This window comes from Oncorhynchus kisutch, linkage group LG26 (genome assembly GCF_002021735.2).
Source record: "Oncorhynchus kisutch isolate 150728-3 linkage group LG26, Okis_V2, whole genome shotgun sequence".
NCBI classification, from domain to species: domain Eukaryota; kingdom Metazoa; phylum Chordata; class Actinopteri; order Salmoniformes; family Salmonidae; genus Oncorhynchus; species Oncorhynchus kisutch.
The window spans coordinates 30535961-30605935 of record NC_034199.2 but is presented as its reverse complement, the minus strand read 5'-3'; the positions used below and the strand labels follow the sequence as shown (position 1 = coordinate 30605935).

Sequence of the window (69975 nt, the reverse complement as noted above, 5' to 3'; positions counted from 1 at the left end):
TTGGTCTGATTTTTTGGTTCCAACCGCCATGTCTTTGTGAGATGTAGAGTAGGTGAACAGATGATCTCCGCATGTGTGGTTCCCACCGTGAAGCATGGAGGAGCAGGTGCGATGGTGTGGGGATGCTTTGTTGGTGACACTGTCAGTAATTTATTTAAAATTCAAGGCACACTTAACCAGCATGGCTACCACAGAATTCTGCAGCTATACACTATCCCATCTGGTTTGAGCTTAGTGGGACTACCATTTGTTATTCAACAGGACAATGACCCAAAACACACATCCAGGCTGCGTAAGAGCTATGTGACCAAGAAGGAGAGTGACGAAGTGCTGCATTAGATGACCTGGCCCACACAACCACCCGACCTCAACACAATTGAGATTGTTTGGGATGAGTTGGACCCCAGAATGAAAGAAAAGTGGCCAACAAGTGCTCAGCATATGTGGGAACTCCTTCAAGACTGTTGGAAAAGCATTCCTCGTGAAGATGGAGAATGCCAAGAGTGTACAAAGTTGTCATCAAGGCAACTTTGAAGATTTGAAAATATGAAATATAATTTGATTTGTTTAACACTTTTTTGGCCCTTGAATGAGTAGGTGTGTCCAAACTTTTTACTGGACAGTATATAATTTATAAGTCCAAAAATGGAAGTAGCAACTACAGATTGTCCCTTTAAGTCTATCAAAAGTGAGCGAGTTTGAGCATGTGTCCATTAGGCCAATGGATATTTTTCACTGGCTGTCCACTGGTTTAAAAAACAATGATTGATAGGCAGCTTACATTTCTGGAATTCAACCATTATTGGGTTCAAATACACATTTAGATTTGTGAACAGCCATCGACAACAACCACAATCCACAAGGCGCAAATAGCTAAATGAAAAAGCAGCAGTGTGATTCACATGAATGCGCTATGTAGATATCAATAATAAGTGATCAGTATCACCGTAAACTACACCACTGCTGTCATCCTTATCTTCTAGAGTTTATTCAAGTTGGATAATCTTTGGATGTCGACAGCAGTCACACCCTTGGAAGACATCACTTGGACTGTAGCCTACAAAAGCCTATTCCTGCTCTTTTCCCGCGATCCCATAAAACACATTTGGTCTGTCATCATAGTGGTCTCTGATTTATGGTCAGACTTGCTCACGTTGAACAAATTTAAATATGCGCCTATTTTCAATGATGTATGAATGTCATTGAGAAAAGAGAGAATTGTCAAATACTTTTTTTGGCAGAAATTATTTCTGAATTTAAAAGTAATCTTCGACATAATCATCTAGTTTTTCAAAAGTATCTGTAATCTGGTTACAATATTTTTGCTGGTAATGTAACGTATTACTGTTACAGCTTTTTGTAATCCCTTACATGTAAGAGATTGCATGTAATCTGTTACTCCCCAACATTTACTTGGTTGTTTATGGTTTTCAATGAATTTGAACATCACGGGGTCATTATTCATCACCATGTCCTATAATCAAGTGTACTGAAAAAATATTTGATACCAGTTGTTTAACTTCCATTCCGATTTTATGTTTGGTTGACATCCTGTTTTTAATGGATTTCTTTGATTTAGTTTCCATATCTAAATGTATCTTAAAACCGTTCAAAATGACAAGGGAGAGGGGACTTGCGCACAAACCCTCAGCTGATGACCAAGGAGACCAGTGGGACGTTGATTGGTCACCTCTGCGTGGGAGATGATGCTTCTCCCATCAACGTTATAGCCTATATAATTATGTCGGATGAGATAGTCAGTAGAGTTCAATTCTGTACCGTTACGTGGCAATATAACAATACTTCCTCGGGCAGACCACCAAACCAAACACAGAGCGCAGATACCCTCACCAAAGCGCATTAGAATCACATAGCTCGAGATGAGCGCTTCGTATCTTCAACAACTTTGCATACTTCAATTGGTCTGGTGCCTTGGATGTTGGAAGGCGACAGGTGAGAGAGATTATTAATATAATTTAAATGAACTTCAACATTTCTGTATAATTTAGGCTATCTAAATCTTAAAATCTGAAATCAATGTTTTTGTTGTTTTTGAATTAGCTATTTATATTGTTGATATTGTTGGCTATTACATGTACATTTATTATATGTAATAGATTGATAAAATAAATGTATACTTTTGAAACTTACTTTTTTTCTTTCTGTAGAGGCTAGTCCATACAAAGAGTGTGAACATGGAATTGCTTTCAGAAGGGTATGGGACTTTGTTATTTTGCATGCCTATACCTGAAAAGTGCAAATAAAAGGCAATTGTGTAATTCAAACAAATATTGTGAAATTAGTTTTTAAATAAATTATGAATGATTTATTAGATTGACAACAAAGATACATTTCCTTACCTGATACCAGAGGCAAAGTGTTACAATGTAGTGCGAATGTATTCTAAACCCAAATCATTCAATATATCCCTTATATGTGTATCACTCTCTGTATCTCTGTGTGTCAGTCTCACTGTTTAAACATCTGTCCTCTACTGCATCCATCAGAGGAGTGTTCTGGTTACAGATGGCATTAGTGTTGTCTACTTTGTTTGCACCACTGGAGAAATCGCATCTGTGTCTGATAAGGGGTCAGCAGGTGATTCCAACCAAATTATATGGTGCCTCTTGTTACTTGTGGTGGCTAGGCTATATGTGGAGAGGGGGTTGGGGACACACAAGTGAGTCACTCTAACTTAAATCAGACTGTTAAGAATATATAGGACTTCCCCCCACTCCTATCAACTAGACACACTGACGACAGAGACACGATCATTACTTTGTAATGGGTACAGTATACAATGGATGCCATGTACAACAGCTTTTATGTTTGCTTGGGTTTAGTGCCTTTAGATGTGTTATAGACTTGTGTTGTATCATTGACCATTGATTTGTCTGCTGCAGGGTTCTGGGATCCAGACTGATGTTGGTGATATGATGGGGAGAGATCAGAATGAGGTAAACGCTTAGCTACCGTATGACTCAATCTTATCACAGATTATATATGATAGCAGCTCTGACGCCAGTGTAATTATTCTCTCACTGTCCCTCTCCCCATCACAGGAGCAAGTTCAGAATGTTTTCAAAAGAGTAAGTTCCTCAACAATATCACACCCTATTACTAAATACTTGTTTATACCTTACTCCTCAAAATACTGAGGTAAACTTGCAGGAGCAATATTCATTGTCTTTGGAACAGTGTTGACTTTGTATATGCTATTTTCGTCAGTTCCTGTTTCACTATTCAAAGGCCAACTCGGTAGACTCTGTACAGCATGCGGTAAGTAGAGAAAGACTCTGTACAGCATGCGGTAAGTAGAGAAAGACTCCTTGATGCAAACTGTATTTTCAAATTGCTTCAGAATGTCAGTGAATTATGTCTGAGAGCAAATTAGAACTATGTACACACAAACAACCATGTACAATGTCTCAGGCATATAAGCAAAGGTGTCATTGGATTTCCTGGACAGCACAGTATGGGATTTTGTCTTTAGATGATAACATGTTTTATTGATCTGATTATTTAATAATGACATGTGATTGGAATCTAACAGGCATTCCCCCTCTAGTCCCATTCAGTGCACCCGCTGATACGCCTGTCACCCAAACTGTCTCAGAGGAGAAAGAAGCAGCTCATGCTTTTGGTAAGGACCCTGTGCTGTTTCAACCTTGATTAGCAGAATATCAATATTGAAGCAGGAGACAAGGACACTTCTGACCTGCAAGACCGACTAACTTTAACCAAACCCTTAACCCTGACCTTTACGTAATTTTAAGCAATTCTGAAATTAAATATTGGTTTGCAGGTCAGCAGTGTCCGTGTAGCCTATTCTGATTGAAGCTCAAGTTTGTGAAAGCTTCTTCAGTACCTTTCTCTTAGAGGTTGAGGACCACAGTCTTTCTGTGGCCAGTCCACAAGGCTCAATCAAGGTACAATATGTACTTTAGACATATAGTATATACACTACCCCCGACTAGAATCTACACAATTAAAAGTTAGAACAAAGTCGACAATTCAAGGCTACAAACCATGACCGAGGTTCTCTGTTCCCTGCTACACAGAAGCACTCTGTGTGATGTTAAAATCTGACTTTGGAATAACTGGACAGAAGACATCAGCATACTGCAACCCCCCTGAACATGGAGCACAAAATGGCAGACTGAGGGACAGACAGAAGCAGCATCCTCAGTGTTCTCTGGCAATGGACTTGATATTTGAGAAATAAATTGCAGATTGTGAAGTGTCTTCCTGATTTCAGTTGGTAAATGTAAATATTTAGTGATTTAAGATGAGGATTCTGTACTTTGCCATTTTGTAGACAATTGCACACACAAATTCAGACCACTATCTATGAACAGTGAACACAGTTAAATACATCAAAGGAGCCCTTTATGTGATGGTTACACAGATCAGGGTCAACTAATTATGGCATGGGTGAATGGCTACTTACATTTAATTTAAACAATTACAAATGTATTAATTTCTATTGTCATTTATTATGAAATGTATATGTTAAATAAAAAAAGGACAATCTTCAACCAAATGTTCTGTAAAAACACAAGGCCAGATTGATTTAGGAGAATGATCTCGTAACATAAGAGATCTTTCAACCGGGGAAGCATAGTACTCTGATGGAGCCTCTCTGCTGACGGAGGAAGCATAGAGAGAGGGAGAGGTGTGCAGTTCACCACATCACCACAGGAGAGCCATCCTCACACACAGTGATGGTTGAGCGTTAAGAGTAATGTTATTTGGTGTTACGTGGCTAGTCCTCTTCGGAGTCACTGTCTTTCCGTGTGGGGAGAGTGGATCGGATCGACGACATCAGCTTGTCTTCAATCTGCTTCTTGGGGTTTTCTTCCAGGTCTGTCTTGACAGCACCAGATTCTGATAACCTCCACTCCAGCTCTGATGATGATAGGATAAAGCAGATTTAAATATTTAGTAGAGAAAGTAAGAAATTGTCATTCAAAACTGACAATGCACAAATCTGAGGGTGAGAAGTATACACACTGGACAGCAAACTACCATATCATGTCGCTAATAGTATCTAATGAAAGTCTAGCTGGGGCGATTGTCTCTTACCCTCAACTTTGAGGTTCATGCCCCCGAAGACCAGAGGCCCGATGTATTGTGCCTTCATCTCTCCCTCGTGGTAGACAAAGATGGTGGGTAAGTTGTGGTCAGGGTAGTTAGGGATGCATGTGGTGGAGATGGACTTGAGGAACTTGGTCTGGGGGAATTTCCTGGCCATCTCTGACAGATGCTGGTTTATCAGGGTGCACAGAGGAATTCTGGGAGGATGAGAGAATGGAACAGAGAGATTCGATTACAATGGGTCAATTAGTTAAATCTATGTATTTGGCAGATAGACCTATTCAGTGCAATTTAAAAAAGGAACACACTGTTAATCAGGCTTATATGAACAAAAAGGAAAACCTTGTTTCATGATTTTCAAATAAGGTCTTGGCCAATAAAGTTATCAGATCTAAAAAAAAATCTAACCAAACTCTCACCCTTGTTTGTAGAGATGCAGCACAACCCAGATGCCCTCTCCAGCTTTGTTCACCTCCTTGATGTAGTCCTGTCCAGAAATCTCCACTACTTCTCCAAAGCAATTCTTTATCTGGGTGGCTTTCCATTCTGCAAGCCTCTTTTGCCTGGTGAGAACGAAATGGAGAGTTAAGGCAATGTAGGTTAATTCTGGTAATAACAAAAGGTCTTAACATTGCCATTTTCTATTTGGGACGCAAAAGGCTATATCACCATTAACATGGTAGCCACAATGGAGCTTTATATTTTCAGCATCTCTTTTAATGGCATTAGGTTGTATTAAGGGACTGACATTAAGGTCTGAAAAGCACTTGCCCATCAAGTGAGTATTTTTAGTTCCCCAAAGACTTAAAATGTGCTGTTTACACACAGACATAGGGGAGGAATCAGAAATTCTTTGCACTTAGGTTGTTTTCAATAAAATAATTAACATGCCCAATGGGGCAACCACAGAGCCGGCTGAACTTGCCCGATTGCTCAGCTATGGCCCCGGGCCATATGGCAGCCAATACCGGTTGTATGTATAATGCACCATCTTAGTAATGCTTTGAAACCTGTAAATCTCGATGGCAGCCTCATCCTCTTCACTGAAGTCATCCTCGTTCTCATCCAGCTGGTCCAGAGTCATACTCTCATAGGTTTTTACTGGTCACAAAACACCACAGGAAATACAAGTCAGAAAAAGTATCATTTAAGGTATTCAAACTACTAACAGAGGATGATGTTGGCCAAGGATCAGCCTTCCAAAACCATGTCCTGTTAGTTAAATTAAGAATAACATAAAAACTATTTCTAGACCAGTTCAGGAGAAACCTAATCCCACAGAGTTAGCTATATGATATTAATAGCCACCTCTTACCAACAGATTCTTGCTGAAGAAGAATCTGCTGCTCTAGAGCGTCCTCATCAACCTCATCCTGAGTTTTCTCCTTGGGAGGAAGGATCCCCTTCTTCCTCAAGATGTCATTCCACTCGGTATCTGCGTCAGGGTCCTGAGATTGAGAAATAACAGATCAATGAGTTTTATTTAAAACACTCAAACAGTGTTGTTGGTTTGCCACATGGTTTAAAAATATCTACAGCTAGGCTCTTTGGCATTACCAAAGATACGTATAACTACCGGTAGCCACCTTGTATCTGTGGTATTACAGCTAACGTTAGCGAACATTAGCTAACGTTTAAATGCAGCTAACGTTAGCTATGTCCCAATCAAGGTGGCGTGCGAACATATACTCATACTGCTCAAAACGTCAGCTATGACCTTCATTACTACTTTTTCTATAGCTAGAAAAGGTGTTATAATTTCACAAACCTGCATTTTTTAACTGTTCAAGACAGACGCTGAAATCACACCACTTATCTCCCCAGACACGGAAATATAAGGACCTCACCCACATTTCTTCCGGAGTAAAACAAGATCTTTAAATGTGATAAAACGTAAATCGTTGTCAGTTTTCACAAATTTAAACTTATTTCAGAGTATTTGAACAATAACGTATTTTTCTGAGGACGAATCATATTTTATCGGTGTTTATTATGCATTATTATCAGAAAACTGGCTCCAGACAGAAAGTCAAGGGACCATAATAAAGGTTGCACCGACATCCGTTTTGCATCGCCAATATGTCCATATAAGGAGTGGGAAAGCTACTTTCCATATGTGGCATCTGAGTGAGACAACAGCTGCACCTAAAAATCACGCTGTGCTGTCACTCTGGGGTGACCAAGCTTATAGGGGTGGGGTTACACAGAGGTCCAAAACATTTATAAACATTGCTGGCCTGTTTTTGTGCTCTAATATGATATACTCGAAACTGGAGTAATGCGGTCGGGAGTATGCATAATAAAAATTTGATTCACATTTATTTTATTTTATTATTTTTACATTTCTTCACATTTTCAAACAGTTAATGTATGTTTTCAAACTGGGCTACACATTTGGGTGAGTTGTTTTTCTCGCCTGAGTAGCCTCGTTTCACAGCCAAAAATAAAATTAAACCATTCAGTGTTCAGCGAAATAACAACACAATGTCAAATACAGGTAGCCTAGTCAAATAATTAACATCCAATCACGTTAACCGTTACTCTCTCGCGGGAATTCCGATAACGGTCCGTATGTAGCCAACTGGGCTACATTCTAGTACTCATTCTGTTTGCTAGAAAATTGATAAATGGTTTTTAAAAAAGTAAGGTCCGTGTCCATAGAGACACATACCAGCAGTACTATACCAGCACCTGTCGACAACACAAGTTGTTCTGCTTCCACGAGCACATCCAATGCTAGCATCAGTAATTCTACATTTGTTGTTAGCCCAGCTAGCATGGACACTGACAGTTGTGAATCTGATGCAGCTGAAGAGTTACTCCCCCCTTACCCGGGAAAGCACCTGGGGAAAAGGCCCACAAAAACGACAGAAAATGCATCATTGAACAACACTGTTTCATAATGCATCGGTGACATGGCAGGAGATGTTTAGAAACAATTACTGCTTCGCTTACAAGCCTGTGCATTCTATGCGTTATGTTGGATGAGTCAACAGACATGGCGGGCCTGGTACAAGTACTTTAAGTTTATGGGGGGTCAATTAAGGAAGACATCCTCTTCTGCAAACCACTGGAAACCAGGACAACAGGAGACAATATTTTTGTGCTGGACAGCTTTATGACATCAAATGGACTTTGGTGGTCAAGATGTGTTGGTACCTGTACTGATGGCGCAAAAGCCATGACAGTGAGACATAGTGGAGAGGTAATGCCCGTGCAAGCAGTTGCTCCCAACGCCACTTCAGTACACTGCAGCATCCACTGAGAGGCTCTTGCTGCCAAAGGAATGCCTGACAGCTTAAAAGACATTTTGGACACTACAGTGAAAATGGTTAACTTTGTTAAAGCAAGGCACCTGAACTGATGATGATATGGGCAGCGACCATGTAACGCTTTTACAACATACAGAAGTGCGCTGGTTATCAAGGGGCAAGGTATTGACACGTTTTTTAATTGAGAGATGAGCTTAAAGTTTTCTTTACTGACCATCATTTTCACTTGTTTGACCACTTGCATGATGACGAGTTTCTCACATGACTGGTTTATCTGGGTGATGTTTTTTCTCTCCTGAATGATCTGAATCTAGGATTACAGGGACTCTCTGCAACTATATTCAATGTGCGGCACAAAATTGAGGCTCTGATTAAGAAGCTGGAGCTCTTCTCTGTCTGCATTAACAAGGACAACACACAGATCTTTCCACCATTGTATGATTTTTTGTGTGCAAATGAACTCAAGCTTATGGACAATGTCAAATGTGATATAGCGAAGCACCTGAGTGAGTTGGGTGCACAATTACACAGGTATGGATGACACAAAAACTGGATTCCTTATCCCTTTCATGATTCAAAATTGCAGCAAGCGGTTCTGTGAAAATTGAATTTACTCAGAGTATCCTGCCTTGGCAAATCGCGCTTTTAAAACACTGATGCCCTTTTACAACCACGTGCCTATGTGAGAGTAGATTTTCAAGCACAGCCTTCTCATTAACCTGTGGTGAGTTTTTCACAATTTTCTATTAACGAATAAAGTTTTATGTAAGACTGCTAAATAAAGAGCAAAATTATTGATTATTATATTATTATTTGTGAACCTGGTCCTATAAGAGCTCTTTGTCACTTCCCACAAGCCGGGTTGTGACAAAAACTCACACATTCTTATGTTTAATAAATGTATTGTTGAGTGTGTGTGGCAAATCAAATCAAAATCAAATCAAATTTATTTGTCACATACACATGGTTAGCAGATGTTAATGCAAGTGTAGCGAAATGCTTGTGCTTCTAGTTCCGACAATGCAGTAATAACGAACAAGTGATCTAACTAACAATTCCCCAAAAAACTACTGTCTTATACACAGTGTAAGGGGATAAAGAATATGTACATAAAGATATATGAATGAGTGATGGTACAGAGCAGCATAGGCAAGATACAGTAGATGATATCGAGTACAGTATATACATATGAGATGAGTATGTAAACCAAGTGGCATAGTTAAAGTGGCTAGTGATACATGTATTACATAAGGATGCAGTCGATGATATAGAGTACAGTATCTACGTATGCATATGAGATGAATAATGTAGGGTAAGTAACATTATATAAGGTAGCATTGTTTAAAGTGGCTAGTGATATATTTACATCATTTCCCATCAATTCCCATGATTAAAGTGGCTGGAGTAGAGTCAGTGGCATTGACAGTGTGTTGGCAGTAGCCACTCAATGTTAGTGGTGGCTGTTTAACAGTCTGATGGCCTTGAGATAGAAGCTGTTTTTCAGTCTCTCGGTCCCAGCTTTGATGCACCTGTACTGACCTCGCCTTCTGGATGACAGCGGGGTGAACAGGCAGTGGCTCGGGTGGTTGATGTCCTTGATGATCTTTATGGCCTTCCTGTAGCATCGGGTGGTGTAGGTGTCCTGGAGGGCAGGTAGTTTGCCCCCGGTGATGCGTTGTGCAGACCTCACTACCCTCTGGAGAGCCTTACGGTTGAGGGCGGTGCAGTTGCCATACCAGGCGGTGATACAGCCCGCCAGGATGCTCTCGATTGTGCATCTGTAGAAGTTTGTGAGTGCTTTTGGTGACAAGCCGAATTTCTTCAGCCTCCTGAGGTTGAAGAGGCGCTGCTGCGCCTTCCTCACGATGCTGTCTGTGTGAGTGGACCAATTCAGTTTGTCTGTGATGTGTATGCCGAGGAACTTAAAACTTGCTACCCTCTCCACTACTGTTCCATCGATGTGGATGGGGGGGTGTTCCCTCTGCTGTTTCCTGAAGTCCACAATCATCTCCTTAGTTTTGTTGACGTTGAGTGTGAGGTTATTTTCCTGACACCACACTCCGAGGGCCCTCACCTCCTCCCTGTAGGCCGTCTCGTCGTTGTTGGTAATCAAGCCTACCACTGTTGTGTCGTCCGCAAACTTGATGATTGAGTTGGAGGCGTGCGTGGCCACGCAGTCGTGGGTGAACAGGGAGTACAGGAGAGGGCTCAGAACGCACCCTTGTGGGGCCCCAGTGTTGAGGATCAGCGGGGAGGAGATGTTGTTGCCTACCCTCACCACCTGGGGGCGGCCCGTCAGGAAGTCCAGTACCCAGTTGCACAGGGCGGGGTCGAGACCCAGAGTGTGTGTGGCAGGCTTCCAATGATGGCAAAAAACAACATTTGAGAGTGCGCTGACCCTGATGCTAGAGGGGGTACACAGCTGAGGTTGAATGTTTGAAAGGGTATGGGACTATAAAGAGTTTGGGAACCACTGTCCTAATACATTCAGTGCTGTAAAGTACTTCTGTAAATTCTTTAAAGTACTATTTATTTAGTTTTTTGGGGTATCTCTACTTTACTATTTATATTTTTTGACTACTTTTTCTTCACTACATTCCTAAAGAAAATAATATACTTTTTACTCCTGGTCCAAATCACGCACTTATCAAGACAACATCCCTGGTTATCCCTGACTCACTAAACACACATGCTTTGTTTGTAAATAATTTCTGAGTGTTGGAGTGTGCCCCTGGCTTTCCGTAAATAAAAAAATAAGAAAATGGTGCCGTCTGGTTTGCTTAACATAAGGAATTACAAATTATTTATACTTTTACTTTTGATACTTAAGTATATTTAAAATCAAATACTTTTAGACTCTTACTCAAGTAATATTTTACTGGGTGATTTTCACTTTAGTCATTTTCTGCTTTGCCCAAGTATGTCAATTGGGCACTTTTTCCACCACAGTATATATTACATTTTTACATTTACAGTGGGGCAAAAAAGTATTTAGTCAGCCACCAATTGTGCAAGTTCTCCCACTTAAAATGATGAGAGAGGCCTGTAATTTTCATCATAGGTACGTACACTCAACTATGACAGACAAAATGAGAAGAAAAAAAATCCTGAAAATTACATTGTAGGATTTTTAATGAATTAATTTGCAAATTATGGTGGAAAATAAGTATTTGGTCAATAACAAAAGTTTATCTCAATACTTTGTTATATACCCTTTGTTGGCAATGACAGAGGTCAAATGTTTTCTGTAAGTCTTCACGAGGTTTTCACACACTGTTGCTGGTATTTTGGCCCATTCCTCCATGCAGATCTCCTCTAGAGCAGTGATGTTTTGGGGCTGTTGCTGGGCAACACGGACTTTCAACTCCCTCCAAAGATTTTCTATGGGGTTGAGATCTGGAGACTGGCTAGGCCACTCCAGGACCTTGAAATGCTTCTTACGAAGCCACTCCTTCGTTGCCCGGGCGGTGGGTTTGGGATCATTGTCATGCTGAAAGACCCAGCCACGTTTCATCTTCAATGCCCTTGCTGATGGTAGGCTTTGTTACTTTGGTCCCAGCTCTCTGCAGGTCATTCACTAGGTCCCCCCGTGTGGTTCTGGGATTTTTGCTCACCGTTCTTGTGATCATTTTGACCCCACGGGGTGAGATCTTGCGTGGAGCCCCAGATCGAGGGAGATTATCAGTGGTCTTGTATGTCTTCCATTTCCTAATAATTGCTCCCACAGTTGATTTCTTCAAACCAAGCTGCTTACCTATTGCAGATTCAGTCTTCCCAGCCTGGTGCAGGTCTACAGTTTTGTTTCTGGTGTCCTTTGACAGCTCTTTGGTCTTGGCCATAGTGGAGTTTGGAGTGTGACTGTTTGAGGTTGTGGACAGGTGTCTTTTATATTGATAACAAGTTCAGACAGGTGCCATTAATACAGGTAACGAGTGGAGGACAGAGGAGCCTCTTAAAGAAGAAGTTACAGGTCTGTGAGAGCCAGAAATCGTGCTTGTTTGTAGGTGACCAAATACTTATTTTCCACCATAATTTGCAAATAAATTCATTAAAAATCCTACAATATTATTTTCTGGATTTTTTTTCTCATTTTGTCTGTCATAGTTGAAGTGTACCTATGATGAAAATTACAGGCCTCTCTCACATTTTTAAGTGGGAGAACTTGAACAATTGGTGGCTGACTAAATAGTTTTTTGCCCCACTGTAGCAGGCACTCGTATCCAGAACAACTACGTGCCTTGCTCAAAAGCATATTGACAGATTTTTAATCTAGTTGGCTATGCTGCCACCGTAATATATCTGGTCGTAATGATCTGCTTCATCTGTCCTTGTAATTGACACCACCTTCTCCAGGTGTCGCTTATTATCCCCGGTGTATATATCGCTGTGTTTCCTGTCTCTGTGCCAGTCCATCTTGTTTGCCAAGTCAACCCGCGGTTTTCCTTGCTCCTATTTTTTTCCCAGTCTGTTTGTTTCTAGTCCTCCTGGTTTCGACCCTTGCCTGTCCGAACCCTGAATGCCTATCCTCTTGTACTGTTTTTGGACTCTGATCTTGTTTCTGACCTCTGCCTGGTCTGACCTCGAGACTGCCTATCGTATGGTACTGTTTGGACTCTCTGTTTGGGTCTAGCCTTGTGCCCTGATAAAGGGTGGCCTTCGGAATGTATTCAGACCCCTTGACTTTTTCCATATTTTGTTAGGTTACAGCCTTATTCTAGAATGTATGAAATAGTTTTTTCCCTCTCAATCTACACATAATACCCCCTTAATGACAAAGCAAAAACAGATTTTTACAAATATTTGCTAATTGATCAAAAAAATAATGAAATATTATATTTACATACAGTGGAAGTTAGAAGTTTACATACACCTAGGTTGGAGTCATTAAAACTCGTTTTTCAATCACTCCACACATTTCTTGTTAACAAACTATCGTTTTGGCAAGTCGGTTAGGACATGTACTTTGTGCATGACACAAGTAATTTTTACAACAATTGTTTACAGACAGATTATTTCACTTTTAATTCACTGTATCACAATTCCAGTGGGTCAGAAGTTTACATACACTAAGTTGACTGTGCCTTTAAACAGCTTGGAAAATTCAAGAAAATTATGTCATGTCTTTTGAAGGTTCTGATAGGCTAATTGACATCATTTGAGTCAATTGGAGGTGTACCTGTGGATGTATTTGAAGGCCTACCTTCAAACTCAGTGCCTCTTTGCTTGACATCATGGGAAAATCTAAAGAAATCAGCCAAGACCTCAGAAAACAATTGTAGACCTCCACAAGTCTGGTTCATCCTTGGGAGCAATTTTCATACGCCTGAAGGTACCACATTCATCTGTACAAACAATAGTAAGCAAGTATAACCACCATGAGAGCACGCAGCCGTCATAGCGCTCAGGAAGGAGATGTGTTCTGTCTCCTAGAGATGAACGTAATTTGGTGCGAAAAGTGCAAATCAATCCCAGAACAACAGGAAAGGACCTTGTGAAGATGCTGGAGGAAACAGGTACAAAAGTATCTATATCCACAGTAAAACTAGTCCTATATCGACATAACCTGAAATGCCGGTCAGCAAGGAAGAAGCCACAAAAATCACACTTTTTGGAGAAATGTCCTCTTGTCTGATTAAACAAAAATAGAACTGCTTGGCCATAATGACCATCGTTATGTTTGGAGGAAAAAGGGGGAGGCTTGCAAACTCGAAGAACACCATCCCAACCGTGAAGCACGGGGGTGGCAGCATCATGTTGTGGGGGTGCTTTGCTGCAGGAGGGACTAGTGCACTTCACAAAATAGATGGCATCATGTGGAGGGAAAATTATGTGGATATATTGAAGCAAAATCTCAAGACATCAGTCAGGAAGTTAAAGCTTAGTCACAAATTGGTCTTCCAAATGGACAATGACCCCAAGCATACTTCCAAAGTTGTGGCAAAATGGCTTAAGGACAACAAAGTCAAGGTATTAGAGTGGCCATCCCAAAGCCCTGACCTCAATCCTATAGAAAATTTGTGGGCATAACTGAAAAAGTGTGTGCGAACAAGGAGGCCTACAAACCTGATTCAGTTACACCAGCTCTGTCAGGAGGAATGGGCCAATATTCACCCAACTTATTGTGGGAAGCTTGTGGAAGGCTTCCTGAAATGTTTGACCCAAGTTAAACAATTTAAAGGCAATGCTACCGAATACTAATTGAGTGTATGTAAACTTCTGACCCACTGGGAATGTGATGAAAGAAATAAAAGCTGAAATGAATCATCCTCTCAACTATTATTCTGACATTTCACATTCTTAAAATAGATTGATGATCCTGACAGACCTAAGACAGAATTTTTACGAGGATAAAATGTCAGGAATTGTGAAAAACTGAGTCGAAATATATTTGGCTAAGGTGTATGTAAACTTCCGACTTCAACTGTAAATATTCAGACCTTAACTCAGTACTTTGTTGAAGCACCTTTGGCAGCCAATACAGCCTCATGTCTTCTTGGGTATGACTCTACAAGCTTGGCACACCTGTATTTGGGGAGTTTCTCCCATTCTTCGTTGCAGATCCTCTCAAGCTTTGTCAGGTTGGATGGGAAACGTTGCTGCACAGCTATTTTCAGGTGTCTCCAGAGATGTTCGATCAGGTTCAAGTCCAGCTATAGCTGGGCTACTCAATGATATTCAGAGACTTGTCCCAAAGCCACTCCTGCATTGTCTTGGCTGTGTGCTTCAAGTCCTTCTCCTGTTGGAAGGTGAACCTTTGCCCCAGTCTGAGGTCCAGAGCACTCTGGAGCAGAATTTCATCAAGGATCTCTCTGTACTTTGCTCTGTTCATCTTTGCCTCGATCCTGACTAGACTTCCAGTCCCTGCCCCTGTAAAACATCCCCATAGCGTGATGCTGCCACCACTGTGCTTCCATGTAGGGATGGATGGTGCCAGGTTTCCTCCAAACGTGACGCTTGGCATTCAGGCCAAAGTGTTGATTCTTTGTTTCATCCGACCTGAGAATCTTGTTTCTCATGGTCTGAGAGTCTTTGCGTGCCTTTTGGCAAACTCCAAGAGGGCTGTTATATGCCTTTTACTGAGGAGTGGCTTCTGTCTGGCCGCGCTACTGTAAAGGCCTGATTGGTGGAGTGCTGCAGAGATGGTTGTCCTTCTGGAAGGTTCTCCTGTCTCCACAGAGGAACTCCAGAGTTCTGTCAGAGTGACCATCGTGTTTTTGGTCACCTCCCTGACCAAGGACCTTCTCCCCTGATTGCTCAGTTTGGCCGGGCGGCCAGCTCTAGGAAGAGTCTTGGTGGTTCCAAACTTCTTCCATTTAAGAATGATGGAGGCCACTGTGTTCTTGGGGACCTTCAATGCTGCAGACCTTTTTTGGTACCCTTCCCCAGATCTGTGCCTCGACACAATCCTGTCTCAGAGCTGTACGGACAATTCCTTCGATCATATGGCTTGGGTTTTGCTCTGATGTGCACTGTCAACTGTGGAACCTTATATAGACAGGTGTGTGCCTTTCCAAATCATGTCCAATCAATTGAATTTACCGTAAGTGGACTCCAATCAAGTTGTAGAATCCTCTCAAGGCCGACTCTTTTCTCTGTATATATCAATGATGTCGCTCTTGCTGCTGCTTGCTGCTTGTGATTCTCTGATCCACTTCTACGCAGATGACACCATTCTGTATACATCTGGCCCTTTTTTGGACACTGTGGTAACAAACCTCCAATCAAGCTTCAATGCCATACCACACTCCTTCCGAGGCCTCCAACTGCTTTTAAATGCAAGTAAAACTAAGTGCATGCTTTTCAACCGATCGCTGCCCGCACCCTCCCGCCCGACTAGCATCACTACTCTGGACGGTTCTGACTTAGAATATGTGGACAACTAAAAATACCTAGGTGTCTGGTTAGACTGTAAACTCTCTTTCCAGACTCACATTGAGCATCTCCAATCCAAAATTAAATCTAGAATCAGCTTCCTATTTCGCAACAAAGCATCCTTCACTCATGCTGCCAAACATACCCTCGTAAAACTGACTATCCTACTGATCCTTGTCTTCGGCGATGTCATTTACAAAATAGCCTCCAACACTCTACTCAGCAAATTGGATGTAGTCTATCACAGTGCCATCTGTTTTGTCACCAAAGCCCCAAATACTACCCACCACTGCGACCTGTATGCTCTCGTTGGCTGTCCCTCACTACATATTCGTCACCAAACCCACTGGCTCCAGGTCATCTATAAGTCTATGCTAGGTAAAGCACCGCCTTATCTCAGCTCACTGGTCACCATAGCAACACCCACCCGTAGGACGCGCTCCAGCAGGTACAGTGCCTTGCGAAAGTATTCGGCCCCCTTGAACTTTGCGACCTTTTGCCACATTTCAGGCTTCAAACATAAAGATATAAAGATATAAAACAAAATTATTCAGCCCCCTTAAGTTAATACTTTGTAGCGCCACCTTTTGCTGCGATTACAGCTGTAAGTCGCTTGGGGTATGTCTCTATCAGTTTTGCACATCGAGAGACTGACATTTTTTCCCATTCCTCCTTGCAAAACAGCTCAAGCTCAGTGAGGTTGGATGGAGAGCATTTGTGAACAGCAGTTTTCAGTTCTTTCCACAGATTCTCGATTGGATTCAGGTCTGGACTTTGACTTGGCCATTCTAACACCTGGATATGTTTATTTTTGAACCATTCCATTGTAGATTTTGCTTTATGTTTTGAATCATTGTCTTGTTGGAAGACAAATCTCCGTCCCAGTCTCAGGTCTTTTGCAGACTCCATCAGGTTTTCTTCCAGAATGGTCCTGTATTTGGCTCCATCCATCTTCCCATCAATTTTAACCATCTTCCCTGTCCCTGCTGAAGAAAAGCAGGCCCAAACCATGATGCTGCCACCACCATGTTTGACAGTGGGGATGGTGTGTTCAGGGTGATGAGCTGTGTTGCTTTTACGCCAAACATAACGTTTTGCATTGTTGCCAAAAAGTTAATTTTTGGTTTCATCTGACCAGAGCACCTTCTTCCACATGTTTGGTGTGTCTCCCAGGTGGCTTGTGGCAAACTTTAAACAACACTTTTTATGGATATCTTTAAGAAATGGCTTTCTTCTTGCCACTCTTCCATAAAGGCCAGATTTGTGCAATATACGACTGATTGTTGTCCTATGGACAGAGTCTCCCACCTCAGCTGTAGATCTCTGCAGTTCATCCAGAGTGATCATGGGCCTCTTGGCTGCATCTCTGATCAGTCTTCTCCTTGTATGAGCTGAAAGTTTAGAGGGACGGCCAGGTCTTGGTAGTATTTGCAGTGGTCTGATACTCCTTCCATTTAGATATTATCGCTTGCACAGTGCTCCTTGGGATGTTTAAAGCTTGGGAAATCTTTTTGTATCCAAATCCGGCTTTAAACTTCTTCACAACAGTATCTCGGACCTCTGAGACTTTTCTCTCTGCGCTTTTAACGGACCTCTGAGACTATCACATTGCAGGTGCATTTATTCCGAGACTTGATTACACACAGGTGGATTGTATTTATCATCATTAGTCATTTAGGTCAACATTGGATCATTCAGAGATCCTCACTGAACTTCTGGAGAGAGTTTGCTGCTCTGAAAGTAAAGGGGATGAAGAATTTTGCACGCCCAATTTTTCAGTTTTTGATTTGTTAAAAAAGTTTGAAATATCCAATAAATGTCGTTCCACTTCATGATTGTGTCCCACTTGTTGTTGATTCTTCACAAAAAATACAGTTTTATATCTTTATGTTTGAAGCCTGAAATGTGGCAAAAGGTCGCAAAGTTCAAGGGGGCCGAATACTTTCGCAAGGCACTGTATATTTCACTGGTCACCCCCAAAGCCAACACTTACTTTGGCCGCCTTTCTTTCCAGTTCTCTGCTGCCAATAACTGGAACGAATGGCTAAAATCACTGAAGCTGGAGTCTTATATCTCCCTCTCTAACTTTAAGCATCAGCTGTCAGAGCAGCTTACCGATCACTGTACCTGTGCACAGCCAATCTGTAAATTGCACACCCAACTACCTCATCCCCATATTGTTACTTATCTTCTTGCTCTTTTGCACCCCAGTATCTCTACTTGCACATCATCATCTGCACATCTGTCACTCCAGTGTTGACGCTAAATTGTAATTATTTAGCCTCCATGGCCTATTTATTGCCTTACCTCCCTACTCTTCTACATTTGCACACACTGCATATACTTTTCTATTGTGTTATTGGACACTGTGCTATCTAACCTCCAAACGAGCTTCAATGCCATACAACACTCCTTCCGTGGCCTCCAACTGCTCTTAAAAACGCAAGTAAAACCAAATGCATGCTTTTCAACTGTTCGCCTGACCAGCATCACCACCCTGGATGGTTCCGACCTTGAATATGTGGACATCTATAAGTACCTAGGTGTCTGGCTAGACTGTAAACTCTCCTTCCAGACTCATATCAAACATCTCCAATCGAAAATCAAATCAAGAGTCGGCTTTCTATTCTGCAACAAAGCCTCCTTCACTCACGCCGCCAAACTTACCCTAGTAAAACTGACTATCCTACCGATCCTCGACTTCGGCGATGTCATCTACAAAATTGCTTCCAACACTCTACTCAGCAAACTGGATGCAGTTTATCACAGTGCCATCCGTTTTGTCACTAAAGCACCTTATACCACCCACCACTTCGACTTGTATGCTCTAGTCGGCTGGCCCTCGCTACATATTCATCGCCAGACCCATTGGCTCCAGGTCATCTACAAGTCCATGCTAGGTAAAGCTACGCCTTATCTCAGTTCACTGGTCACGATGGCAACACCCATCCGTAGCACGCGCTCCAGCAGGTGTATCTCACTGATCATCCCTAAAGCCAACACCTCATTTGGCCGCCTTTCGTTCCAGTTCTCTGCTGCCTGTGACTGGAACGCAAAAATCGCTGAAGTTGGAGACTTTTATCTCCCTCACCAACTTCAAACATCTGCTATCTGAGCAGCTAACCGATCGCTGCAGCTGTACATAGTCTATTGGTAAATAGCCCACCCATTTTTACCTACCTCATCCCCATACTGTTTTTATTTATTTACTTTTCTGCTCTTTTACACACCAATATCTCTACCTGTACATGACCATCTGATCATTTATCACTCCACCTCCTCATGCCTTTTGCACACAATGTATATAGACTCCCCCTTTTTTTTCCTACTGTGGTATTGACTTGTTAATTGTTTACTCCATGTGTTACTCTGTGTTGTCTGTTCACACTGCTATGCTTTATCTTGGCCAGGTCGCAGTTGCAAATGAGAACTTGTTCTCAACTAGCCTACCTGGTTAAATAAAGGTGAAATCAAAAAATAAAAAATAAAAATTGACTATACGTTTGTTTATGTGTAACTCTGTGTTGTTGTTTTCATCACACTGCTTTGCTTTATCTTGGTCAGGTCGCAGTTGTAAATAAGAACTTGTTCTCAACTGGCCTACCTGCTTAAATGAAGTTTAAATAAATAAAGTTTAAAAAATTATCAATGGAAACAGGATGCATCTGAGCTCAATTTCGAGTCTCATAGCAAAGGGTCTGAATACTTATGTAAATAAGGTATTTCTGTTTTATTTGTATAATTTTGCCAAAAATTCTAAATAGCTGTTTTCTCTTTCTCGTTATGGGGTATTGTGTGTAGAATGCTGCGCACATTTTTTTTTTTAAGAATAAGGCTGTAATGTAACAAAATGTAGAAAATGTCAAGGGGTCTGAATACTTTCCAAAGGCACAAATATATTTTGTTATATTTGAGATTCTTCAAAGTAGCCACCTTTTGCCTTGATGACAGCTTTGCACACTCTTGGCATTCTCTCAACCAGCTTCATGAAGAATGCTTTTCCAACAGTCTTGAAGGAGTTCCCACATATGCTGCGCACTTGTTGGCTGCTTTTCGTTCACTCTGCAGTGCAACTCATCCCAAACCATCTCAATTGGGTTGAGGTCGGGTGATTGTGGAGGCCAGGACATCTGATGCAGCACTCCATCACTCTCCTTCTAGGTCAAATATCCCTTACACAGCCTGGATGTGTTTTGGGTCATTGTCCTGTTGAAAAACAAATGATAGTCCCACTAAGCGCAAACCAGATGGGATGGCGTATCGCTGCAGAACGCTGTGGTAGCCATGCTGGTTAAATGTGCTTTGAATTCACTGACAGTGTCACCAGCAAAGCACCCCACCCCATCACACCTGCTCCTCCATGCTTCACGGTGGGAACCACACATGCGGAGATCATCCATTCACCTACTCTGTGTCTTAGAAAGACACGGCGGTTGGAACCGAAACTCTAAAATTTGGACTCATCAGACCAAGGACATATTTTCACTGGTCTAATGTCCATTGCTCGTTTTTCTTGGCCCAAGCCAGTCTTTTCTTCTTATTGGTTTCCTTTAGTAGTGGTTTCTTTGCAGCAATCTGAGGTGCAGTTAACTCTAAAGAACTTATCTTCAGCAGCAGAGGTAACTTTCCTGTGCGGTCCTCATGAGAGCCAGTTTCATCATAGTGCTTCATGGTTTTTGCGACTACACTTGAAGAAACCTTCAAAGTTCTTGAAATGTTCCAGATTGACTGACCTTCATTTTTTAAAGTAATGATGGACTGTAAATTTTCCTTGCTTATTTGAGCTGTTCTTGCCATAATATGGACTTGGCCTTTTACCAAATAGGGCTGTCTTCTGTATACTACCCCTACCTTGTCACAACACAACTGATTGTCTCAAATGCATTAAGGAGGAAAGAAATTCCCCAAATTAACTTATAACAAGGCACACCTGTTAAATGAAATACATTCCAGGTGACTACCTCATGAAGCTGGTTGAGAGAATGCCAAGAGTGTGCAAAGCTGTCATCAAGGCAAAGGGTGGCTACTTTAAAGAAACTCAAATATAACATATATTTGAATTTGTTTGACACTTTTTTTGGTTACTACATGATTCCATATGTGTTATTTCATAATTTTGATGTCTTCACTATTATTCTACAATGTAGAAAATAGTAAAAAATCAAGAAGAACCCTTGAATTAGTAGGTGTGTCAAGTTTTGACCAGTACTATATATATATATATATATATATATATATATATATATAATTATTATTTGTAAAAATCCATAATGTTTTTCAATGTAGTTATGATGAGTATAGGCTATGAATGTCACACCCTGACCTTAGAGATCCTTTTTATTCTCTATGTTTGGTTAGGTCAGTTTAAGCTGACCTAACAGTCTAAGCAGTCTAAGCTGTTTGCTTAGAAATTCTAGGGACAATTAGAAGGCCTGCGTCTTGTGACCGTGTAGGTATGTACTGCAGGACCAAATCAGAGAGATAGGTAGGAGCAAGCCCATGTAATGCTTTGTAGGTTAGCAGTAAAACCTTGAAATCAGCCCTTGCCTTGACAGGAAGCCAGTGTAGGGAGGCTAGCACTGGAGTAATATGATCAAATGTTTTGGTTCTAGTCAGGATTCTAGCAGCCATATTTAGCACCAACTGAAGTTTATTTAGTGCTTTATCCGGGTAGCCGGAAAGTAGAGCATTGCAGTAGTCTAACCTAGAAGTAACAAAAGCATGGATTAATTTTTTTGCATAATTTTTGGACAGAAAGTTTCTGATTTTTGCAATGTTACGTAGATGGAAAAAAGCTGTCTTTGAAACAGTCTTGATATGTTCGTCAAAAGAGAGATCAGGGTTCAGAGTAACGCCGAGGTCCTTCACAGTTTTATTTCAGACGACTGTACAACCATTAAGATTAATTGTTAGATTCAACAGAAGATCTCTTTGTTTCTTGGGACCTAGAACAAGCATCTCTGTTTTGTCCGAGTTTAAAAGTAGAAAGTTTGCACCCATCCACTTCCTTATGTCTGAAACACAGGCTTCTAGCGAGGGCAATTTTGGGGCTTCACCATGTTTCATTGAAATGTACAGCTGTGTGTCATCCGCATAGCAGTGAAAGTTAACATTATGTTTTCGAATGACATCCCCAAGAGGTAAAATATATAGTGAAAACAATAGTGGTCCTAAAACGGAACCTTGAGGAACACCGAAATTTACAGTTGATTTGTCAGAAGACAAATCATTCACAGAGACAAACCGATGTCTTTCCGGCAGATAAGATCTAAACCAGGCCAGAACTTGTCCGTGTAGACCAATATGGGTTTCCAATCTCTCCAAAAGAATGTGGTGATCGATGGTATCAAAAGCATCTCTGTTTTGTCCGAGTTTAAAAGTAGAAAGTTTGCACCCATCCACTTCCTTATGTCTGAAACACAGGCTTCTAGCGAGGGCAATTTTGGGGCTTCACCATGTTTCATTGAAATGTACAGCTGTGTGTCATCCGCATAGCAGTGAAAGTTAACATTATGTTTTCGAATGACATCCCCAAGAGGTAAAATATATAGTGAAAACAATAGTGGTCCTAAAACGGAACCTTGAGGAACACCGAAATTTACAGTTGATTTGTCAGAAGACAAATCATTCACAGAGACAAACCGATGTCTTTCCGGCAGATAAGATCTAAACCAGGCCAGAACTTGTCCGTGTAGACCAATATGGGTTTCCAATCTCTCCAAAAGAATGTGGTGATCGATGGTATCAAAAGCAGCACTAAGGTCTAGGAGCACGGGGACAGATGCAAAGCCTCGGTCTGATGTCATTAAAAAGTCATTTACCACCTTCACAAGTGCAGTCTCAGTGCTATGATGGGGTCTAAAACCAGACTGAAGCATTTCGTATACATTGTTTGTCTTCAGGAAGGCAGTGAGTTGCTGCGCAACAGCCTTTTCTAAACATTTTGAGGGGAATGGAAGATTCGATATAGGCCGATAGTTTTTTATATTTTCTGGGTCAAGGTTTGGCTTTTTCAAGAGAGGCTTTATTACTGCTACTTATAGTGAGTTTGGTACACATCCGGTGGATAGAGAGCCATTTATTATGTTCAACATAGGAGGGCCAAGCACAGGAAGCAGCTCTTTCAGTAGTTTAGTTGGAATAGGGTCCAGTATGCAACTTGAAGGTTTAGAGGCCATGATTATTTTCATCATTGTGTCCGGAGATATAGTACTAAAACACTTGAGTGTCTCTCTTGATACTAGGTCCTGGCAGAGTTGTGCAGACTCAGGACAACTGAGCTTTGAAGGAATACGCAGATTTAAAGAGGAGTCCGTAATTTGCTTTCTAATAATCATGATCTTTTCCTCAAAGAAGTTCATGAATTTATTACTGCTGAAGTGAAAGCCATCCTCTCTTGGGGAATGCTGCTTTTTAGTTAGCTTTGCGACAGTATCAAAAATAAATGTTGGATTGTTCTTATTTTCCTCAATTAAGTTGGAAAAATAGGATGATCCAGCAGCAGTAAGGGCTCTTCGATACTGCACGGTACTGTCTTTCCAAGCTAGTCTGAAGACGCCATTTCCGTTCCAATTTTCTGCAAGCTTGCTGCAGAGCTCGGGTATTTTCTGTATACCAGGGAGCTAGTTTCTTATGAGACATGTTTTTGGTTTTTAGGGGTGCAACTGCATCTAGGGTATTGCGCAAGGTTCAATTGAGTTCCTCAGTTAGGTGGTTCACTGATTTTTGTCCTCTGACATCCTTGGGTAGACAGAGGAATCTTTGTGTTGTCTGTGAATTTATAGCACGACTTTTGATGTTCCTTGGTTGGGTTTGTCATTTTTCTTTTGGGTTTTGTGGGATCTTGTTTTCTGTTTAGTGTCTGTACCTGACAGAACTGTGCATTTTTGTTTTCAATTTGGTTATTTTGTTTGAGTGTTTTTTGAAAATTTAAAATCATGAACACTTTCCATGCTGCGCTTTGGTCCACTCCTTTCGACAAGAGCCGTTACAATGAATTTATGAATTTCACTGATCAATGATATGGTTGCTCTAAAAACAATGTTTCTTTATTGTGATGAGTAGGTAGAGTATCTTATAATAGGGTCCTTTGACAACTCTGAGCATTACTGATGTGTGTTAATTCTCACCATAGTTTCAAACATAAATCATAGAAATTATTTTAGTTGATAATGCCCAGTATGCATGTTGCAACCACTATTTTACCACAGAACAAGGCTAAGGCTATATTGCTACTTCCATATAGAACATTCTGTAAATTGTTATAGACTATATGGGTACTTCACCGTCATTGCATTGATTTGTCACTAAATTAATATATGGTATGATCAAAAACGATTAAATTGTAAACTATAAGACAAAGAGAATGCATCTAAAAATCTAAAATCTGTACACACATTATTCAATTTAATGTGAGGGAGGTTCAGTTGCTTTTGACAGTAGGTTACTAGGTAATCTAACTGACATGCATAGTAGTAATGATAATAAGTAATTGTAAGTATAATGCAGAATTGATACAATAGATGTCAACATTCATCTTCTGATTTATTTGTGCACACCAGACAGACAGCATATTGCACATGACTAAACCCATTTACTATGGACAAACAAACAGTGTGTTTACAAGATTGAGTTTTGTATGGTAAACTGTTTCAATTAATACTAGACATTATAACCAATCACAAAGGGCCAGTGAAATTAAACTTCCTCGCTTTCGCCGGAAATATGGGAAGAAAAGGTTGAATGCGGAAATGAGACTCTCACTGTGAGGAGTACTTGTACAGTTGCGATCGGGAGGGTGAGAGAAAATATCAACAGAAGAAGCTTGCGTTCTCGGGCAGCGCTTAAGATCAGTCATGGATGATTCTGAAAATCTTGTATTTTTCTAATGCGCTTGGAACTAATGAAGAAGTGTGCATGCTATCAACAGCAACGACGATCTGCGTTATTTTGTTTTCGTTCTATTCTCTTTTTCAATCTCTTCCTTTAAAAGAATGTGGTTGAATCCAGAGGAAGTTTTGCTGAAAAACGCGCTGAAGCTTTGGGTTACCGAAAAATCAAACGATTTCTTCATTTTGCAGCGCCGAAGAGGACATGGGGATTCAGGGGGAAAATTTACAGGTATTACGCCAGCTACTCCCATTCATCTAACTGTCTTTCGTCTGATTTCAGCAGCGTTAGTAGCCTATATTACCACTTGGACACACCAGTCTACACTACGCAACACAGTAACAACTAATTTATAAACAATGTTGCAAATAACTGCGATTCAACCAATATTTTTTTGGGTTGATATTGTGCTGGGAGTATGTATCCCAGAGTGTCTCCCAGCATGTCTCCAAGCATAATGTCGAAAGACAATTCTTGGTTGAATTGCAGCTACCGTATGTTGCAACTTGCCATAGCCTTGGCTACAGTGTAGGATCCGGGTTTGACAAAGCTTGGAAACAAGTGTTCTCCCCATATTTGGGATTATCAAAACAATGTTTTCTTTGTAATTTAAAATAATATGTGCCATGACGCCTTGGAGCAATAACAGGCAACTTGTTAACATATCACTTGTTTTTTGGACTGTGTTTTCTTTCAGGTCTTCATATGTTCTTTACAATTCCATACAGGTTTGTCTGATGATGGACCATGATAAGGTGTCACCTGGTCTTGTTTTTGTGTAATCTTCATTGGGATTTTCACTTTAAGATAGAACTGTATACATCAGGCACAGGAGAGGATAGGGAGTATCATCTCGTAAAAAACATTATAACATTTCCTGGCAAGAGTATTTGTTTGTTGCCATGGTTTCCAATGTAAATATATATATATATTCACCTTTATTTAACCAGGTAGGCTAGTTGAGAACAAGTTCTCATTTGCAACTGCGACCTGGCCAAGATAAAGCAAAGCAGTGTGACACAGACAACAACACAGAGTTACACATGGAGTAAACAAACAAGCCAATAACACAAACAAGTCAATGGCACAGTAGAGTAAGGAAAGTCTATATACAGTGTGTGCAAAAGGCATGAGGAGGTAGGCAATAAATAGGCCATAGGAGTGAATAATTAAAATTTTAACAGATTAACACTGGAGTGATAAATGAGCAGATGATGATGTGCAAGTAGAGATACTGGTGTGCAAAAGAGCAGAAAAGTAAATAAAATAAAAACAGTATGAGGTAGGTAGATTGGGTGGGCTATTTCCAGATGGACAGGGCGGAGCTGTTGGTTGGAGTAGCCAGGAGGAAGGCATGGCCAGCCGTTGAGAAATGCTTATTGAAATTTTCGATTATCATGGATTTATCAGTGGTGACCGTGTTACCTAGCCTCAAAGCAGTGGGCAGCTGGGAGGAGGTGCTCTTGTTCTCCATTGACTTTACAGTGTCCCAAAACCTTTTGGAGTTAGAGCTACAGGATGCGAATTTCTGCTTGAAAAAGCTAGCCTTTGCTTTCCTGACTGACTGCGTGTATTGGTTCCTGACTTCCCTGAACAGTTGCATATCGTGGGGACTATTCGATGCTATGGCAGTCCGTCACAGGATGTTTTTGTGCTGGTCAAGGGCAGTCAGGTCTGGAGTGAACCATGGGCTATATCTGTTCTTAGTTCTGCGGGGTTGAACGGGGCATGCTTATCTAAGATGGTGAGGAAATAATTTTAAAAGAATGACCAGGCAACCTTGACTGACGGGATGAGGTCAATATCCTTCCAGGATACCCGGGCCAGGTCGATTCATCTGTGGGACGAAAGGTCAGAAGAAGCCCTAGTTTTTGGCTCTTACAAAACCACACCCTACTTTTGTTATGGGAAGAGAAGAACAAGTACAATATCAATAGGATTTTTTTTTATATCCCTAATTTGATTAAGATAAAAACATAAAAAGGGTATTGAGCAGCACTGAAACATCTGCAACGTCTAGTACTCTGTCACTAGCTAAAATAACTTCTGCTTCCTATTGCACAAAGAACACTTTCCTGTGAGGGACATTTAAGGTTTCCTTTCTCTTGACCTCTGAGCACACTGTACATGTCCATTGTCCACAGACATACAAACTCAGTGAACAATATAAGCCGAACAAAATACATGATTTACAGTGCTTACATTTTACAATGTAAGCACTGTGAAGTAAGCGGTTAGGTGACGAATAGGTTTGCGTTGCCAGGGTACAATGGTTCAGAGCATCAGACAGGCAGAGCTTAATAGTTGTGGTGTGGTCTGGGATGGGCAGTGCTCCAGGAGAGAGTTATTTGTCTGGTGTTCAGTTTGTCTTCCAGCCCTCTCCTCTTTTGTGGCGGAGCGGTTGGGTGGGGGTGGGAATGCCAAACAGTAGATAGTGATCTCACAGCGACCAGACTGTAGCCTAATGAAAGTAGTACGCCTAATGCCTTGTCTTGCCTGCTGTGTGCTTATTACATATTTGATTTGTCAAATCATTTACAGACTGTTCTTGCAAACATATATATTTTTTTGTAGCTGAGTCCATGTGCTGCAGCTGACTGTTACCTGCACTTTGATGGGGCTGTTTTTCCCAGCTCTCCCTAAATGCTCCATTCTGTTGAAAATGGCTGTGCTTAGCAAAGGAAAGACAGAATTAAAACTAGACAAGAGGGACTAGTGTTTGGTGGCTTTGGCCTCAGTGGAAAATCATGATCCTGATTAGTGGTGGAGTTAGAGATACTATGATGATGAGTCTTGGCTCTGTTATGGTACCTCAGGATATTAGAGAGTGTATCTGGTTCCTTTAAGGTGATGACTGGTGGGGTGGAGGAGGTTGTTCCAGGTTTAATTTAGCCTTCTCAACACCTAATAAATACAAATGAGTTTGGGATGTTAGGGACTCTCTTAAGTTTGTAGTTTTTATGCCATGGCTTTGGGGCTTCACATGTGGAAGATTTGTGGAGAGGGAGGGGTCTCGATTCCAATACTGTTACCCTATGATTCTAGTGGACCAATGTAGTGACAAACAGAGGATAACAATACTTATGTTGAACCTCCTTAATAGCTTTTATGTTCTATGTTATGTTCTCACATAATGTGGCCATTATGAGACTGTTCGTGACCATTAGTGGTACCAGTTTATGTCCAATCTCTTTTGTAATGCCTCAAGGCTGGCATCCAGTGCTCACTGTGGAATGTCTGAGTCTGTTATATACATGATAATGCCTTTAGCTTTCTGGCATTATGTCCAATAGGTGCCGTTGTGCCCCATCTGCTTAAAGGCACAATCTGTAAAACTTCCTGCTGTCCAACTAATGATAACCATTGATTATTGTAGAAAATGCCTTATGAGCTTAGTACAATTGCCTTACCATATGAAAATATATGATATAACCGTTCATATGGGTTGGTATAATGTTGCCTCTCTCCCATGTGTCAATGAGCTCATTGATATGTGTGTGTTGTCAGATGGTATTTCTCAGTAATTTCTGGTCTTTTTCTGTGTCTGACTGCTCTGGTCTGTCCAGGTCTTCTGGTGGGAGCTCTGGACACAGTGCTGGACTCCAACGCCCGGGTCACACCATTCCGTATCCTGCTACAGGTGCCTGGGTCACAGGTCAGCTGGACTATAGCTTGTGGTAAGCTCTGAGAAATGTCTCTCCTTTTCCTCTCGCCGATGCTCATATTTGTCGGTCGGTAGGTCCCTGCTTCTACTCTCTTTCTCTGGCTCTCTCTCTGTGTATCTATTTCTCTGATGTGTGTGCGCGTGTGTCTGTTGTTATACAGGTGCTGCTGTTGAGGACATGAACAGGCATTGGGACTGGCTGGTCCAGAATCTACTCCACTCTCTCTCAGTATTTGAGAACAAGGAGGATGTCGCCAGCTTCGTCAAAGGGAAAGTCAAGGTACTGTACTATTAGAATAAGATTAACTATATACCTGTGATACTCTGTAAATACTATGTAGGCCTACTATCAACAACTACTGTGTTCAACTTAATCTGACTCTCAAATGTTGTCTCTTCTTGACTTTCTTTTCTATTTCTGTGTATCTTGCTCTCACCCTGTTTTGCATTTTTGTTTCTCTTCCACTTTTTCTTTCTTTCATTGCCCATTTATTTCTCTTTCTCCCCCAGGGTCTGATAGCAGAGGAGGTGAGGGGGAAGCAGGCGGCTCAAGAGGAGGACCCAGAGAAGTTCCGGGAGGTACTGCTGAAGTTTGAGCTGCGTTTCGGCCTGCCCTCCTCAGAGAAGCTGGTCACCACCTACTCCTGCTGCTGCTGGAAGGGACGCGTCCCCCGGCATGGCTGGCTCTACCTCAGCATCAACCACATGGCCTTCTACTCCTTCCTGCTGGGAAAGGAAGGTCTATCCCCTTAGTCTGAACTGGTTGTGTCTTTTAATTAGAAACTCTAACCTCTGTTTTCCAGTTGTAAAGATGACACGCCCTTTATATGTCTTGTGAACTGTGACATACTTTCCACAGTAAACATTGTGCCTTTTTAGTTAGTGATGCTGCAGAGGTTTTGTATAACTTCAGCCAGTAGTTTTGAAAGTATCCCTCGAGAAAAAACGTGCCCCTGAAAATTGTGCATAATTGTGTACAATGTCATTAATTTCGTATGATATGTAACGTCCTACAAAAATAAAATAAAAATGGGTATTATCTGTTACAAATTCCAATTTGTACAATATATTTAAGAATTCCAATTTGTACAATATCTTACACATTTTTAAGTGCTGAAGATCCTGTTCAATCTCTTTAACCATTGAAATCTCTTCAGTGTACAGTGTCTTCTAAACCTAACCCCTGACCTTTGACCACTTCTCTCTCCCTCAGTGAAGTTTGTGATCCCGTGGGTGGAGTTGACGAGGCTGGAGCAGGTCTCCACTGGCCTCATGACGGACATGGTGCGTGTGACAACGCGGCGGCGCCAGCGGGACTTCTCTATGTTCCTGAGCCTGGATGAGGCATTCGGGGTCATGGGTCAGCTGGCTGACATCGCACTGCGACGCCTGCTGGACAGCGGAGGTCTAGAACTGGATCAAGTCCTCCAGCAGTCCTCCAACATCACCAAGAGGTCAGAGGGCAACGCAGAATAAGTTAGATGAAGTTGTATTGTAGTGTAAAGGAGGGCAGGGGATTTTTTGTGGGTGTGTAATTTGGTTTGTTCAGATTCATATTATCTGTTCTTTGTTGACTTACCTCACAGTTCTGAGAGGATTGGATTGGTGTCAGCAATCTGATTGATTGGTTGCTTTCCTGATTAAATAGTTTGATAAACAGTATTTTAATAAGTTTGTCTCATTGTTATCTGCTTTGGTCAAAAGAAACCTCATCAAGCACTTCCTGAAAATCCCTGATATCTTGACTAATTTACTTCCCTCTAGTTTTCTACCATCCTCTGTATAACCTTGCATCATAGTGTGACTGAATGTGTGTGTTTTAGTTCCACCTGTAGTACATTCACCATTCACCAACATTTTCAATTTCAGGTTTTGTGTGTAAAATGACAGTTTTCAGTGGTAAAATTGTACTTTAGAGCTGAGCTAAAGCATTCAGTTATATATTTCTATGAGTGTAACAGACTGTTTAGTTTGGTAACTTCCTCACATGCAACACTTGCCAAGTGGGTGATATTTTTGTCCCTCCCCCATCATTCAGCATAGTGTAAATTCCTCATCACCATAACAGGAAGTGAAAAATGATCTGACCTAAATTGCAGTGACCAAAATAGTCTGCCTGTATTGGAGTGTATCTGGATTCTTTATACGTTTTCCTTATCATAGCTGTCAGTCAGAAATGTCTGAGTCACTAAAGGTAACGAGGCCATGAGGATTCACCCTCAGTCCCTCTTTTACTCTCTCTCTCTCTATCCTGGAGGAGAATTCCTAACTGTCACTTGTTTTCTACAGAACAGATCTCTGTCTGTGTCAGTCTAACTCTTCCCCCTGTCAGCTAATTAACTTTCTATGAGTGTCACACTCTAACTCTTCCCCTTTCCCCTCAGGGTTCTGGAGGAGCAGGCATTGAGGGCGTACGTCCTGGCTCTTTTCCGGCTACCGCGGGCCGAGTGTCTCCAGGAGGTGGCTCTGTGTTCAGTGTGGACGCCCCATGCACGCTGCCACACAGCTGGAACACTCTACACCACCGACAGCTACCTATGCTTCGCCAGTCGAGAGGAGGGCCACTGCAGCCTGCTCATCCCCCTTTCAGAGGTATCCATCGTATCATACTGCAGTTGACTCTGCTGGCTTACCACTGTTTACAGTGTATAAGTGTTGTTGGAAGTGTTAGAGCTTACACCTTTAGCTTTACCATGGTTAACTACATTAGTTGCTATACACCAGAGTCGTGTATAGAGATGTATGGCTCTTGCATACATAAACAAGTTATTCAAAGTTTATTACTGTGTTAATACCATTTTACCATATCATATTTTTCCTTACTGTACCATACTACCAACATTTCCTTGGCTCTTGACCTTTTACCTCTGTCTCTTCCTGTGCTGCCAGGTGATCTCCATAGAGAAGGCTGAGAGCACCAGCCTGCTGCCCAACCCAGTGATCGTCAGTGTGAGGAGTAAGAAGGCCTTCCAGCTGATCGAGCTGCAGGACAGAGACAGCCTGGTGGATAGTCTGATGTCACGGCTCAGAGCCCTGCAATGGAAACACTCCATGTTCCACAGCAAGAAATCTCTGGTATGCTACAGCAATACTACCAGCCCATAAATGCCTGTTGTCAATTACACACATCATATCTCATGGTGATGCCCAACAGGCCTAGTCCAAGAAGCAGAATGCAACTGCACTGCAAGGACATATATGATTACTGCTAGTATTTTTACACACAAGTTAGTCATTCATTGTGTATATTTGACAAATTCTGGTGTTTGGGTGCTCCAGACTTCCTCGTCTCCCTACTATACCTTCTACTATGACACCATGTACTGTGACGGGGAGGAGATCGAGGAGAGACCACTACGTCACACAGTGAATACAGAGGCTCTGATGGCATACTACCATCACTCTCAACCTGACCTCAACAATAGCACGGCTGTGAGTATGGAAACTAGTGCACCGTCGGCCACAACCCTGATATGGCTGGAGCCTCCGTTATTATGATGTTTACATAGCAGATACCATAATAATGGTGTCTAGGCTTGACATTTAACATTGGTTGCATGTTTCTGTTTTAAGCAACTCCTTTGTTGTTGTCATGCTAAATATTTGTTAGACTAAATTAGAATTCTAAATGTTTAGCATGACAACAACAAAGGAGTTGCTTTAACCAAAAGTGGCAACTAAACTTCAGAAACAGACTGGTAACCAGGGTATGGTATATGTGATATAGTGGTAGTTCTGGGATGAGGTTGTGATTCTGTTACACCTATTTCATTATTTAAACATATATTGATCCCTGTTCTCCCCCTGACTGGCACACTGGGCAACTTTACCTCCCAAGGCTATTGTTGAGAATGTGCTTACAGTACTACAATACTCTGTTTGCTCAAGGGTGTGTGTGTCCTGTGTGTGTGTGTGCATCCTGTAGACCATGGAGCAGGTGAAAGAGCGTCTGTGGGATGACCACTTCTCTGCGTATGGTCGAGGTGTCCACATGTTCCGCACAGAGAAGATCCAGAAGCTGGTTGCCATGGGAATACCAGAGTCGCTACGGGGAGAGCTATGGATGACCTTCTCTGGTGAGCGGTGGAGGAGTCTGAGGTCATTGGTTGCTATAACAACAGGTCAAATATACAGTACCAGTCAAAAGTTTGGACACACTGTCTATGTTCTAGGTGAATGGAATAAGGCGGAGTCAGGCGCAGGACACAGGTATGAGTAAAGCCACGATATTTACTCAAATTCAACACTAATCCAACAAGGATAAACATAAACAATCTAGATCATGTACACGGAACCACTTGACAAAAACAATCACGCACAAAACAACAGGGGAAGCCAGAGGGTTGAATAAGGAACACTGATTATGGAATGGAAAACAGGTGAGTATAATGAAGACAAAACAAAACGAAAATTAAACATGGATCGGTGGTGACTAGAAAGCCGGGGACGTCGACTGCCGAACGCCACCCAAACAAGGAGAGGGACCAACTTCGGCGGAAGTCGTGACACACACCTACTCATTCAAGGGTTTTTCTTTATTTGTACTATTTTCTACATTGTAGAATTTATAGTGAAGACATCAAAACTATGAAATAACACACATGGAATCATGTAGTAACCAAAAAAGTGTTAAACAAATAAAAATATATTTTATATTTGAGATTCTTCAACGTAGCCACCCTTTGCCTTGATGACAGCTTTGCACACTCTTGGCATTCTCTCAACCAGCTTCACCTGGAATGCTTTTCCAACAGTCTTGAAGGAGTTCTCATATATGCTGAGCACTTGTTGGCTGCTTTTCCTTCACTCTCCGGTCCAACTCGCCCCCAAACCGTCTCAATTGGGTTGAGGTCGACTGATTGTGGAGGCCAGGTCATCTGATGCAGCACTTCATCACTCTCCTTGGTCAAATAGCCCTGACACAGCCTGGAGGTGTGTTTTGGGTCGTTGTCCTGTTTAAAAACAAATGATAGTCCCACTAAGCGCAAACCAGATGGGATGGCGTATCGCTGCAGAATGCTGTGGTAGCCAGGCTGGTTCAGTGTGCCTTGAACTTTAAGTAAATCACAGACCGTGTCACCCCCACACCATCATACCTTCCCCTCCATGCTTCACTGTGGGAACCACACATGCGGAGATCATCCATTCACCTACTCAGCATCTCACAAAGACACAATGGTTGGAACCGGTCTAATGTCCATTGCTCGTGTTTCTTGGCCCAAGCAAGTCTCTTCTTCTTATTGGAGTCCTTTAGTAGTGTTTTTCTTGCAGTAATTCAACCATGAAGGCCTGATTTCACACAGTCACCTCTAAACAGTTGATGTTGATATGTGTCTCTTAATTGAACTCTGTGAAGCATGTATTTTTGGCTGCAATCTGAGGTACAGTTAACTCTAATGAACTTATCCTCTGCAGCAGAGGTAACTCTGGGCCTTCTTTTCCTGTGGCGGTCCTCATGAGAGCCAGTTTCATTATAGCGCTTGATGGTTTTTGCGATTGCACTTGAAGAAATTTTCAAAATTGACTGACCTTCATATCTTAGATGGACACACCTGTTATTTGAAATGCATTCCTGGTGACTACCTCATGAAGCTGGTTGGGAGAATGCGAAAAGTGTCAAGTTGTCATGAAGGCAAAGGGTGGCTACTTTGAAGTATCTCCACTATAAAATATATTTAGATTTTTTTTTAAATACTGTTTTTGGTGTCTTCATCAAAACTAGAAAATAGTAACAATAAAGAAAAACCCTTGAATGAGTAGGTGTATCCAAACTTTTGACTGGTACTCTATGTTACGGGTTCGCTTATCTTTAGGGTAGATATCTGTATATCCTCAAAGGAGGGAGAGCGAGTACTGTTCTCTGTTCTGCTCGACTGCCTGCTTTCAGTTCCGTTCCTATGTACAATGCCTAACATTTATGGTATGTCCCATTTTATCTTAGAGTTTGGGGAGGGGCTTTTAGCAGGCAAGCAGTTTCCTTTTTTCAAAACCAGAAGTCTTGATGCAACTTTAGTCTATTCTCAGGGATCCTGCTTTGCTTTATTCTGTTAATGTCAGAGTTGATGTCATATGGAATCCAGATCAGCAGGATTTAGTGGGCATACAAATAGCTTGTGACCTCATCTCCAATGAAAACAAGCAATTAGGCCTGTGTGAACACACTGCACAGACTGCACCAGAAACAGACTGGCAGCAGACTGGCTCCACTCCACTGTGATGGACCTGAACAGACTGTTTTCTTTGCCCCAATGTCAAACTATCCCCAGTCACCTGTTTACTCCCTATCAATGTTCGAAATGCATCACATCCTCCAGGGGGAGTCAACAAAGGGCAAGAGCTCCAAACAAGCCTTGTCCCAAAGTAACCCCTATCTTTTTGGTGTTTCCAGATCTGAAGGAACCAGATAGGTAACTTATCCATTCCTTTCAGATCTGCAAACACTTACGGGTAGGAACAAAAGAGAAGGGTTAGGGCCTAGGGGATGTTGCTGTGTAACACCGACACCATTCTCCCTGGAAATACAGACTCATCGTCAGAGTTGGCTTCCCACCCAGACTACTACTCGGGGCTGGTGACGGAGTCTATAGGGCACAGCAGCCTGGCCACGGAGGAGATCGAGAGAGATCTGCACCGCTCGCTGCCCGACCACCCTGCCTTCCAGAACGTCACGGGCATCGCTGCCCTACGCCGCGTCCTCACCGCATATGCCCACCGCAACCCCAAGATTGGCTACTGCCAGGTAAGGTATCCACTACCATACAGTAACTTATGTCACAATGTGTATACAGTGCAGGTAGAGTATAACTGACTGCCTATCATTCTTCCTAGTCAATGAATATCCTGGCATCTGTGCTGCTGCTGTACACTAAAGAGGAGGAGGCCTTCTGGCTGCTGGTGGCTGTGTGTGAGAGAATGCTGCCTGACTATTTCAACCGCAGAGTCATAGGTGAGAGGTCAAACTGACCTTCATAGGTTTACCACTGCTATTGTTACTACATTGCTATTACTGGTTCGTCTACTTCCACTTTTACTGACATTATAGCTAGTACTGTACATTAGATGAAGTACTAAAAATAGAACTATCAAAGTCATAGCAGATCAAACATTAGTAGGTCTAATAGTAGCCGGTCTGGTGATTTGGGTTTCTTCGTCAGGGCTGTTTTTCTGCCCTAACCGCAACAGAGCCAACAATAACTCAAGGCTTTCTTTAGCCAGCGTGAAGCGTGTGCTGAAACACAAGCTAATTTCCTGTGCTTTGTGCCACTATTTATTTCTGGCGCATATGAAATGCATTCAAAGTAATTTCCTCTTCTGTTCTGCTTTGAAATTGCAGTTGTTTACTTATTCTCCTTAGAAAATAGATTTTTCATCTCCATGTGGCTTCCTGGTTCAAATAAAGTCTTAAAAGATCACTTATCTGGGATATTACACAATGAGAACATGTCATTCTCACACACGTGTGGAAGTCAAGACCTCATGAGTATACAGTGTATAGAGCATACATCCACGAGACCATTAATTTCCCTGTATGGGATGATAAAGGATGTTCTGTACTTCTATAGAGGTGTACGTTCATGAGTTTATCTATATTAATGTAGATTTTCACTTGTGTTTGCAGGTGCTCAGGTGGACCAGTCAGTGTTTGAAGAGCTGATCCAGGAGCGTCTTCCCGAGCTGGCTGAGCACATTCCCGACCTCTCCCCCCTCTCTTCCCTCTCCCTGTCCTGGTTCCTCACCCTCTTCCTCAGTGTGCTTCCCTTCCGCAGCGCCGTCTGTGTGGTAGACTGCTTCTTCTTCCACGGCATCAAAGCCATCTTCCAGCTAGGGCTAGCTGTGCTGGATGCGAACGCTGCGGCACTGTGTGCTAGTGCAGATGACGGCCAGGCCCTCATGATCCTCACTGGGTAATGCATATGGAGGAATGCATGCATGTCTACACACAGTTCACATCTGAGCATAGTCTACATTCTCACACAAACTTCTCTGCCTGCAGCTTTCTGGACCACGTGAAGTACGATGAGAATCCGTCTCCACCTGCCCCTCACCCTCCCTCGTCTCCGAGGGGGGAGGAGGAGTGCAGCACGACTGTAGAACTACACACCCTGATCACAGACCTCATCATTGACTCCTATGAGGTAAGACAGCACTACAATACTCCCTCCACACCACCAGAGGGTAGTTGTGAAAATGTGGCACTGATGTTTGTTCTCGTTGTGTGTCCCTGTCCTGTTTTGTCAGAAATTTGGAGACCTTACGGTGAGACAATTAGAGCGGTTGCGATGCAGACACCGGATCCAGGTTCTGCAGGCACACGAGGACATCACCAAGGAGAACGCAGTGGGTCTTTCATATCACATTTCAAACAGTCACACGCTTGCATGAAATACACCATGACCAAAGGTTGAAATTGTACACATTTCCGCTCCAAACTGCTTGACCCTTCCCCTCTCTCTGTGTGTAGCTCAGGGTGGTGACCCCAGATGTCTCTCTCTCCCCTGAAAACCTGGCTGATGTCTACGACCTCTTCAAGGTACTTCAGTTCAATTCAATACACCGTTATTTATCTTCCCAGGACCACTAAGAAATGCATTGCCAGAGCACGATGATAACGTCCTCCACATATAGTCCAACTGTACAACACCACATCTGTGTCTGTTTCTCTTATAGACAGAGCACTTCATCAACCTGTACTGGGGTGATGGGAGCACCACTGTGGCTCTCCAGCACCATGACCCAGGCCAGCCCTATGTGGAGCAGTACAGAGTGGACCGGGCCCAGTTCAAAAGCCTGTACGTGCTACTGGTTCCCTGGCTGTGTGGCCTCCACACTGACACCGTGGCCCACAGGACCTTCACACTGCTGGACCAGGACAAAGACTTACTCATCACCTTCAGAAAGTTTGCCGGGTGGCTGGGTATTTATTTTAAACGTTTATTTGAAACAGGGACAATGTACAACAAAACACAAGTCTCAGAAGTGAGAAGGGTTGCGTTGCACCAGATTTAGCAAATTTACATATTGTGTGTGTGTGAGTAAGAGCGGGAGGGTGTGTGTTTAAAAGAGGTAGGGAGAGTGAGTATGTGTATGCCTGAAGAGATAATGTGTGTAATATGAGTGCTTTCATATTATGCTTTCATGGGCATCTGGAATTCAGCCCACCAGGGTTTTATGGGAATCAATATGCAGCCAAGGCTTTTAGGAGGAGCTGCCACTGCTGTGTACAGTACATTGACTGAAGTAGAGAAAATATGTCAATTCACCTCTTAAACTCACAGAGCTGAAGGGCTCCCTCTGTGGTCCTCTATCCTTTAGAAAGACAGTATAAACACTAACTGACACACATTGTGATTTAAAGCCAATGACTGGCTGTTGGAGATGTTAATCAATTGTAATGGTGACAATTCTGTGTCTCTCTCGGCATCAGACACACTATACTGTGAGGAACTGAATGAGAAGATCAGACTTCTGTATCGTTTGCACATACCTCCAGGTGAGTCACATAGCCTTCCTACGGTGTTTTACTCCTCTTTAAGACATGTACTTTAGCTGGACATGCAACTATCAACTAGAGATCCATTAACATTCATCCTAATGCGACTGTCTCCTGTAGCTCTGACTGAGAGTGAGGATGACTCTCCTCCACTGAAGAGCCCTCTGCTGTCCACTACCAGACCACTCCATATAGAGATGCCTAATGGTAACTTCATGCTTCAAGTGTTCCAGGTTCACGTTTCTAGCTCTGTCCTGTTCAGATGATCACGTTGATGTAGCTCCTGTGTGTGTTCATGTTGAAGAGGAGATCAGAGACTATCAGGAGCAGTTGAAGCAGATGTTGAAGGACCTGGCTCAGGAGAAGAATGTGGAGAAACCGCTACCTCTAATGAACCAGGTACATACAGGGCATTCAGAAAGGATTCAGACCCCTTGACTTTTTCCACATTTTGGTACATTACAGCCTTATTCTAAAATAGATTAAATATGTTTTTCCCCTCAGCAATCTATAATGACAAAGTAAAAAGTATTTTAAACATTTTTGCACATGTATTAAAAATAAAAAACCGATACCTTATTTACATAAGTATTCAGAACCTTTGCTATGAGACTCGAAATTGAGCTCAGGTGCATACTGTTTCCCTTGATCATCCTTAGAGATGTTTCTACAACTTTACTGGAGACCACCTGTGGTAAATTGAATCGATTGGACATGATTTGGAAAGGTACACACCTGTCTATATAAGGTCCCACAGGTGACAGTGCATTTCAGAGCAAAAACCAAGTCATGAACTCGAAGGAATTGTCCGTAAAGCTCAGAGACAGGATTGTGTCGAGGCACATATCTGGGGATGGGTACCAAAACCTCTGCAGCATTGAAGATCCCCAATAAGACAGTGGCCATCATCATTCTTAAATAGAAGAAGTTGGAAACCACCAGACTCTTCCTAGAGCTGGCCACTTGGCCAAACTGAACAGTCGGGGGAGAAGGGCCTTGGTCAGGGAGGTGATCAAGAACCCGAAGGTCACTCTGATAGAGATCCAGAGTTCCTCTGTGGAGATGGGAGAACCTTCCAGAAGGACAACCATCTCTGCAGCATTCCACTAATCAGGCCTTTATGTCAGAGTGGCCAGACAGAAGCCATTCCTCAGTAAAAGGCACATGACAGCCCGCTTGGAGTTTGGCAAAAGGCACCTAAAGGACTCTCAGACCATGAGAAACAAGATTCTCTGGTCTGATGAAACCAAGATGGAACTCTTTGGCCTGAATGCCAAGCGCCACGTCTGGAGGAAACCTGGCACCATGCTCTGGGGATGTTTTTCAGCAGCAGGAACTAGGAGACTTGTCCGGATCGAGGGAAAGTTGAACGGAGCAAAGTACAAAAAGATCCTTGATGAAAACCTGCTCCAGAGTGCTCAGGACCTCAGACTGGGTCGTTGTCTTGTTGCCTCTAAGCACACAGCCAAGACAATGCTGAAGTGGCTTCGGGACAAGTCTCTGTATGTCCTTGAGTGGCCCAGTCAGAGCCTGGATTTGAATCCGATCGGACATCTCTGGAGACACCTGAAAAGAGATGTGCAGCGACGCTCCCCATCCAACCTGACAGAGCTTGAGATGATCTGCAGAGAAGAATGGGAGAAACTCCCCAAATACAGCTGTGCCAAACTTGTAGCGTCATACACAAAAAGACTTGAGGCTGTAATCGCTGCCAACGGTGCTTCAACAAAGTACTGAGTAAAGGGTCTAAATACTTATGTAAATGTGATATCAGTTTATTTTTAATACATTTGCAAAAATGTTTAAACCTCATTATGGGGTGTGTGTGTGTAGATTGATGAGGATTATAAAAATAAAACATTTGGAATAACACTAATATAACAAAATGGGGGGAAAAGTCAAAGGGTCTGAATACTTTCCGAATGCACTGTACAATAAGGAAGGAATTAAATCAGGGACCCAATAAGCGGTCATTAAGTCACAACAAAGGTATAATAAACTTGTATTGCTTTCTACAGAGGGAGTTCATCCAGTTCTGTAAGACCCTCTACAGCATGTTCCATGGCAACCCAGATGAGAACGAGCTCTTTCAGGCCATCGCTACAGTGACCAGCCTGGTGCTGCAGATCGGTGAGGTCGGCCACCGCAGCCGGTCAGAGGTCAGCAGCGAGGGCGGAGCCGGAGACGAGGATCACAGGGAGGGAGGTCAAGAAGACCACCCTGTCTTCAGCACCAAAGAAGGAGATGGAGAGAGGCAGGAGGGGACCAGGAAGAGTTCAGAGCGGTCTGAGAGTTCGAGCGAGTGGACGGTCAGCTACGCTCAGATCCTGGCCTCGCTCCTCACAGAACAGCAGCTGGTCAACTTCTTTGAGAAACCACTGGACCTGTCAGCAAAGGTGGCTGTAGCAAAGGTGAAACAGTACCATGAAAGGGCCGGTCTGCTTATGCTTCAGCAAGGAACCAGCTGATTTAACATGACCAAGAGAATGACCATGTGACCCAATACTGGGTTTCTAATCTAGTTGCTTGTCTAGATGCCAGGCAGATTTGTCTCCAATAAGTTGTCTGTGTCCTCCGTCCTACAAGGATGAGTGGGTAGCAATAGTCCATATGTGCCTATATTGAGTTGTAGGTCTGTTAAGCACGAGGGAGAAGTACTGTAGATGTGTAGGTCTTCCTATCCTGATGAAATGTGGCCTTGTCTTCTGGGACCAGCCGCTCAGTTTGAAAACAGGTTTACCAAATCGGAGGTGGCTGAGACGTGCATGATAATCAATGAAGACTACATGTATCAACCAGTCAATCATATATATACTACTGTGAGAACATCCCACACATGATGCACTACATGAAACACCATGAAAAGGGATATTAACATTTCTCAGTATTTGTAGACATTTTCATTTTCCTTCATCCAGTCTATGAAATGGGAACAAATTCAAATATTTTATGACATTGGCTGCGTGGTTGGTAATACAGCCTAGGCAGGTTCTTGTTTGCCATATCTTCCAACCTCAAGGAGAGCAGACAAGTGTTATTTTCCTGCCAAGTATTTTTTGCCTTTATTTACTGAGCAATGTTTGTCATCAATAATGGAACTTTGGAATGTCACCTTTGTGTGCAACATTGTAAATGTACTTATTTTGTCCTGTATTGATCTAATTAATGTATTTTGTTCTTTAAGAATTCCTATTTTAAGTGTTCTGTAACTGTTTGAGCCTGTTATTCTACCAAGCATATTTCTTAATTCAAGTGTTAGTGACCAGTATTGTATTATAGACCAAAGTCCTACACACCTTCTCAAAATCAGTTGAGATACCTACTACACAAACGATACCGCTGTGCCTCAGATTTGGTTAAATGGGTCTTCTATACAGAGAACTTGATTTTGCCAATAAAAATCAGTAATGACATTTAGCTTTGGGTTATTCCAGAACCTGACTGTCCAGTTCACTGATGCACCTTTATTTAAAAAAAACATTTTTAGTGCACTGAAGTTCACTTGAGGTGCATTTATAAATGGGACCGTTGATCAATTCTTTAACATCAATTTCATGTCTGCTGCACAGTCTAACATGGTTTGTTTGTAAATCATTAAAACAATATGCCTCATCCATGTCTTGTTCTGTCTTTCAAAGATTAATTGACTAAGGAGATTTTAGACCCTCAAAAGCCCATTGTGTAATGGAATGTCCACCAGAGCTATTGACAGAATTTGTTAATTTCTCTACCATAAGCCAACTCAATTTTTTGAGAATTTGGCAGTATGTCCAACCGGCCTCACAACCGCAGACCATGTGTAACCGTGTCAGCCCAGAACCTCCACATCCGGCTTCTTCACCTGCAGGACCGTCTTGAGTCCAGCCATCTGATGAAACTGTGGGTTTGCACAATTGAAGAACTTCTACACAAACTGTCCGAAAAAGTCTTGAAAAATCTCATCTTCGTCCTCACCAGGGTTTTGACCTGACTGCAGTTCGGCATTGTAACCGACTTTAGTGGGCAAATGCTCACTTTCGATGGCCACTGGAGAAGTGCTCGTCACGGATGAATCCCGGTTTCCAACTGTACCGCACAGACAGCATGTATGGCATTGTGTGGGAGAGCAGTTTGTTGATGTCAACGTTGTGAACAGAGTGCCCCATGGTGGCGGTGGGGTTATGGTATGGACAACAAACACAATTGCATTTTATCGATGGCAATTTGAATAGATACCATGATGAGATCCTGAGGCCCATTGTCATGCCACTCATCCACCGCCATCACCTCATGTTTCAGCAACATAATGCACAGCCCTATGTCAAAAGGATCTGTACACAATTCCTGGAAGCTGAAATCTTCCCAGTTCCTCCATACTCACAAGACATGCCACCCATTGAGCATGTTTGGGATGCTCTGGATCAAGTGTTTCAGTTCCTGCAAATATCAGGCAACTTTGCACAGCCATTGAAGAGTGGAACAACATTCCACAGGCCACAATCAACAGCCTGATCAACTCTATGCGAAGGAGATGTGTCGCACTGCATGAGGCAAATGGTGGTCATATCAGATACGGACTGGTTTTCTGATCCACACCGTTGAGACCAACAGATGCATAATCTTATGAATATACAGATTTATTACAGTTGACTGATATCCTTACTTGAACTGTAACTCAGTTAAAGCTTTGAAATGATTGCATGTTGCGTTAATATTTTTGTTCAGTGTATATCCAAACACTATACCAGACACAGACGCTCTAGAAATAATTTATTTTCATGTAAGCATTTCATTGGACGTGGTGTATGCCATGTGTATCCCGTACATACAACTAATAAAACTTGAAACTATGTAAGCATAAATTGCTTCATCAAGAATCCCAATTAGTGATTGTATAAACTTGTATATAATCCAAGACTGCAGTCTTATAAATGTATTTCAACACCAATGAATAATTAGTTCTCATCCACATTGACTGTCTGCAGACCTGTAGAGGAAAGAAAAATCAGAATCAGTCAAGTCTTTAACAGGCAAATAAGGAAAATAACAGCACAGAACTCACTCTGACTGAAGTAAAGTTCACAGATCCTCTACTTTGTATACCCATTTGCATGCAGATGATCTGAAAATAAGGCTGCCACAACTTGTTCTTCAGTGTCACCCACACAGGGATATTTTGCACCGTGTCGGTTACAAAAGTATAGATAATTTCAAACACACCAGATCACCAACCTCAGAAATGTCAGGGTACACTTCTGGATACTAGTCAGCACAGCACACGGTCAAGCAGGTCTTGGGCTTACCTTTGTATGTCGTGACAGGGACGTATGTGACGAGGGTATACAGTTTATTGGGAGAGTCCTCATCTTCATTGCGCTTCCTTGACAGGCGCACACGCATACGGTATGGGACATTCCTGAAATAACAGAAATGATCAGTTGGCATGAAGAAACTGTGCTTAGATGCAATGCACTAAAACTAAGTGCATGGCATGCAGAACAATTTATACAGGCATCAACTTGTACTATTTGCACCAACTCTACACCCATCGCCAAGAATACCAGGATATCAGTTCTCTAAAGCCAGCAGACTGGTCAGCTGTTGGTGTAACTAGCCTCTACCATTTGATATTGGGACAATACTACATAAAGCAGATAGGAGGGAGAGTGGTTTTTATTTGACCTAGAGATGGAGGGGGAGAGAGACAGAGAGATCCTGATGCTCAACTATCCCTTCGACTTAAATTTGACAGAATGTGTATCACTATCACTGAAATCAACTTGTCTATAGCACAAATGTATCCCCAACATCCATAGAAAAGGAATGTGAGGCCCATGAACTACAGTTTCACTGTGGCAGCCATTCTGGCCAGTACAGTCCAATGTAGAGGAAGCACTGAATTTGACAAGGCTGCAAAGACTTCCGAATTTAGCATAGTCTGGTTCATATTCAAGTTAAGTGTATGTCATCAAAACACTCCTTGCAGCAACAGCATTAACCTGTAGTAGACTGTACCTGAAACTCATGGTCCCTCAGAGTGTTAGATGACAGTTATCAAGTATTAGTTTTCAAATTGAGCAGATCATCAAGGAAAGTCCATAGCCAGCTGGTCCCTGGTTCAGAAAAGCTTGTGGCCTCTGATGTAAGAAACAAGGGTTTGCTTACCTCACCCCCTTGGTCCACACAGCCTTGTTCAGGCGAGTATCGATACGCACGTCAGGGGTTCCCATCTCCTTCATGGCGAACTTTCGTATCTCCTTGAGAGCGCGAGGTGCCCTCCTCTTAAAGGAGCTGAAGGGACACAGGAACAAGCAGCAATGTTAGTTGCATCACCAAACACTGCACTGAATTATCAAAAGAGGTTGATACAAAGTATCACTTGTCAAAGCAAGCAAAGGCAACTTTTATGAGCAACATAACAAGGAAAGCCATTAGCGTGCATTCAAACCAGACAAATTCAATTGGAGTAGTGCGTTGTGGGAAGGTCTTTGTGTCTGTCCATCAGAAATGTTGCAACGAATTATACTATCCATCAACCAAAGCATAGAACAGCGGTTTTACCAGAATGTTCTCCTGTTGTCATCTAGTCACATTTATTTATATTCCAAGATATAGAACATAATATTTTACATACAGCAGGTTTTTAAAGGACCAAATAGTTAGCTAATTTTCACCATGGGAAAAAATATTGCAGCCCTACTGATGACTATGCCCATAATTGCATTCCAAAACAAGCATCCAACAATTAACTACACAGCATAAGCGGTTTTTCTCCAGCCACACCTCAAAAAGTAGAGTCACAACATTTTCAGCAGCCTAAGCCCAATAACATTGGCACCTCTTTCCCACAGGGATCAGCATGTACAAAATCAAAACAATGCTAAATGCATTAGCACTTTACATTGAGGCAAAGCTGGACATTAAGAGTTTCCCTATTGCAAGTGAACTGAGCAGTTGTGCTAGTTGAGTCTGCCGAAGGTCGCCACATTGGGCATGTGATACAAATCTAAATTACAAAATTCAGTGAAAACAACAAAACTGCAAATTATTCCAGTAACCTAAAACGGATCTTGTTCTACCCCATAAAAAAATTGACTATCCAGCAAAGAACAGCAATCACAGCAGCAAAGACATCTTGCAAGCGGAAGTAAACATACAGCACATCATGAAAACCTAGTGCAGAGAACCCACTTTCATAACTCAACAGTAGCGGAGTGGAGTCATGGCCCCAGTCAGTGTACTCACACGCCATGTATGCGCTTGTGGATGTTGACCGTGTACTCCCTGGTCACAACCTCGTTGATGGCAGAACGCCCCTTCTTTTTTTCACCTCCTTTCTTGTTTGGCGCCATCTATGAAAATACATAACATAAAACGTTGATAAACCTTTAGCTCACTTACAATCAGCTTGGAAGACACGCATTTCTTTAGTGTCCACTGTTTATTTGACTCACTAGTGTGGCATTTCTACCAATCCACTGACTGAGCTTGTGGCTACTTGACTGGTTATGCTTTGCCATCAAAGTAAACAGTGACAAGTGAAGTGTAATGGTACATTAAGTTACTATAGAAAATATATGTCATGGGTTTACCTGTGGTGTATTCATTAGTTCGATTCAAAACGTTTTTGAAACGGAAACCGTTTACCAAACCTACCTGAATGTCCAATAGAAACTCAGGTTTTCGTTGCAAAACTTTTGCTACACAATCCGCCTAATGAATACGCCTCGGATAACAATTGAGCCAGGTGTTGATATGGCAATTTTGTCTGGTGACGCCAGGTACTATGGCCAACTTCAGCTAGCTAATGATGCCGGCATATTTTGATCTAATTAGCTGGTTTCACTGTGATTGCACATTGACAAAAAAACTGTGAACCAGAAATTGTGGGCCTCAGACAAAACGTTAAACATAGCACGAATGCGCTCTATAACCGAGACATTTGTGACAGAATAGCTTCGTTTAGCTGACTACTGGTTTGCATACTGGTGGCTACACATTTCCATATACATTTCCAATTGATCATTTGAGCATAATCCATCGCAATTACATCGTTTAAGGAGTTCAGTGTCTCATACTGTAATTATGTGAGGAAAACGATGGAATAGATACGCGCAGGGCCAGGATGAAGTTGGATAATTAAAACAAATTTCACAAAACAATACTCACACTGCCCGAGAAATGTCGGAAAGGAAGTTGCAAGGGCTTGTGGGCACTAAAGAGAATAACAGGTTCACATCCGCGTCGTTAATAATAACATACGTCATTTGTTGCAGTGCGTTTGCAAACTAAAATTAATTGACACACAATTTGTAACAAATGCATTACCTGTAATCTGCAGACAAGTGTTGTTGTAGCCACGAAAGGTCCAGAGCAAGCACAAAAACACGAATAATCTACTGTACTATATCTCCCAGAATGCACGTTGTTACCGGGGTCGTGTCAAAGGTCAAAACTCTACGCTCGAATGTTGTGAACGAAGTGGAAACTGATGAAAAATTTGACAGCTAAGAAAAGCTAGCTAATTTACTTCTTATTTAACCTTTGACAATAAGCAAATGAATGATTTTAGATCATTAAGATTGTTATGTAAATGTTTTGACCAAGGTCGATATTGTTAAGATGTATAATTTTGTTTTATAATGACTTTAGTCTTTACTGACAAACTAGCAAGCTAACTAGCAAGAGCTAATAACATTTACTAACGTTAATTGTTAACGTTACCTAGCTGTCCACATCTGCACTCCGGTGGAGTTAATGGAAATGTAACGAGCTTATTTTTCAGTTTTTTAGTATGAACTGAATAATGCTATTTACCTGTAATTATTAAAGACTAATAGCAAGCAGTGATTGATCATTTTAGTCACGTAGCTAAAAGCTAGCAGCTTGTTACTGTAGCCCCCACTACACAGGAAAAATGACACTCGCCCCGAAGGAGCTGTCCAACCTCTTGGGAATCATCTCTGAGGAAGCTTGCACCAACACTTTCGAAAGTCTGTCAACCGCGTTTCATCATTACTTCGCAAAGGCCGAACATTTCCGAGTGGGTTCAGTGTTGGTGATGCTGCTGCAACAGCCAGATCTTCTGCCCAGCTCTGCCCAGCGCCTCACCGCCCTCTACCTTCTCTGGGAGATGTACCGCACAGAGCCTCTTGCCGCCAACCCCTTTGCCGCTGTCTTTGCTCACTTGCTGAACCCCTCACCAGTTGGGGAGGAACAGGAGAAACAACTGTCAGGTGAGTGTGCCTGGACTCCTATCAGTGTGCATAGTGATAAGTATTGTTAAAAGTGTGTGTTTCTTTCATCCACAAGTAATGTCTCAATCCAGGTCTATGCTGAACATCGACATTTCAAGTACTTACTGATCATTTTACTGTCCACAGGATTCTTGCCACCCATAACACAGCCTGAGAAGTTCTTCCTCTCCCAGCTGATGCTGGCACCTCCAAGGGAACTCTTCAAGAAGACCCCCAGACAGGTGTCATGCATGGACATGGGGAACATGCCACAGTCCATAGACATTAGTGGGCTGCAGTTGGCCTTGGCAGGTACTGAACCAAAATGTATGCACTCATGTTTGTTGTAATTGAGGATGGTTATAGAACCTCAAGAATTTTAGGCAGCTCAAAAATAGTTATTTGCCTGTGTTGAGACATAACACCTCTCATATCCTTACTGTAGTACAACAGACAGTTCTTTACACTTTATTATGCTGCATTTCTAACACTTAATATGTAAACTATCTTATCTCTTTCTCTCTTCTTGACCCTGCAGAGCGCCAGTCAGAGCTACCCACCCAGAGTAAGGCCAGCTTCCCCAGTATCCTCAGTGACCCGGACCCAGATTCCTCCAACTCTGGGTTTGACAGCTCAGTGGCCAATCAGATCACAGAGTCCCTGGTCACTGGGCCTCGACCTGCACTGGAGAGTAAGTGGAGCGTTTAATCAATCACAATGTTATGAGTCTATCAGTTATGTTTATGGAGGACATATAGTACCAGTCAAAAGTTTGGACACACCTACTCATGTAAGGGTTTTTCTTTATTTTTACTATTTTCTAATAGTGAAAACATCAAAACTATGAAATAACACATATAGAATCATGTAGTAACCAACAAAGTTTTAAACAAAAATGTTGCTCAATTAGTCAAGAGACTTAACATGTGCCAGGAAAACATTCTCCACACCATTAAACCACTGCCACCAGCCTGCACCGTTGACACCAGGCAGGATGGGGCTATGGACTCTTGCTGCTTACGACAAATCCTGACTCTGCCGTCAGCATGACTCAACAGGAACTGGGATTCGTCAGACAAAGCAATGTTTTTCCACTCCTCAATTGTCCAGTGTTGGTGATCTCGTGCCCACTGGAGCCGCTTCTTCTTCTTTTTAGCTAATAGGAGTAGAACCCGGTGTGGTCGTCTGCTGCAATAGCTCATCCGTGAAAAGGACCGACGAGTTGTGCCTTCTGAGATGCCCTTCTTCACACCACTGTTGTACTGCGCCATTATTTGACTGTTTGTGGCCCGCCTGTTAGCTTGCACGAATCTTGCTATTCTCATCAACAAGCTGTTTTCGCCCACAAGACTACTACATGTTTTTTGTTTGTCGCACCATTCTCTGTAATCCCTAGACACTGTCGTGTGTGAAAAGCCTAGGAGGCCGGACATTTCTGAGATACTGGAACGAGCGTGCCTGGCACCGACTATCAAACCACTCTCAACGTCGTTTAGGGAACTCATTTTGCACATTCTAATGTTCAATTGAACAGTAATTAAATGCCTCGGTGTCTGTCTGCTTGCTTTATATAGCAAGCCATGGCCATGTGACTCACTGTAGGAGCGAACCATTTTTGTGAACTGGGTGGTGTACCTAATAAACTGGCCCCTGAGTGTATATAGGATATCCCAAGTATCACGTAAGCCATGCCACATACCCATTCTGTAACAGCTACCTGTGACCCTCCCTCTCCCCAGGTCACTTCCGTCCGGAGTTCATCCGGCCGCCCCCTCCGCTGCACGTGTGTGAAGACGAGCTGGCGTGGCTGAACCCCACGGAGCCAGACCACAGTGTGCAGTGGGACCGCTCTATGTGTGTAAAGAACAGCACGGGCGTGGAGATCAAACGCATCATGGCCAAGGCATTCAAGAGCCCGCTGTCTGCCCAGCAGCAGTCACAGGTGAGTAGACAGGTACACTGTCTACTCAAAACTGTATTTTATATATTTCAAATATCCTTAACCTTCATTCGTGAATTCAACCTGAATGTCTCTCTTAATATTGCTGCCTCTTTCCCTACAGCTCCTGGGTGAGCTGGAAAAGGATCCTAAACTGGTGTACCACATCGGTCTGACCCCGGCCAAGCTGCCCGACCTGGTGGAGAACAACCCTCTGGTGGCCATTGAGATGCTGCTAAAACTAATGCAGTCCAGCCAGATCACTGAGTACTTCTCCGTCCTGGTCAACATGGACATGTCCCTGCACTCCATGGAGGTGGTCAACAGGTGGGGACTTTGGATAGAATTTGATTTATACAATTCAGTTGTCTAGAATCAGTTTTCAATATAGGTATAGTTTTAAAATGTTTATTTTTCTGTTTATTTATGAGGTTATTCTTTGTGTGCACAGGCTGACAACTGCTGTGGACCTCCCACCAGAGTTCATTCATCTGTACATCTCCAACTGTATCTCCACATGTGAACAGATCAAAGACAAGTACATGCAGGTAAGGAGGACTGTGGAAGGGCCATGGCAGGAGCCTGTAGCTTACTGTTTGACCTGTCAGTCACATTGAAAAGCTTGTCTTACAGGAGGATGCATGCCATTTCCATTCTCAGAAAATTGTAACAGGAAGTTAATTTGTGGGTTGTCCCCGTTCAAGGTGACTGTTCACTACTAATGTTAGTCAATTTTCCACTGTGTTTTCCAGTGTTCCAGATGTGTCTGTGTAAAACCTCTCTGTTTCCATTGGCAGAACCGCCTGGTGCGCCTGGTGTGTGTGTTCCTACAGTCACTGATCCGGAACAAGATCATCAATGTGCAGGACCTGTTCATCGAGGTGCAGGCCTTCTGCATTGAGTTCAGCCGTATACGTGAGGCAGCTGGCCTCTTCCGCCTTCTCAAGACCCTAGATACAGGAGAAACCCCCCCTGAGGCGAAACCGGCCAAATAACAGTACATAGAGAACGTGGCACCAGCCTGACCTGCCAAATAACACCCCAAGGGAGTAAGCCCACAGAGGCACTATCTGCTAAATAGCGCCCCAACCAAGAGATACTGACCAAGGCTGCAAAAACAGCCAGACAATCCTCACGACCTCACCAGTATCCACCTGGAGCCAGGTTTGAACTCAGTTACTGTTCTTCCCCTCTCTTTTCTGGACAAAGATATTTCGAAAATTCATTTTGAAACAGTGTTTTTTTTTCCCCTTCAGAGATTGAAGCTTGTCGGTTTTGTTTCATTAAATGGATATGTGATGAATCATCTGGGTTTTTGGCTTATATTTTCTATAGTGAGTAATACTGTACATGCAAATATAGGATTGGTAGGTACTGTTTTGAATGTGTTCTCGGTTTTTAAGTGAACTAGATGGTTTATCACATGAGTAAATTCTTAATGCAGAACAACTATTTGTAAGTAGACTGCTCATACTGTACAGGTGTAGAGTATGTGTATTTCAATGCGTGTGAACAAAACCAAGTAACAACATTATTTTTTAATACAAAAAAAAATCTTCATTTTCCCTGATGTCTTTATTTTCAGTCTGAAAGCAAAATGGTCTCTAATTAAAATTGAAAACCATATCATTAATAGCATCAATTAAAGAAATAAAAAGTAAAGTTAGAAAGAGCTTAATCTCGTATCAAAATAAGATGCTCGACTTTCTGATATCTGTGGTATATTTCTAGTATTATCTATTTTTATCTGCTCTTTGCTATATTAGGCCTGAGTTTTGAATCCCTGATTTCCTGACATACTAGCTATATTATTGAAATTGTCTTGTGAGCTAGTATCCTCTTTTCCCTGATTCTGGTTGTTGTGCTGATAACAGCTTCAGGTGATGTGTTCTGTGGTGTCGTGACCCCTACACCCTCTTCATGCCCCGGGCCATCAGGCAGGCAAACACCGTCATCACCATCTTAGGTTTGACCTCCACCAGGTCCTCAGGCAGGGCGTACACCCGCGCTCCGATCTTCCTGGCCATGGAGATGGCATACCTGACAACAGGTAGGATTAAGAGGAGATGTGTTAGTGGGGATATCTTTACATCTGTTAACTTGAACGTTTCCTCTCTTTCATCAAGCTCATACCTAAATTTGATTATCATCACATAGTACGTACTTGGCGTTATTGAGCTTCTCCTCCTCAGTCAGGTCCTCCACTTTGATTAGATCATAGCGGATAGAGCCTGGCTGGATGGCATCAATCAGGTCCAGGACTGGCATACTGGTGGCAATGGACCCATCCTACAGAGGCACAGACACACACACACACTGAGCTATTGCTGTGGAGGGTGCTGTATTTGTATTTTCTTTACTGCTTAGTGACTAAATGAAGTCTAGAACGTCAAAAAGCTACCACTGTCAGGAAAATATTAAACAGCAGAGGTACAGCCTACCTTGAATCCAGAGATGGTGCCTTTGCCAGCCTGTGTGAGTGTATTGTTGACCCAGGTGACGATGGTGTCGTCATTCACCTTCTGCCCATCACCAAGCTCCTCCAGAATGTTCAGTGTGTACCTGAGAGAAAGAGATGGATCCTTCTAAATGTGGAATTATGGAGTATGCATTGGGCCTGCATAAGGGCTTTTCCTTATGTTAATCTGCAAAATTGTAATTATTTGCCTACCTCCTCATGCCTTTTGCACACATTGTATATAGACCCACCCTTTGTTTTCTACTGTGTTATTGACTTGTTAATTGTTTACTCCATGTGTAACTCTTTGTTGTATGCTCACACTGCTATGCTTTATCTTGGCCAGGTCGCAGTTGCAAATGAGAACTTGTTCTCAACTAGCCTACCTGGTTAAATAAAGGTGAAATAAAATAAAATAAAAAAATCACATGACCGGAACAGGAAAAATGTATAATCTGAAGCATTATAACAGTATTCTGTTGCATTACCTCCTCATCAGCTGCCACAGCAGGGCCTGGGTGAGTTTTCTGTTGCCTTCATTCAGGTCCTGTCCAGCGATGCCAACCAGGGAGAACTTGGCCTCCTTCTTCCCCAGCTCCACTGCATAGTTACAGTTCTCCAACTGGAACAGACAAACACAATCAATCAGTCAATCAATTGAAAAGCTTCTATGAAAATCTATATAAATCAGAAATAAACAACAGTTGGACTGATCCTACAACCTTCTTAGACTCAACAGCCCTGAAGCAATTATCAGCAGAAAAAAATGTATTACTAAAAACATATCACCCCTCAAACAAATATTAGATACTGTTAAAATGTTTGCGTGGACGGCTTGAATGGACGGCTTTCTCATAGAATTCTATTTAACATTTTGGGACAAAGTATCACCCTTATTTCACAAATGACAACACAGGTCACTCAATTCAGTGCTTCTAGTTCCATGTATCAAAAAGGGTTTTCAGTTATATTAAAACCAGGATAATCTGGAGAGTCCACTGCTGATTACAGACCTGTAAGTTTAATAAATTGTGACAAAAAAATAACAAAACTCATAAGCAATAGAATGGGAAAAGTCTTATCAGACTTGATCAATATCAATCAAACAGAGTTTATTAAGAATAGACATTTAAACAAACACAATAACGTTTCAGTTTAATACAATACGCTGAAAAACAATATACATTTATCAATTTAATTTTTTATTTATTTCACCTTTATTTAACCTGGTTGAGAACAAGTTCTCACTTACAACTGCGACCGTGCCAAGATAAAGCAAAGCAGTGTGACACAAACACAGAGTTACACATAGAATTAATAAACATATAGTCAATAATACAATACAAAAAGTCTATATACAGTGTGTGCAAATAAGGTAGGTAAGGCAATAAATAGACCAGTGGCAAAATAATTACAATTATAGCAATTAAACACTGGAGTGATAGATGTACAGAAGATGAGTGTGCAAGTAGAGATACTGGGGTGCAAAGGAGCAAAATAAAATAAACAACAGCATGGGGATGAGGTAGTTGGATGGGCTATGTACAGGTGCAGTGATCTGTGAGCTGCTCTGACAGCTGGTGCTTAAAGTTAGAGAGATATGAGTCTCCAGCTTCAGGGATTTTTGCAGTTCGTTCCAATCATTGGCAGCAGAGAACTGGAAGGAAAGGCAGCCAAAAGAGGAATTGGCTTTGGGAGTGACTAGCTCACTGGTCACCATAGCAGCACCCACCTGTAGTACACGCTACAGCCAAATCCACTGGCTCCAGGTCATCTATAAGTCTTTTGCTGGGTAAAGCCCCGCCTTATCTCAGCTCACTGGTCACCATAGCAGCACCCACCCGTAGCACGCGCTAAAGCAGGTAGTGCGTGCTACGAGCTGAGATAAGGTGGGGCTTTATCTAGCTAAATACTTATAGATGACCTGGAGCCAGTGGGTTTGGCGATGAATATGAAGCGAGGCCCAGCCAACGAGAGCATACAGGTCACAGTGGTGGGTAGTATATGGGGCTTTGGTGACAAAACAGATGGCACTGTGATAGACTGCATCCAATTTTCTGAGTAGAGTGTTGGAGGCTATTTTGTAAATGACATTGCCGAAGTCAAGGATCGGTCGCATAGTCAGTTTTACGAGGGTATGTTTGGCAGCATGAGTAAAGGACGCTTTGTTGCGAAATAGGAAGCCGATTCTAGATTTAATTTTGGATTGGAGATGCTTAATGTGAGTCTGGAAGGAGAGTTTACAGTCTAACCAGACACCTAGGTATTTGTAGTTGTCCACATATTCAGAACCGTCCAGAGTAGTGATGCTGGACAGGCGGGCAGGTCTGGGCAGCGATTGGTTGAAGAGCATGCATTTAGTTTACTTGCATTTAAGAGCAGTTGGAGGCCACGGAAGGAGAATTGTATGGCATTGAAGCTCGTCTGAAGGTTAGTTAACACAGTGTCCAAAGAAGGAACAGAAGTATACAGAATGGTGTCGTCTGCGTAGAGGTGGATCAGAGAATCACCAGCAGCAAGAGCGACATCATTGATGTATACAGAGAAAAGAGTCGGCCCGAGAATTGAACCCTGTGGCACCCCAATAGAGACTGCCAGAGGTTCGGGCAACAAGGCCTTCTGATTTGACACACTGAACTCTGTCTGAGAAGTAGTTGGTGAACCAGCGAGACAGTCATTTCACAAATCAAGACGGTTGAGTCTGCCGATAAGAATGTGGTGATTGACAGAGTCGAAAGCCTTGGCCAGGTTGATGAATACAGCTACACAGTATTGTCTCTTATTGATGGCGGTTATGATATCGTTTAGGACCTTGAGCGTGGCTGAGGTGCACCCATGACCAGCTCGTAAACCAGATTGCATAGCGGAGAAGGTACGATGGGATTCGAAATGGTCGGTGATCTGTTTGTTAACTTGGCTTTTGAACACCTTAGAAAGGGTAGGATAAATATAGGTCTGTAGCAGTTTGGGTCTAGAGTGTCTCCCCTTTGAAGAGGGCGATGACCACGGCAGCTTTCCAATCTTTGGGGATACGAAAGAGAGATTGAACAGGCTAGTAATAGGGGTTACAATAATTTTGGCAGATCATTTTAGAAAGAGAGGGTCCAGATTGTCTAGCCCGGCGGATTTGTTGGGGTCTAGATTTTGCACCTCTTTCAGATCATCAGCTATCTAGATTTGGGTGAAGGAGAAATGGGGGAGGCTTGGGCAAGTTGCTGTGGGGGGAGCAGGGCTGTTGACCAGGGTAGGGGTAGCCAGGTGGAAAGCATGGCCAGCCGTAGAAAAATGCTTCTTGAAATTCTCAATTATCGTGGATTTATCGGTGGTGACAGTGTTTCCTAGCCTGTGTATATTGCTTCCTAACTTCCCTGAAAAGTTGCATATCGCGTCTGCTTTTCGATGCTAATACAGAACACCTCAGGATGTTTTTGTGCTGGTCAAGGGCAGTCAGGTCTAGAGTGTTCCTGGTTTTAAAAAAATGAATGGGGCATGCTTATTTAAGATGGTGAGGAAAGCACTTTTAAAGAATAACCAGGCATCCTCTACTGACGGAATGAGGTCAATATCCTTCCAGGATACCCGGGCCAGGTCGATTAAAAAGGCCTGCTCGCTGAAGTGTTTTAGGGAGCGTTTGACAGTGATGAGGGGTGGTCATTTGACCGCAGACCCATTACGGATGCAGGCAATGATGCAGTAATCGCTGAGATCCTGGTTGAGATTGAGGGCATCAAGCTTAGATTGTAGGGTGGCCGGGGTGTTAACCATGTCCCAGTTTAGGTCACCTAACAGTACGAGCTCTGAAGATAGATGGGGGGCACACAATTCACATATGGTGTCCAGGGCACAGCTGGGCCAGAAGGTGGTCTATAGCAAGCAGCAACGATGAGAGACTTGTTTCTAGAAAGGTGGAGTTTTAAAAGTAGAAGCTCAAATTGTTTGGGCACAGACCTGGATAGTAAGACAGAACTCTGCAGGCTATCTCTGCAGTAGATTGCAACTCCGCCCCCTTTGGCAGTTCTATCTTGTCGGAAAATGTTATAGTAGGGATGGAAATTTCAGGGTTTTTGGTGGTCTTCCTGAGCCAGGATTCAGACACGGCTATGACATCCGGGTTGGCAGAGTGTGCTAAAGCAGTGAATTAAACAAACTTAGGGAGGAGGCTTCTAATGTTAACATGTATGAAACCAAGGCTTTTACAGTTACAGAAGTCAACAAATGAGAGCGCCTGGGGAATGGGAGTGGAGCTAGGCACTGCAGGGCCTGGTTTAACCTCTACATCACCAGAGGAACAGAAGAGGAGTAGGATAAGGGTATGGCTAAAGGCTATAAGAACTGATCGTCTAGTACGTTCGGAACAGAGAGTTAAAGGAGCAGGTTTCTAGGCATGGTAGAATAGATTCAAGGCATAATGTACAGACAAAGGTATGGTAGGATGTGAATACAGTGTTGGTAAACCTATGCCGCTGCTAGTGCATTCAGTGAATGTCGTGACGGAGGAGCCAGTTGAAAACCCCCCTCGGGCAGATTACGTCGGTAGTCCAGTCGTGATGGATCGGCGGGGCTCCATGTTGGCAGTTAAAGGGGTCCAGGCCAATTTGCAAAATAGGTATTGTAGCCCAAGGAGTGGCTGTCGGCTAGCCGAGAGATGGGCCTAGCAAAGGCTAGCTCCAGGCTAATTGGTTCTTGCTTCGGGACAGAGATATTAGCCAGGAGTGGCCACTCGGATAGCAGCTAGCTAGCTGAGATGATCCAGGTGAGAAGGTTCAGAGCTTGCGGTAGGAATCCGGAGATATGGAGAAAAATAAGTCTGATTTGCTCTGGTTTGAATCGCGCTGTGCAGACTGGCAAGAGTTGTTGGCTAAAGGTTAGCTGAAGACCGCTAGCAGTGGCTGGCTGACTACTAGCTAGTAGCTAGTTAGCTGGCTAGCATCTGTTGGGGGATCTGGTTCAAAAGTAAAGAATATAGCAGATCCATACCACATTGGGTGAGGCGGATTGCAGGAGAGTATGTTGAAGTTGAGGTTAAGAAAAATATTCAAAATATTTTTAAAATATATGCGAAGAAAAAATATATAAAAAGATATATACACGGCGAGGACAAAGACGTCTGACTGCTACGCCATCTTGGAACGATCAATAATGTCTGTTGATGCCGAAAAGGCTTTTCATCTGTCTTGAATGGACTTTTCTATTAAAAACTTTGGAAGCGTTCAACTTTCCAGCAGAAATAATCCATTTAAAATATATATGTATAAATGTCCTTCTGCAAAAATCTACACAAATAATACATGAATTGCTGAAATTGCTTTAGAAAGATGCACAATACAGTATGTCCTCTTTTCTCCCTCCTGTTTGCCCTGGCAGTTGAACTGCTTTCAGAACGAATTAGACAGGACCCAAATGTAACATGTATCAGCATTGGTAATATCAACTAAACTTATTTGCAGATGATCTCCTGATATACCTGGCCAATATTGAAAACTCAATGCCCCCCTTGCTAAAAATATCTTCAGAATTCTCAAACATCGTGATCGGGAGTCTCATAGGGCAGTGCACTATGGCCCAGCGTCGTCCGGGTTAGGGGAGGTGGGTAGGCCAGTCATTGTAAAATAAGAATTTGTTCTTAACTGACTTGCCTAGTTAAATAAAGGTAAAAAACAACTACTAAAATCTTACAGGTGGAATAAACCTCTTCAGAATGGCATGGCTCCCAAAGTATTTTATATTTATTTACCTCACCGAAGACATTCTTTAAAAAAGTATATTCGGTCATAACAGATGGGCAAATAAGCAGAACAGCCTCAATTTGTCTAGGCATGGACTCTACAAGGTGTTGAAAGCATTCCACAGGGATAGTGGTCCATGTTGGCTCCAATGTTTTCCACAGTTTTGTCAAGTTGGCAAGATGTCCGTTGGGTTGTGGACCATTCTTGAAACACACAGGAAACTGTTGAGCGTGTAAAAAACAGCAGCGTTGCAGTTCTTAACACAAACCAGTGCGCTTACCTACTGCCATACCCCGTTCAAAGGCACTTATATATTTGGTCTTTCCCATTCACACTCTGAATGGCACACAATTCATGTCTCAATTGTCTCAAGGTTTAAAAATCCTTATTTAACCTGTCTCCTCCCCTTCATCTACACTAATTGAAGTGAATTTAACAAGTGACATCAATAAGGGATCATAGCTTTCACCTGGATTTACCTGGTCAGTATATGTCATGGAAAGAGCAGGTGTTCTTAATGTTTTGGATACTCATTGTAGTTAAATGCACTAAAGAGGGGTACATATTGAAGACGTGCATGCTCATCCCCAGAATCTTTTTACATGTCTATAAAGCTAAGAACAGTAACATCTTCATAGCTAAGAACACTATAACAATACGGAATAAAATGAAATGTGTTCTACATGAACCAATATTACTCCATAAAATCACAACCCTGTGGAACAATCCTTGGATAGCTTTTCAGAATTCACAGATAAATTGGTCCACATTGAAAACTAAAGGCATAAACACCGTAAATTACTTGGTAATAGGAAATACATGTATTTCCATGACAGAATTAAAAGGGAATTTTGGACTGAACAATGTAGATATTTTTTAAAACATGCAACTTAAAAGTTTCATATTTGTGATATTTCTATTTAAAATCTTTTGGGCGTCAGAGCCATCTTGAGGGAATCCTATTTGAGTCAGAAAAGGATATTCATATGATAGGCTAGTGCCGTGGGAAAAGATTATCTGTTGGATAGGCTCTCTCTGCAAGGTTTTGTACAGTGCCTTCGGAAAATATTCAGACCACTTGACTTTTTCCACATTTTATTACGTTACAGCCGTATTCTAAAATAGATTAAATAAATAAAAATCCTCAGCAATCTACACACAATACCCCACAATGACAAAGTGAAAACAGGTTTTTAGAAATTGCAAAAATTGCAAAAACAGAAATAACTTATTTACATTAGTATTTAGACCCTTTGTTATGAGACTCGAAACTGAGCTTAGATGCATCCTGTTTCCATTGATCATCCTTGAGATGTTTCAACTTTATTGGAGTCCACCTGTGGTAAATTCAATTGATTGGACATGATTTGGAAAGGCGCTCACCTGTCTATATAAGGTCCCACAGTTGACAGTGATTGTCAGAGCAAAAACCAAGCCATGAGGTCGAAGAGCTCTGAGACAGGATTGTTGGCAAGGCACAGATTTGGGGAAGGGTACCAAAAAAAATCTGAGGCATTGAAAGTTCGCAAGAACACAGTGGCCTCCATCATTCTTAAATGGAATACGTTTGGAAGACTCTTCCTAGAGTTGGCTGCCCGGCCAAACTGAGCAATCGTTGAGAAAGGCCGTGGTCAGGGAGGTGACCAAGAACCCGATGGTCACTCTGACAGAGCTCCAGAGTTCCTCTTTGGAGATGGGAGAACCTTCCAGAAGGACAACCATCTCTGTAGCACTCCACCAATCAGGCCTTTATGGTGGAGTGGCCAGACAAATGCCTCTCCTCAGTAAAAGGCACATGAAAGCCCGCTTGGAGTTTTCCAAATGGCACCTAAAGACTCTCAGACCATGAGAAACAAGATTCTCTGGTCTTATTAAACCACAATTTAACTCTTTGTCCTGAATGCCAAGTGTCACATCTGGAGGAAAGCTGGCACCATCCCTACGGTGAAACATGGTAGTGGCAGCATCACACTGTGGGGATTTCTTCAGCGGTACAGAGAGATCGTTGATGAAAACCTGCTCCAGATTGCTCAGGACCTCAGACTGGGGTGAAGGTTCACCTTCCAACAGGATAACGACCCTAAGCACACAGCCAAGACAACGCAGGAGTGGCTTCGGGACAAATCTCTGAATGTCCTTGGGTGGCCCAGCCAGTGCCCAGACTTGAACCCGATCAAACATTTCTGGAGAGACCTGAAAATAGCTGTGCAGCAACGCTCCCCATCCAACCTGACAGAGCTTGAGATGATCTGCAGAGAAGAATGGGAGAAACTCCCCCAAAAAAGGTGTGCGAAGCTTGTAGAGTCATACCTAAGAAGACACAAGGCTGTAATCGCTGCCAAATGCCCTTCAACAAAGTACTGAGTAAAAGGTCTGAATACTTATGTAAATGTGATATTTCCGTTTTTTATTTTGAATATATTTGCAAACCTGTTTTTGTTTTGTCATTATGGGGTATTGTGTGTAGATTGATGAGGGGGGAAACAAGTTAATGAATTTTAGAATAAGGCTGTAGCCTAAAAAAATGTGGAAAAAGTCAAGGGGTCTGAATACTTTCTGAAGGCACTGTACAAAACTTTGCAGAGAGCCTTTCCAACAGACAATCTCTTAGAAAAAAGATCTATTGGAACCAAGACTTAAAAATAACTGATATTGGCACAAAATGGAGGGAATATTGGAATGTATCTAACAAAATTACAGGTTAACGAAAATGTACACTTATTCCAGTTTAAACTAATGTATAAAATGTATTATACAAAATACAAAATTCACAAATTCTACAGCACAGCGACAGAGTCATGTATTAAGTGTAAAACTAACAATAACTCAATAATCAATGCCTTCTGGGAATGCTATAAAGTCCAAAAGTTATCAGCGGAGTTAGAAAGTTGGCTGTCATAAGTATTACAATGTAAATGCACTTTTAATCTGTCTGCATATTTCAAGCATATGAAAGTGCAGTGAGATACCCGAGTGGTTGGATGATACTTTTCTCATCAATCATCTTGAAAAAAACGTAACCTTAAAAACTGGAAATCAACCAAACCTCCATCGTTAACAAAATGGAAAGGTAAAACACGTTCTTATCTAAATGCTGAAAGTGCGTGGGGGACGGAGAGAAACAAAATGGTGCAGGTTGAGGCTATGTGGCGGATAATGATGTGGGTGCTGGAGATGGGGGTGTGAGCAGGTCTGGGTAGGTGTGATGTCGTTGATATTTGTCTGCATCTGTATGTGTATGTTTTGTACTGTTTTCAAAAAACAACGTACAATTGATCGTTTTAATCATGATCGCACTTTGGGAAAACTCGTATTGTTCCTAGTCTCACCTTCTTCATGTTGCTGCCCAGTTTGGAGTAAGGGGGTTTGTTTACTCTGTCCCAATCCACTGGCACATTGATCTTCTCATAGAGCTGGAAGATGACCAAAGCATCATCTATGTCCCTGTAAAACATGCACACACAATTTCAATGAGTGCGGTTTCCAAATGATTGGAAATGGTGTGTAATAAGATGGAGTGACCTGTACTTACACATAGAGGTGGTTGACACGAGGGTTGACCCCCAGTGAGTTCATCCAGTTCCTGAAGGTGCGCTCCTCTCTGGTTTCACCTGGAAGTGGCCGAGACAGCATTACACACTGGTTTAGGCCTATATATGGTTTATATATATTTATTTATGCTCAGGAACTGGGTTATGGTCTGGTCCCAAAACTGACCCTCGATGGAGCTCCAGTCGATGTCCTGGTTCTCAGGCTTCTTCAGGGCAGGGTACTTGTTGAACAGGTTGGCAATGTATGCTAAGTTTAGCTTAGGGTTGCCGCGGACCACGTCGGTTGCCGTGACGAACTGCCGGCAGCCCAGACGGTCAGCCTGCTCCAACATACACTCTGCTCTCTTTATGTCCTCTTTCTCCTGCAGGGGGTGGTAGGGAGATCTTTAACAGCAACATCTGATGTATCACTCATTGATAATATGGTCAATTTAGCAGGCATGTTTAACCTAGATGGCTAGAAGAACAACACTGTCTGTTGATCAGGTTGGCTGAAATCTAAATTTAAAGCTGCAACATGTAACTTTTTGGGTGACCTGACCAAATTCACATAGAAATGTTAGTAATAGATGTATCATTCTCATTGATAGCAAGTCTAAGAAGGGGTAGATATGTTCTAAGTGCACTATTTATATGGTTCCCGTTCTTAAGTTTAGTTTCTGCATCTTTAATTTTCAGTTTTGTACACCAAGCTTCAAACAGCTGAAAACACAATATTCTTTGTTATTGAAAAAATACTTCACAGCAGTTTAGATTGTACAATGATTCTCTACACCAGTGGTTCCCAAACTTTTTATAGTCCCGTACCCCTTCAAACACTCAACCTCCAGCTGCGTACCCCCTTCTAGCACCAGGGCCAGCGCACTCTCAAATCTTTTTTTTTTTGCCATCATTGTAAGCCTGCCACACACACACTATACGATACATTTATTAAACATAAGAATGAGTGTGAGTTTTTGTCACGACCCAGCAGCAAGAGCCTCTCAGTGGATGCTGCAGTGTACTGAAGTGGCGTTGGGAGCAACTGCTTGCACGGGCATTACCTCTCCACTATGTCTCACTGTCATGGCTTTTGCGCCATCAGTACAGATACCAACACATCTTGACCACCAAAGTCCATTTGATGTCACAAAGCTGTCTAGTACTTTAAAAATATTGTCTCCTGTTGTCCTGGTTTACAGTGGTTTGCAGAAGAGGATGTCTTCCTTAATTGACCCCCCATAAATGTAACGGACATATACCAGGAGCTGTGCCAGGCCCGCCACGTCTGTTGACTCATCCAGCTGTAACGCATATAATTCACTGGCTTGTATGCGAAGCCGTAATATTTTCTAAACATCTACTGCCATTTCACTGATGCGTCATGAAACAGTGTTGTTTGATGGAGCCATTTTCTGTATAGTTTTTTGGGCCATTTCCCCCAGCATTGTCCCAGCCATATCTGCAGCAGCAGGAAGAATGAAGTCCTCCACAATAGTATGGGGCTTGCCTGTCCTAGCCACTTGGTAGCTCACCATATAAGATGCTTCTAGCCCCTTCTTATTAATGGTATCTGTTGCTTTTATATACAGTGCCTTGCGAAAGTATTCGGCCCCCTTGAACTTTGCGACCTTTTGCCACATTTCAGGCTTCAAACATAAAGATATAAAACTGTATTTTGTTGTGAAGAATCAACAACAAGTGGGACACAATCATGAAGTGGAACGACATTTATTGGATATTTCAAACTTTTTTAACAAATCAAAAACTGAAAAATTGGGCGTGCAAAATTATTCAGCCCCTTTACTTTCAGTGCAGCAAACTCTCTCCAGAAGTTCAGTGAGGATCTCTGAATGATCCAATGTTGACCTAAATGACTAATGATGATAAATACAATCCACCTGTGTGTAATCAAGTCTCCGTATAAATGCACCTGCACTGTGATAGTCTCAGAGGTCCGTTAAAAGCGCAGAGAGCATCATGAAGAACAAGGAACACACCAGGCAGGTCCGAGATACTGTTGTGAAGAAGTTTAAAGCCGGATTTGGATACAAAAAGATTTCCCAAGCTTTAAACATCCCAAGGAGCACTGTGCAAGCGATAATATTGAAATGGAAGGAGTATCAGACCACTGCAAATCTACCAAGACCTGGCCGTCCCTCTAAACTTTCAGCTCATACAAGGAGAAGACTGATCAGAGATGCAGCCAAGAGGCCCCTGATCACTCTGGATGAACTGCAGAGATCTACAGCTGAGGTGGGAGACTCTGTCCATAGGACAACAATCAGTCGTATATTGCACAAATCTGGCCTTTATGGAAGAGTGGCAAGAAGAAAGCCATTTCTTAAAGATATCCATAAAAAGTGTCGTTTAAAGTTTGCCACAAGCCACCTGGGAGACACACCAAACATGTGGAAGAAGGTCAAATGGTCAAATGAAACCAAAATTGAACTTTTTGGCAACAATGCAAAACGTTATGTTTGGCGTAAAAGCAACACAGCGCATCACCCTGAACACACCATCCCCACTGTCAAACATGGTGGTGGCAGCATCATGGTTTGGGCCTGCTTTTCTTCAGCAGGGACAGGGAAGATGGTTAAAATTGATGGGAAGATGGATGGAGCCAAATACAGGACCATTCTGGAAGAAAACCTGATGGAGTCTGCAAAAGACCTGAGACTGGGACGGAGATTTGTCTTCCAACAAGACAATGATCCAAAACATAAAGCAAAATCTACAATGGAATGGTTCAAAAATAAACATATCCAGGTGTTAGAATGGCCAAGTCAAAGTCCAGACCTGAATCCAATCGAGAATCTGTGGAAAGAACTGAAAACTGCTGTTCACAAATGCTCTCCATCCAACCTCACTGAGCTCGAGCTGTTTTGCAAGGAGGAATGGGAAAAGTTTTCTGTCTCTCGATGTGCAAAACTGATAGAGACATACCCCAAGCGACTTACAGCTGTAATCGCAGCAAAAGGTGGCGCTACAAAGTATTAACTTAAAGGGGCTGAATAATTTTGCACGGACAATTTTACAGTTTTTGATTTGTTCAAAAAGTTTGAAATATTCAATAAATGTCGTTCCACTTCATGATTGTGTCCCACTTGTTGTTGATTCTTCACAAAAAAATACAGTTTTAAATCTTTATGTTTGAAGCCTGAAATGTGGCAAAAGGTCGCAAAGTTCAAGGGGGCCGAATACTTTCGCAAGGCACTGTATGTCTTACTACTCGAAAGTCGTCTTTATTCTCGCTCAAAAAACTCCCATTGCTTATTTTTCAAATTGTAATTTTGTTTCTAAATGTCTGCGCAAGAGTGAAGGTTTCACGCGAGAGAGTAACGGTTATTGTGATTGGATGTTAATTATTTGACTAGGCTACCTGTATTTGACATTCTGTTGTTATTTGCTGAACACTAGATGGTTTCATTTTATTTTTGGCAGTGAAATGAGGCAACATTTTTAAATGTGAATCACATTTTTATTTGGCGTACCCCCGATGGCATTGCCCGTACCCCAGATTGTGAACACCTGCTCTACACTATACATTGCTTGTTTTGTCACATTCATTTGGCGAACTATTCGGATTTTAGCAACCAGGAAATGGCTGATGTTTCTAGTGTAGGAAGAGCATGTACCCTTATCCCTGAAATGTCAATGGCAATAGGAGGGATTCCCTCCTCATCTCCCTTAGGGGCCACTTGATTCAGGATGTTGTAGTAGGCCTTGGAATCCTATAATGCAAAACAGAAAATTAATACAATCACAAATGCACAAGAAGATCCAGGAGCGACACAGTCATATGACAATCCAGATCCGACATAACGTGTGTGACCCACCTTTATGTCAGAGCTGAAGTTGTTGATCTTGGAGCAGCCGGCCTCCTCTAGGTGATAGTTGGCCCAGCGCAGCAGCAGCTCCTCTGGGGAAAGCTTCATCAGGTCTTCCAGGCTCTCCCCATCCCTCAGCAGGGCTATCAGAGCTGCACACACACACCATTGATATTATTATACACACACATAAATTCAAACAAGGCTACAGAGATCAAGTGATGTACAGTACTGCAGATATATAGACACCCTCGTGTTAAAAAGTTATAAAACACACATACACATTGAAAGCCTATATTCAAATAAACATTTAACACACACACACACCTTCGTTCCTGCTGATCTCGATGTCAGCAAACAAACCGATCTTGATGACTTGCCAGAGCAGGCCCAGGACCAGATGCTGTCTGCCTTCCTTCAGGTCCTCTGCTCCGATGTTCACCACGTGGCAGCCAATGGCCGACGCAGAGTTCAGAGCCAGGTTCAGATTCTCCTGTTAAGGCACAGCACACACACAGCTGTAGATGTGTAGACATAGTGTATATAATGACAAAGAAAATAAACTACTGTGTCAATGGGTTATACAAAGCTGCATGTGGTGTTACAGTAATGTCTGTAAAAGGTTACCTGGATGGTGAAGGGTGTGAGCTTCTTCTTGTTGATGGTTCTTTCATCGATGGTGTCCGGAACAGACTGGTTGATCATCTTACTACCAGGAAAAGGAGAGATGCATAGTTAAATATCAATGGAATATTGCCATAGGGATTGGTTTTTACTCTAAAGTAAGTCTATGAGACCAGTTAGAAAATACCATAAAACGATCCCATCTCCGACAGCGGTGAACAGATCGTTGGTGGTGGGGTCCATGGGTAGGACATGTTTGCAGTCTGGGTCTTTCTCCAAGGCCTTATTCACCCAGTTCACAAAAGCCACCTTCTCCTCCTCTGTCAGTGGAGAAAGGTGTGGGTATGGGGGTGGATGCACAATATACAGTATTTGTACTTATGGTAAATATTTATATACATTAGCCAATCAGAGACATTCAGATATGTGACTTCACAGACCAGGAATAGTTGTTGTACTTATGGATTGTTCCAGACATAGAGATAGATGTGGTTCTGTATGTCTCATTTGAATGATTAGTGCTTCCTGTGTCATGTTGGCTACAGACATATCTAGAGAGTGACTCAAATAGGTAGCTTGGGGGCATTCTCATTCAGTGAAACAAGTAGGGGCAGTCACCTGAGTAGGAGTGCTGTGTGCCTGAGCTGGACTGCTCTGAAGTTCCTGCTACGGCATAGATGCCCTCCTTCTTGTTGATGGCTTTCTTGAAGGTCTTAGCAACTTCTGTACTCTTCAGTCCATGGACCACCTTAGTGAAAGGAAAAATAGTGGTGAGATGAGACCATGTATCTCTGGTGTCATGTGAAAATGTATGAAAATGCTATGTTCTCCTGTTCTTTGACATTGACTTTTTGTAAATGCCAGTGATTTTAACCTCTTGACCTCTGAACTTACATTAGCAAACTCGTCGAAGGTGACTTTGCCGTCATGCAGGTCTCCTGTCTTGGTGAGATCCTGGATGATCTCTCTGACTCTGTATCCCGGCAATGGCAGGTTGGCAGCTTTGAACAGGTCATTGAGCTCTTCTGTGCCAATGTGGCCATGAGAGTCCACATCTGGAACAGGATGGATAAATCAAAGGTCATGTAAAATGTAGCCTTGTTGAATACATAATGAGTCAGTGACCCAGAATAAAAGAGAGAGTGAAGTGAGTCTATGATTTATCAACTATGTTTCAGTTTCCGTCTTAGTATGGGGGAATCAGGATTGGAGTTTGTTCAGGCCCTCACCGATCTTAGCAAAGGCTTCTCTCAGTTCTTCCAACTCATCTTGAGAAATCTGTGGTGGAGCAGCCATTTTGTGGGATCTGAAACCATCAAACACAACTTCAACTTTATAAACCCATACAATACTGAACATACTCAACAAGGAGGAACTTTCTGCATGTTGTCACTGTGATAATTGCTACAAAATGTGATTTGCTGTACCAAGTGGTTCTGGGCTCTGCTGTCTATTTCGTTCTAAAGTATCCTGCTTCTAGTGAGCTGCTTTATACTTTTTCTGGTGAGGTAATTCACACCATTCATGTGTCTTTATTACACCCCTTTGCAACTGCAAGTCATTATCACAAAACTAGCATTTCCAAGTATCCCCAACAACACACATACAAAGTCATAACGAGGATAATGCTTAAGACTTGTGTGAAATAGGGAGAATAATCTATTATGCAATTCAGAGAAGTTTGTCTTGTGACATTCTGTGTGGTTAGCCAGACCAACTCAAAGTTTGTGTGTGAGTATGTGTTTATCGGAAACTTCTCTGAATTCTTCCTCATCTGCCTTAGGACGAAGTATACATTCTAGGCCTCAGTCTGAGTTGAGAGTGGAGTACAGGTTGCTATAGTGATAACAGACAGGGAGAATGGCTGTCATTTCACTGTGTGGCTTCATCGAGAGCTCTACGGCTGTAAACCACAGACTCAGCGAGAGATAAAAGTTCACTTTAGATACAAAGACCCACTTTAAACTAGGTCTGCTCTGCTTGCCTCCGAGGTGTGAAGTTTTGGGATGAGTAACAATTGTCTCTCTTTCTATTGTCACCCAACTCATCAGAAGAAACCTGAGTGGCTCCTAGTGATTACATCTATGGTTTTCTAAACCTATAGTATGGAGAAGGGTCTAAAGACCATTATTTGTCTATATTCAACAATGTATGTACTGTAGTAGCCCACTTCTTTATTATTACATTTTTTTGTATTTTCCCCCCTTTTTTCCCCCAATTTCAATCTTGTCTCATTGCTGCAACTCCCCAACGGGCTCAGGAGGCGAAGGTCGAGTCATGCGTCCTCCGAAACACGAGCCACCAAACCGCGCTTCATAACACCCGCCTGCTTAACCCGGAAGCCAGCCACACCAATGTGTCGGAGGAAACACCGTTCACCTGATGACCGAGGTCAGCCTGCAGCCACCCGGCCCACAGCACGAGTCGCTAGACCGCGATGAGCCAAGTAAAGCCCCCCAGCCAAACCTTCCCCTAACTCGGACGACACTGGGTCAATTGTATTCCGCCCTATGGGACTCCCGATCACGACCAGTTGCGATACAGCCCGGGATCGAACCCGGGTCTGTAGTGACACCTCTAGCACTGCGATGCAGTGCTTTAGACTGCTGCGCCACTCGTGAGGCCCAGTAGCACACTTCTAAATTCTAAAATAAGTAAGAACAAGGAGTTCCGGGTTTTGTTACCTTTCTCCCACCATTGCTATAGAGGTCAGAAGCAGAAGCGAAACTAATGTATTTTTACACCATGTTTCAAAATGACCAGCTTTGTCACTTTACAAGCATTTCATTTCAATCAGCAGTGAGACACTCTCTGATGATTCAGTAAACCACACACTGGATGACACAATGACACTGTGATGTTCACTAATCTAACAATAGGATATTATTGTCTTTTTAGGGCCGACATTTACCCAGACTTTACTTTTTGATGATGAAGTAAAATTTGTCTTTGCATTTTGATCATGAGTGGCGTTATCTTTCATGAGGCAAATCCAGTTACTTGATTTGAAATCCCTAAAACCCTCATCTGTTATCAATAATTACCTGTGGACTCAGTCACTAAAATCATCAAGGGCCTTTATGGAAATAAAACTGCAATACCCACAAACATCAATCATTGGTACCGCAGATTTCACATGTAAATCTTGTTCTCTTTTAAACAAACAGCTTATTCATTATGTAGTAAGAAAATAATCAAACAGTAAGGTATATTTGCATGGATTAGATATAGGAAGAGAGGTTTATTGGAACAATATTATGATGTGGACATTTATCAAAGCCAATCGGTCTGTCACTCCAAATAATCTTTATACAGCAATCAATTGTGCTTCCTCGGTTTCTCTCAATTGTTTTGTATTCAAAGGCACATTCCTTTGTAGTAGTGTAGTGTGTGTTATGGATTCTTCAAGCACAATTGAAAGACAAAATATATATATATTATATTTTGTTCATCATTTTCAAATGGCTACAGCAGTGTGAGTTCAAAAGATGACACATTCACGTGTCAGTCAATTCCATATGCTGAAGCACATGTTATTCCACATGTTATTCCATGAATAGTGAAGATATGTTGGAAACTTTTAGAAAATGTACATTTATATCTGAGTTACTGTTAGCTTTCACATGTTAGAATACTTTTCAGTAGTTGCAGCAAGGCTAACCACATCCCAACGTACTTCCTGTTTAACCACTGTGCAATGGTTTACTTCTGCTCTCTGTCACCATAGTCTGCTGACTTTACAGTCAAGACATGGCAATGCTGCGCATTGATCAGCATATCTACTACACATGCTGCCCTCAGATTCCAGGACGACACGATCTATTAACACTCACAGGACTATCTGTGAACCCTTATGGACTGTTAAAGCAACAGAAATGCATCATCATCATCATTCATCCTCATCAGAATCAATGTGCAGTCACAGAACATTTTCCCAGTAGATTCAACGTAATAATGACACATGCAGAGGAACACAGTGACACTGAGAGGCCCCTAGGTCAGGAGATTGAATTACCTGAGGGAGGTGAGTTGACTGGCGGATCTGTCTGTGAGTCTGTCTGTGTCACTTTCCTTCCTTCAGTGTGTCTGCTGCTCTCACTGCTTGACAGGCAGGCAGTGCACTGTCTCTCCCTCAGAAGTCAAGCGACAATGAATCTATTCAAATAAACGAGGAAGGAAGTGACACGCGAACCAACACAACTTCACAAAGAGGAATGTCTTTATATGGCAATCTGCTGTCTGCCACGGGCCTATCAAAGTGATCAGTCTGGCAATAATATTCTACTCAGTTTTGTGTTTGTGGAGGTTTGTGTATTTGTTTTATTTTGTTATTTTGATTGAACTAGGCAAGTCAGTTAAGAACAAATTA

General features: G+C 42.3%; 5 protein-coding genes and 1 non-coding gene across 10 annotated transcripts; 2 read left to right on the top strand and 4 right to left on the bottom strand.

The window, feature by feature from the left end:
• Positions 1–3547: 3547 nt before the first annotated feature.
• On the bottom strand, positions 3548–6991 carry LOC109870824 (phosducin-like protein 3). Its single transcript, XM_020461474.2, has 6 exons — positions 6866–6991; positions 6413–6545; positions 6108–6198; positions 5517–5660; positions 5086–5294; positions 3548–4908 (listed from the first exon to the last, which is right to left on the bottom strand). Exons 1-6 carry the CDS (start codon positions 6869–6871, stop codon positions 4766–4768), a joined length of 726 nt encoding a protein of 241 aa, XP_020317063.1. The 5' UTR covers positions 6872–6991; the 3' UTR covers positions 3548–4765.
• Positions 6992–24986: 17995 nt separating this feature from the next.
• LOC109870814 (TBC1 domain family member 8) lies at positions 24987–41898 on the top strand. 2 transcript variants are annotated; one of them, XM_020461453.2, is made up of 20 exons: positions 24987–25361; positions 28697–28807; positions 28956–29074; positions 29305–29533; positions 30008–30248; positions 31179–31386; positions 31684–31869; positions 32074–32226; positions 32720–32870; positions 35319–35533; positions 35623–35740; positions 36413–36698; positions 36788–36929; positions 37033–37131; positions 37256–37324; positions 37462–37708; positions 38219–38284; positions 38405–38491; positions 38589–38683; positions 40303–41898. In XM_020461453.2, the coding sequence occupies exons 1-20, from the start codon at positions 25235–25237 to the stop codon at positions 40750–40752; spliced, it is 3399 nt and encodes a 1132-aa protein (XP_020317042.1). In that variant the 5' UTR covers positions 24987–25234; the 3' UTR covers positions 40753–41898. The 2 variants fall into 2 exon arrangements, with proteins under 2 accessions (XP_020317042.1, XP_020317041.1); XM_020461452.1 differs by having other exon boundaries at positions 24988–25361; positions 38565–38683.
• Positions 41899–43016: 1118 nt separating this feature from the next.
• LOC109870699 (60S ribosomal protein L31) lies at positions 43017–46678 on the bottom strand. 3 transcript variants are annotated; one of them, XM_020461298.2, is made up of 6 exons: positions 46592–46633; positions 46433–46478; positions 45509–45615; positions 44429–44554; positions 43567–43679; positions 43017–43250 (listed from the first exon to the last, which is right to left on the bottom strand). In XM_020461298.2, exons 3-6 carry the CDS (start codon positions 45613–45615, stop codon positions 43219–43221), a joined length of 378 nt encoding a protein of 125 aa, XP_020316887.1. In that variant the 5' UTR covers positions 46433–46478; positions 46592–46633; the 3' UTR covers positions 43017–43218. The 3 variants fall into 3 exon arrangements, with proteins under 3 accessions (XP_020316887.1, XP_020316888.1, XP_020316889.1); XM_020461299.2 differs by lacking the exon at positions 46433–46478 and having other exon boundaries at positions 46592–46678; XM_020461300.2 differs by lacking the exons at positions 46433–46478; positions 46592–46633 and adding an exon at positions 45920–46395.
• On the bottom strand, positions 44042–44178 carry LOC116357757 (small nucleolar RNA SNORA5). Its single transcript, XR_004205700.1, has one exon. It is a non-coding gene; the product is annotated as a small nucleolar RNA SNORA5 (small nucleolar RNA).
• An 18-nt stretch (positions 46679–46696) lies between the features above and the next one.
• On the top strand, positions 46697–50998 carry LOC109870698 (CCR4-NOT transcription complex subunit 11). Of its 2 annotated transcripts, none has more exons than XM_020461297.2 (7): positions 46697–47499; positions 47647–47811; positions 48038–48190; positions 49239–49441; positions 49563–49765; positions 49890–49986; positions 50236–50998. In XM_020461297.2, the coding sequence occupies exons 1-7, from the start codon at positions 47181–47183 to the stop codon at positions 50431–50433; spliced, it is 1338 nt and encodes a 445-aa protein (XP_020316886.1). In that variant the 5' UTR covers positions 46697–47180; the 3' UTR covers positions 50434–50998. The 2 variants fall into 2 exon arrangements, with proteins under 2 accessions (XP_020316886.1, XP_020316885.1); XM_020461296.2 differs by having other exon boundaries at positions 46704–47499; positions 49239–49453.
• lcp1 (lymphocyte cytosolic protein 1 (L-plastin)) lies at positions 50962–69758 on the bottom strand. Its single transcript, XM_020461294.2, has 16 exons — positions 69622–69758; positions 66836–66912; positions 66501–66661; positions 66225–66354; positions 65794–65926; positions 65610–65691; positions 65310–65475; positions 64992–65134; positions 64791–64886; positions 61340–61535; positions 61155–61233; positions 60952–61066; positions 52385–52518; positions 51880–52000; positions 51603–51727; positions 50962–51478 (listed from the first exon to the last, which is right to left on the bottom strand). The coding sequence occupies exons 2-16, from the start codon at positions 66900–66902 to the stop codon at positions 51346–51348; spliced, it is 1881 nt and encodes a 626-aa protein (XP_020316883.1). The 5' UTR covers positions 66903–66912; positions 69622–69758; the 3' UTR covers positions 50962–51345.
• Positions 69759–69975: the final 217 nt, after the last annotated feature.

Coding starts and splice junctions, on each gene's coding strand:
- LOC109870824 (XM_020461474.2), bottom strand. Junction 6,199..6,412: donor TCTTCAGCAAGAATCTGTTG/GTAAGAGGTGGC, acceptor TTTTGTGACCAG/TAAAAACCTATGAGAGTATG. Junction 5,661..6,107: donor GCTGCCATCGAGATTTACAG/GTTTCAAAGCAT, acceptor CGTTCTCACCAG/GCAAAAGAGGCTTGCAGAAT.
- LOC109870814 (XM_020461452.1), top strand. CDS start 25,235: ATGTGGTTGAATCCAGAGGAAGTTTTGCTGAAAAACGCGCTGAAGCTT. Junction 35,741..36,412: donor TTTCAACCGCAGAGTCATAG/GTGAGAGGTCAA, acceptor TTGTGTTTGCAG/GTGCTCAGGTGGACCAGTCA. Junction 38,285..38,404: donor TCGTTTGCACATACCTCCAG/GTGAGTCACATA, acceptor TGTCTCCTGTAG/CTCTGACTGAGAGTGAGGAT.
- LOC109870699 (XM_020461299.2), bottom strand. CDS start 45,615: ATGGCGCCAAACAAGAAAGGAGGTGAAAAAAAGAAGGGGCGTTCTGCC. Junction 43,680..44,428: donor GTGTGGACCAAGGGGGTGAG/GTAAGCAAACCC, acceptor CTGTTATTTCAG/GAATGTCCCATACCGTATGC. Junction 43,251..43,566: donor CCCTGTCACGACATACAAAG/GTAAGCCCAAGA, acceptor TTTCCTCTACAG/GTCTGCAGACAGTCAATGTG.
- LOC109870698 (XM_020461296.2), top strand. CDS start 47,181: ATGACACTCGCCCCGAAGGAGCTGTCCAACCTCTTGGGAATCATCTCT. Junction 47,812..48,037: donor GCTGCAGTTGGCCTTGGCAG/GTACTGAACCAA, acceptor TTGACCCTGCAG/AGCGCCAGTCAGAGCTACCC. Junction 49,987..50,235: donor TCAAAGACAAGTACATGCAG/GTAAGGAGGACT, acceptor TTCCATTGGCAG/AACCGCCTGGTGCGCCTGGT.
- lcp1 (XM_020461294.2), bottom strand. CDS start 66,902: ATGGCTGCTCCACCACAGATTTCTCAAGATGAGTTGGAAGAACTGAGA. Junction 65,476..65,609: donor TCACACCCTTCACCATCCAG/GTAACCTTTTAC, acceptor GTGCCTTAACAG/GAGAATCTGAACCTGGCTCT. Junction 61,234..61,339: donor CGACTGGAGCTCCATCGAGG/GTCAGTTTTGGG, acceptor GGCCACTTCCAG/GTGAAACCAGAGAGGAGCGC.